Source organism: Salvelinus sp. IW2-2015, linkage group LG24 (assembly GCF_002910315.2).
Source record: "Salvelinus sp. IW2-2015 linkage group LG24, ASM291031v2, whole genome shotgun sequence".
NCBI classification, from domain to species: domain Eukaryota; kingdom Metazoa; phylum Chordata; class Actinopteri; order Salmoniformes; family Salmonidae; genus Salvelinus; species Salvelinus sp. IW2-2015.
Genome location: NC_036864.1, coordinates 11,063,140 through 11,135,228, shown reverse-complemented (window position 1 = coordinate 11,135,228; position 72,089 = coordinate 11,063,140). Strand labels below are relative to the sequence as shown.

Below are 72,089 nucleotides of genomic sequence, written 5' to 3'. Positions count from 1 at the left end.
TTATGGAGATGTTTCCTTTAAGTATAAAGCAAATTATTGTACGCATAAAGTGACATTAAAAAATGCAGATGCAAATACTACTCAAATGAAGCTTACATGGGTTTTTTCACGTTATAGTTATATGAGCCATTTTGGGGCGTTTTTTCTTGCTCATCCAGTGTATGCAACAGGTCCTGCAATGCTCGATGTAGTTTATGGCGCTGCGTAAAATCTCCACTTTGGCAGCGCTGGTTCGGATTGGGCACGGTCTTTTTCTTCAACGCATCGAATGCTGCATTATCTTCTTGAGCCGCCTTCTTTCCCTGAGAGTGGCCGCTTTGCGCCTGTCGGTCGGTGCAGACTTTCTTTTACAAACTTTACACGCCCAGACGAGGCACTGTCCCTCGCAGTGCGGCTGAAGACCCGGGGGTGCGAGGACATGCTCCTCTCCGCTGCTGTCACATCCAGTCTCGGACGGATCCCCCCCAGGTGACAACGGGCTGTCATTCCCGTGGTACAAAGGGGACACCCCCGCCATGTCCAAGTGCTGCAGTGGTCCATGATCTCCCTCGAGATAGCGCAGATCGTTGAAGAAATAAGCGTTGGTCTCAAAGAGGTCCACCATACTGTTGTACCCTCGCACGGCCTATGTTTTGACAGTGGGACACTGCATGGCATTTAAATAGCCCAGTGACACAAGTCACCAGGCTTATATATAGAATGTGAAACTCTATCCAACGCTTAGCTGTCGCAGTGCATCAACCTTCTTTTCTCAATGGGGTTTTTACTACCAAGCGAGTTTGTGTAGAAAATAAATAAGCGTTAACACCTCTCAATGAAAGTAAAAACGTCACTTAAAACTTATGACAGGTGTTTTCAATATCTGTTTCACAGTGAAACGGTAACATTCTCAACCTACAAGATAACTGTCAATGTAATCTTCAGGCCCTCCCCAAGAAGTTGGCTCCCCTAAGTGGAACATATWTTGGCCCTCAACTGACTTGCAAAGTTCCAAAAACATGTTCATACCTAATAATAATAAAGTATATTCGTTCTTGTTGACTAGTCCTATCAAAACCTTTCAACTTTTAAGCTCAATTCCCAATCTACTGTAGGCTGAAATTCTACAGTATAGATTATGACATTTCAAAGAAACATATCCTAGACAGCGAGAATGGTTAAGTGCAGTTGTAACTTGTGGCATGTCCCATCATAAATAGATATGAAYGTGCAGTCAAAATGACACACGTGGTATCTAGGCAGTATAAATAGAWCTGGGACTCATTCATCTTAAATCCATAAAATGGATKAAAGCCTTCTCAGTGGTGCTATGTGRCCTTTGACATTTTTCTCTACGATCGGCAAAGTCTGCTTCTCAGCTGGTACTAGTGGTCGCTGAGGGCTCCTGTTTCTGCCTGGAGATATGGTATCCATGACATGTGCCAAGAAATTAGCCAAGTATATTTTTGTCACCCTTTTGGCCACTGTTTACCATTTATAGTCTCAGCGTTGGGGTTACCTGAACATTTATGAAACTATTATGTGCGTGTGTGTGCCGTGCATGTATGTGTGTGTGTGGGGTCACTTAGAAATGTCCTTCTTTTTGAAAGAAAAGCWAATTTTTTGTCCATCAAAATAACATCAAATTGATCAGAAATACAGTGTAGACATTGTTAATCTTGTAAATGACTGTTGTAGCTGGAAACGGCAGATTTKTTATGTAAAATCTACATAGGCGTACAGAGGCCCATTATCAGCAACCATCACTCCTGTGATCCAATGGCACGTCGTGTTAGCTAATCCAAGTTTATCTTCTAAAAAGGCTAATTGATCATTAGAAAATCTGTTTGCAATTATGTTAGCACAGCTGAAAACTGTTGCTCTGATTAAAGAAGCAATAAAACTGGCATTCTTTAGACTAGTTGAGTATCTGGAGCATCAACATTTGGGGGTTCTGGCAGCTTCCTTAAATAGTAACCGCAAAACACAAGTCTCAAGGTCAACAGCGAAGAGGCGACTCCGGGATGCTGGCCTTCTAGGCAGAGTTCCTCTGTCCAGTCTCTGTATTCTTCAAATCAAATCAAATTTTATTGGTCACATACACATGGTTAGCGAATGTTAATTTGAGTGTAGCGAAATGCTTGTGCTTCTAGTTCCAACAGTACAGTAATATCTAACAAGTAATCTAACAATTCCCAACAACTACCTAATACACACAAATCCAACAAGTAATCTAACAATTCCCCACCAACTACCTAATACACACAAATCTAAAGGGGGAATGAGAATATGTACATATAAGTATATGGATGAGCGATGGCTGAGCGGCATAGGCAAGGTGCAGTAGATGGTATAAAATACAGTACAGTTGAAGTCGGAAGTTAATATACACTTAGGTTGGAGTCACTAAAACTTATTTTCAACCACTCCACACATTTCTTGTTAACAAACTATAGTTTTGGCAAGTCGGTTAGGACATATACTTTGTGCATGACACAAGTAATTTTTCCAACAATTGTTTACAGACAGATTATTTCAGTTATAATTCACTGTATCACAATTCCAGGGGGTCAGAAGCTTACATACACTAAGTTGACTGTGCCTTTTAACAGCTTGGAAAATTCCAGAAAATTATGTCATGGCTTCAGGAGCTTCTGATAGGCTAATTGACATCATTTGAGTCAATTGGAAGTGTACCTGTGGATATATTTCAAGGCCTACCTTCAAACTCAGTGCATCTTTGCTTGACATCATGGGAAAATCAAAAGTTGAAGTTTAAAGAAGGCCAGTTTTATTGCTTMTTTAATCAGAACAACAGTTTTCAGCTGTGCTAACATAATTACAAAAGGGTTTTCTAATTATCAATTAGTCTTTCAAAATTATAAACTTGGATTAGCTAATACAATGTGCCATTGGATCACAGGAGTGATGGGCCTGTCTCTTATACACATCTAGATGTGTATAAGAGACAGGTGCCATTGGATCACAGGAGTGATGGGCCTCTGTACGCCTATGTAGATATTCCATAGAAAATCTGCCGTTTCCAGCTACAATAGTCATTTACCACATTAACAATGTCTACACTGTATTTCTGATCAATTTGATGTTATGTTAATGGGGGAAAAAATGTGCTTCTTTCAAAAACAAGGACATTTCTAAGTGACCCCAAACTTTTGATCGGTAGTGTATGTGTGTGTGTGTGTAATATCATACTGTATGATAAGCAGTGCATTGAGTACATTCCAGATCAGTGTGTACTATACTGTTGTGCAACCACACTTGGTTAAACCTTATGGATGTCCCATGGATGTCACACTCTGTGCCTCGGCTCCAGTTACCTTGTTGTGGAAGCCTGAGAACTAGGGACTCCTTTCAAGTCAGAGTCTGGAATCCCTGTGTCAGTCAGTGAGACATCTCTCTGGCCCATGTCAAGTCATCTCTTCTAAACCCATTTGGATAAGATATCCCTGACGTAAATGACCCAAATTAAAGTTGATTTCAATTTCTATTGAAATATTGCCCATCAAATACACAATTTCTTCTACATATTGTATCCGTGACCTTTACCTTAGCATTCGGATAACCATAGAGGAATGAAAGTTAACCCTGTTATAGACCAACCATCAATCCATGCCTCATCCACTACACTATTCTATTGTTCTACAGCTCTGTTCCAGCCTGTAAATGTACTCATCCCTCCCAGTAACTGACACTTTAGGGAGCGCTCCTAATCCTGCTGGGGTTTCGGGGTTCGTTGATCATTCCAACATCCTCCTGGGATCAGCAGCTGCCCATCCAGGACAATAGGCCGGTTGGTTCTGGSCTGTTCAATGGGACTATTCTACTGCAGTCAGGTCAGGCCTTCTTTCACACAACCCCAGGGAGTCTGAGCTGAAGGCCATGGTCAAGGAGAAGCTGCAGATCCACTTCACAATAGATGATAAGTATGTTTATAGGAGGAGAATGGATTGTGTGGATGAAATKAACTCAATTTCAGAGGTAGTGAAGATGTGAAAGTTAATTATGTAAATGAAGACGTGATACATTTCAACAGTAAGTAGTAGAGGAAGMGCTGTCGTCTCGATCACTGGGTATACAGTATATGGTGAGCAGTTCATGACATGTATGCCCATTCCGTCTTGCTTACAAGGGTCTGGGGGAGCAGTCACATGTGGAAGCCAATATAGATTTGATTGGTTTCTTGGTGACAGATCACCAGATCATGTTGGTTCCTGTCTTGGASTTGAGGACAGTTTCTCTGCAGAGATAGACTGCACACAATAATACCAATTTGAAAACCCCATTTTGTAAAAGGGGAACGTACTTTTCAGCTGGGGCAAATTTGCTGATTCCACATAATTTCACATCATTCATTTGACTTAATTACCATAGAAATCATGATTTTACTTTTACCCCTTTTTTCTCCCCAATTGGTAGTTAGTCTTGTCTCATCGTTGCAACTCCCCTACGGACTCAGGAGAGGCGAAGGTCGAGAGCCATGCATCCTCCGAAACACGACACTGCCAAGCYGCACTGTTTCTTGACACACTGCTCGCTTAACCCCGAACCCAGAAGCACCAATGTGTCGGAGGAAACGCAATACAGCTGGCGACCAAAGTCAGCGTGCCTGCGCCCGGCCTGCCACAAGGAGTCGCTAGAGCACGATGGGTCAAGGACAAGGACATCCCGGGCGGCCAAACCTTCCCCTAACCCGGACGACGCCGGACCAATTGTGCGCCGCCTCATGGGTGAATATTCATGGGTGAATAAAAACAGTGTTCAGACCCTGTAGATTACTTCACATTGACATTTTAGTCATTCAGCAAATGTTCTTATCCAGAACGACTTACAGTTAGTCCATTCATCTTAAGATAGATATGTGATATATCTAAGATATTGGTTCACACACTGTAGTATGCAAGTGCGGATAATGGGACACAGGCCCGTTTCAGTGCTATAATGAAGGTTCAGTTAGTTGTGCAACAGTCATTTACATGTCCAGTGGCCTCCTGTCTGTCTGTTCCTCAGGACGGAACAGATGTGGCTTGGTGGCTGGAGAGGACAGGAGGGGTTGGAGGGTTGGAGATACTTCACTAGCCTCCATAAAGGTCTGTGTTCTCTCCATAGTCTCCTCTCATTGTCTATCGGAGACCAAATGGTGTCAGACAGAGTTCYCTGCTAGATGATGTTGATGGTGTAGATGGGGACTTGATCCTCTCAGGCCTGGCACTGTGGTGTCACCCCGGTGTCCTGCTCTCCCCAGGGCTACTGTGTATCCTGCAAATGCCCATAAATCGCCGCCAGTGTCAAGGGGGTGACGTTACAGCTGTCAGGGAGAATCACGGGATACCCTGCCAAGAAACCCAAAGCGCAGGGCGGGTCTAGCTTTCCTGGTGAAGGGGGACGGATACAGAGAGAAGTCGAGAGGGACTGCGGGAAGACCCAGAGAAGCAACAGGGGCAATCTAGTCAACAAATCTTCAGGAAAACAATGTGAAAAGGTTACAAAGCTGTGTTTTTGAACTGATGACATTGTGACATTTTAGGTGGTTTTGCTCCTGTAGTTCAACCTCAATCGGTCAACTGACTGTTTCTGGAGTAAAAATCCAATAACTGCCCTGTAACTGAGCATGGTGTTGCATCACTCGACGTAACAGAGATAATGTAATGAGTTCAGAGTTGACTGTAGGTCAGTCGCTCCGGAGTGAAGTTTCCTCTAGGTACAGATCTAGGATCAACTACACCACCCCCAATCCTAACCTTAACCCATAGTGGGGTAAATGCAAAACTGACCCAAGATCAGTGTCTATGGGCAACGTCACCTTACTCCTGGTCTGTCAGTGTTTGGAGGTGTGATTTACTTGGCTTCAGGGCCCCTCTCTGACCTATGATAAACTTTAACCTACAGTACGGTGTGTTGTGTACAGGGAAATGCTCACCTCGCATGGCATTCAGAGACTCCATCTTCTTCAGAGGTTAATAATTGACCAGGTACATCGACAGGCCTCTTCCTCGACATGTCAGGAAAGCCCCCACTACATGCCCAGAGTACTGAGAGAGAATATCATATAACAGGAAAACATGACTGTTACTTAAGGGACGCACGCACTCACATTTTCACACTTTCTACAACGTGATTTGAAACTTTCAACCGTCAAGGCATGCTTCCCTTTCACCAGGTCACGTTACTGGAATATTCTAGTGTATTTGTTGAGCTGTTAACAGTAACCTCGTGCTGCTGTCCTCTTCTTCCTTATGCAACATGGTCAATAAGCCCAGTATTAGACCTCACCAAAGACATGGAGGAGATTGACTTACAGGAGGATATAAATACACATGACAATACCCAGAGCTGGGCCTGTTGGCACATTCCAGCTAATGTGGAAATTTACGAGAAATCTACTGAGAGCTCAACTAATGACTGAGGTGGGACGTTTACACTCGGCGTTGGTCCAATCTACTCTCTCTCTTTTTCTGCATTGGTCAAATCCGCTCTTTCTTGCTCTCCCTTCTCTTTCCCTGTCTCTCTCCCTTTCTCTCTCTGTATTAGCCCTACCCTCCCTCCCCACTCCCTCTCTCTTTATGTCCATGCTGGTCAGGGCATTAACAAGATGTTTCCACATAGTCTGTATGTTCTCTGAGTGTCAGTTAGTGAAAAGGAGAGATCCGGAGGGGTGCCTCATAAACAGGCCTGAAAATTAACATGAACTTTGGGGACTTCATCCCTCGCCAACCCCTGTCTCCCTGCTTGACTGGACCTCCTGGCTCAGACAGACTACACAATCATTGGGCTGTTTTAGAGGATGCCAGAACCCAGCGTGACTGACACACCGTATATTACCCAGCAGTCTCACACGATCACACCTGGGATTTGACTTAGCCAATGAGAGGTTAAGTAGCCTGGTCATGGACACGATGACAGTGCCTCACCTGGGGTCATGAACCTTTGACCTCCAGGTCATCAGCCACATCGGCTTGGTGACTAGGCTCGTTAATGTTTGGGAAAGAGGCCCCATCTCACAATGAGGATACAGTATGTAAACCAGGATGTGTGAGGTAGAAGTTAGATGTTATAATGTTTAAATACACCTTCTATCCTCTTCATCCATTGACCGTTTACAGATTCCTAGTTTCATAATTCAAATACATCATCAACGGTATCACAAACCTGTCCCGTGAGGTATTGTCATTAAAATACGTTGTCCTCACGTTGCCAGGGGAGACAGAAACCGGAGACACGTTGGTTGTAGCGCTTCACATTGACAGAAGGTCATGTTTGTAGAAGTCCGCTCTCTCCTCTTCTAAATGGCCTCAAGCCATTTCACCACAGTTAAAACCTCTGTCCGTCTGTCCCCTTACGAGGCTCAGGAGGGGAATCGGTCCTCTCAGATACTGTCTGCACAGATTACCAGGTTGCAGTTGTGTGGGGAATCGTCTTAAAGCCTAATGCTGGTTCTTTGTCTGAATGGAGGGGAATAGGCAGGATCATGGTCTAACAGCTGCCCTGCCCAGCTCATACGAGAGAGTGGAGCCAGACCTGGAGTACCGCCAGTCATCTCTGCTATCACACAGGGGCTAAAGCACTACACAAACATGGCCTCTCCTCCCTGACCCAACCCAGCTATGATGCAGCGTCCCCCAGGACTCTCAGGGCTACTGCCCCGTCTGTGGCTACTGATGATAGCATCTCTTCCCAACAACAATCCTAAGCCCCGGAGCCTGGCTCCCTCAAACACAGACCCGTGTCAAGTGTACTTAGAAAGCAACAACAGTGGCGCAGCCAGCGACGCGGGGCCAGGGCACACTGTTTCTTAATGCAAAGCAAACAGACGGGTCTTCTCACTGGCGGCCGTGGCAGCGCCGAGAGCTCTGGGTCATCATCGGGGGCTTGAGTTTCAAAGCAGAGGGGGAAATAATGATGCCATCTGCATTCTGCCGGGTGGACGAGGGGGATTCAGTTCAAAGAGCCCAGCGGCTGAAGTGCATCAATTAGCGAGGGAGAGAGGCTGGCGCAGGCTCCACATGCTGCTAGCTAACTCTCTATGACCCTCACAGTCACAGCATTACATTATGAGGCGGTATCATGAGAGTGTTGCAACCTGGCCACGGACCGATCATCACGGACCCACACAAACGGTGTGTTACTGACGGACTGGCTCATAGAGTTGTTCCCTGAAGATGGAGGCTAACAATAACAAGCAACAGAACAGAACAGGCTACTGGACGGAGGACGAGAGGAGGACATGTGTTACATGTCTTTTGACAATCCACATCACAGGTTATGTCTCCTTCGACAGTGTGGACAGGACTCAACAGCTTGTCACTTGACAGACAATACTGATTTAGTATGGACAAATCACATTCCTTGGTGATTGATTCTGTCCTCATTCAGCGGAGTGATGGATTGTGGGTGTTAGCCAGTGGCTTGTGTGTATCCAGACACGGTCACTCATGGGGACTTAGAGGGGGGTCATTGGGTGCTGGCCTTGACCCCCAGACGAGACAGAGGGGCAAAACGTTAACCCCCTACCCCCACCCTGGCCTCTCTTACAGTTGAGACGATATGTGTAAAACACATAAAACTAATATATGTCATGAACAGTACTGAGAAAGTTTTAAAACAAAGGGCATCAGCAGAGCACTTTAATGAGACTTGGGTGCTTTGTCGCAGTGTGCTTCAATGTAAACGGCTGTAAATGATCTGGTGAGACATTGCTATCATTAATATCACTCTGCCGGGGGGAATGATGATGTAGCCAGCGATAAGACCGAAATAAATCCAATCACCAGAGAACGTGTGACGGTCGCCATAGCAACCACCGAGACAATGGCCCCCAATATTAGTTTTTCTAGAAGTCAGTAACCCAGTATACCGTTTTGGTTACAATGAAAATCAGCCCTAATGTAGGCATGGGATATAAAGCAACAACAGGCTTTGTAGAATAAACTCACAGGCTCCAAGAGAAACTAATAGGATATTGACAAATGTCAGTGTTAGAGACTGAGKAGAGGGCTACCGCTGTCTTGTGTAATTGGTTATTTCGGGTCCATGTCATTAAAACAACAGCTACTAGGGCAATGAGGCTTTAGTTGAATGGATGCTAGAATATGATAGCCATAAAGCCACTGTTGGTAAAGAACAAAGTCATGTCTCCCAAAGCAGTGTTAGAAGTCTTTGAAACAGAAAACCCTTTTTTTATATTTTCACTCAGGGTACCTCACTCAGGGTACTCCATTCAGGGTACACACTCAGGGTACTCATCAGGGTACTCCATTCAGGGTACACCACTCAGGGTACTCCTTCAGGGTACCCACTCAGGTACTCCATTCAGGGTACACTCCACTCAGGGTACTCCATCAGGGTACTCCACTCAGGGTACCTCCATGCTCGTGGTATCCATTCAGGGTACACCACCTCAGGGTACTCCATTCAGGGTACACCCCTCAGGGTACTCCATTCAGGGTACTCACTCAGGGTACTATTCAGGGTACACACTCAGGGTACTCCATTCAGGGTACCCACTTCCAGGGTACCTCCATTCAGGGTACCACTCAGGGTACTCCATTCAGGGTACACCACTCAGGGTCCTCCTTCATGGGTACTCCATCTCAGGGTACTCCATTCAGGGTACACCACTCAGGGTACTCCATTCAGGGTACACCACTCAGGGTACACCACTCAGGGTACTCCATTAATTTTGAGTCGACTAACTTCTACAGTGTCCCAAAGGCAAACTAAGCATTCTGGCTTTGAAGATTACATCTTTTAGTTGGACCAAATTCTCTTCTTAAACATTTTTTCAATTCTGATTTTGAGCCTCCATTACCAAAATATAAAATGGTGTGAAGCATGMCATGAAGATCAAACGAGGAAGTTAATTATTCACTTTTACCATGATTTATAGATTTATTTGTCTCTCTGTGACATGTGACCAGTTCCCAATAGGTGGGTTAGCTGACAACTTCACAAAAACAATGCACACGCCTCAATGGGGCAGAAGTCAGCATGTTGTTATGATTCTAGATGGCCAGACTGCTAGCAACAATGACAAAAAACTGCCATGTGGGGAATTGTAAGTGGCTAGTCTCAGCTATTTTCAGGTGTTTTGACTGATTTCATGTCAATGCTAATATGGCAAAAATGTGTTAGCTATACATATAACMAACAACTGTAATGATGTATTTGAGAGACAAGTACTCATTGTGCATTTGTATTTATGTTTTCAATAAACATTGGAGACTTAATATACAGTTTACATGCTGTCAACATTCTAAGCCAACCCCATCTGTTTTGCCCTATAGTTGCGCTGCTTGTGCACACCAACTCRTCTATAAGTATAAATGACCCTGCACTAAGATGTTCATCCCTCTAAATCCCTGTCTAAAAAGTCTGGTATGCTGGTCTGCTCTACCTTGTGATGGCTATAAATGTAATCTGAGTTATAATTGATCCATATAATGGTGATAAATGGCTAAGTGCTAAAGCCCAGCCCATCCAGATGTGTGGTCCACCAATAGTAAGAGTATCCCTGGATTCCCACATTTGACACTCACATGAATTACGCTCAACAGGTTGCTCTGGAAGGGCCTAGGGAGCCAACCTGCATGATCTAACTTTACTGTCCAAACACAGGACGTGGTAATTGGGTATTGATGATGGCGTGGCGAGTGAGCGAGTGAGGGGAGTGTGTGTATGTATGTGTGTGTGTGTGCAGGCTTGCATGTGTGTGCTTGCCTGCGCTGGCGGTGTGTCCGTCTGTCCGTCCGTCCGTCCATCTGTCTGACCGCGTGTGTGTCTGTGGGAGGTATGCTGTGCTGTAGCCAGGGCCAACTGCAGCAGGCATGGTAGGCATTCCTCCCTGATGGTGAGTGTTGTTGTTGGCAGACAGGTCCTCCTGGATGGTGAGTGTTGTTGTTGACATACAGGTTCTCCACGTGCTGCAGGAMGGACCTCTTGTAAAYAAGTCTGAAAACAAACAAGACGAGGATAGGATGGATCAGCTATCCCATCTCTTAGCTGTCCTAGAGACACACACACATACACACACAAACACACTGCACCATCACACCCGCATTCCACTCATCCTGGATGTCACCCCCACCTGTTKTAATACTGTAAAAGCTCTAGTGTTACTGTGGTGGATGTTATTAGATATAGTGTTACATATGTGTGTATAATTTAAGTGYAGGAGGGTGTGTAGGAAAATGGACRACAAGGAATTATATGGACAGGTGATAATAGGACTGCCATGATAGTGAATACTGGGACTGGGTCTAGTACAGGGTGCAGAGGAGAGACAATGGAAAAGCCTCATTCTCAGCACGTTCACAACTCTTTTATTATTTTGTTCTTCCACCGAAGCAGTYGTCTATCGAACGGAAATTCACACATGAAGATACTTAAGTGTGTTTTAATGTTGTTTAGCAATGTAGCAGAAATCTTYAAAAAATCTGATTCAGACCCCAGCACTCCTCCAAGAATATTCCTTGCCGCTGAGCTAACAGAAGAAAGTCACCGCCAGTACTCTGCAGAGATAAAATCAATACACGAGAACAGAGAGTATCTTTTTACAGCAGCTTCACAGAGGATCCCCAGCGGTGGCTAAAGGTGATGGCTGTCCTTAATGACTTAATCCCAGGTTCAGTCTCTCTGGCYGTGGCCCTGCTGGCCCTGGRTCTCTGTGTTCTCTCTCTCTGTGTTCTCTCTGTGTTCTCTCTCTCTGAGCCCAATGCTGACCTCACTGTTTGGTTTCCAGGGCCCGTGGGGCTTCGGCGGGGCCTTACTGCAGGGCGTGCTGAAATGCTGACGCGCAGGCCCTGGATCCACGGGGGAGCGCCGGCCCGGCTCCTGTTACAGGTGGGTTTAGTCACGCTCCCCTGATTTATGTGTGGAACGGTAGCAAGGGGAGAGCAAGGATTCCGGAATCAGAATATTGCCTACTAAACCCCCCCCCCCCCCCCCCCTTCTCCACTCCCCTGTCAATGGATTTCACAATTTTCACAGAGCACACTGACAGACACACATTCATACACACACACACAAGCAAAACACGCACGTATGCACTTTCAAGAACTTCTCAGGGAGGTGACCGTGTCACTTGAACACCCTGGCATTACATGTTGGACCTCGGGTAAGATGCTTATCTGGCATCACATCATGTCAAAATACAACAACACACATCACCAAAACATGAGACCACATGCCAATGAAATACTATTATGGTCCACTTTTGGGGCATGGGATGCTTGGTTGCACCATTGGTCTGATACCGCCTGTCAGTATGTGGCAACCAATGGCTGTGTTTCTTAGCATCTGTAACGGCATTGTCAGGAATGTGACACCTAGTCACAGGACCCCTGCAAACTTCAGATGTGAATCTTTCTTTAAAGTATGATGAATATCACAAATGTTACTTTACTTTGCTGGGGTGTGTTCATCTAAAATCACAGTTACTATAATAGACTGCAACATAGATGCACAGAGGCTTTATTGAGGCAGGTATCTGAATGATAATGACCATCCTCCTGACAAAGGGGATATACATTGAGTGTACAAAACGTTAAGAACACCTGCTCTTTCCATCACATAGACTGACAAGGTGAATCCAGGTGAAAGATATGATCCCTTATTGATGTCACTTGTTAAATCCCCTTCAATCAGTGTAGATGAAGTTAAATAAATAAATATAGATCAAGGGGAGGAGACAGGTTAAAGATGGATTTTTAAGCCTTGAGACAATTGAGACATGGATTGTGTATGTGTGCCATTCAGAGGGTGAAGACAAAATATTTGAACGGGGTATGGTAGTAGGTGCCAGGCGCACCTGTTTGTATCAAGAACTGTAGCGCTGCTGGGTTTTTCACACTCAACAGTTTCCCATTTGTATCAAGAATGGTCCACCAYCGAAAGGACATCCAGCCAACTTGACACAACTGTGGGAAGCATTGCAGTCAACATGGGCCAACATCCCTGTGGAATGCTTTCGATACATTGTAGAGTCCATGCCCCGACAAGTTGAGGCTGTTGTGAGGGCAAAATGGGGGGTATTAGGAAGGTGTTCCTAATGCTTGGTATACTCAGTGTATTTTCATATGAGACCACACAACAGGATCCTGGGTGTGTGGCAGGTCGTTTGTAAAGCCAGCGCTTGTTGTAGCTGACATTTGCATGGGTGGTGCTGCAGTTCATTTGTTGTTTCACACTGTTTAGCGTTGATGGGGTGGAGGACCACCACTCAGGCTCTAGGCTGACCCTCAGTGCTCGGGGCAGGGAGACATGGAGCGCCCCCCCCCCCCCCCCCACACACCACACCACACTTCCAGCCTGGGAGGCCATCCAGAGACCTCCAGCAGACTACCCTGACGAGGTGGATTAGAGCAAAGATCGCAACACTCAGAGTACGACGGACAACAGCATGCAACAAGCCTGTGCCATAATAACTTGTTTTGTATATGAATATTTACCTTGTTCTAAGAGGGGCAAAATCTGAATAAGCAAAAGTTTTGATGGTAACTTGGACATTAGCTTCAATGTAGGTGGTTCTAGCATCTTACTGCTAACAGAGACATAAGGGCGCTGCACACCCCTGTGGTGAAGGTTGAACCACAGACACCTAGCATAAACAATGCCTAACCTGGGCTGTGTTTTATCCCCATGCCCACCCACAGTTTACAACAGCGGGGGCGCTGAAACCGTAGTGCGAGCTAGGGTCCATCTGTAGCCACTCTCGCTAACTCGCTAATCAGCGTGCCCAGTCATCACAAGCCCTGGCTCCAACACACTGGGAAGAACCTCCTCCCTGGCTCCAACCGAATTATCAAAACACAAACCCGGTAACGTTAAGCTATGAATATACATCGCTTTAATAGTGCATCAACATACTGCCAGTGCCAGCGATGAAAGACAACACTCCTCTGTCTGTGTGAGTTAATTTTCTGGGTTCAGACGTTGTTTTTATGAGACAGAGCTAAAGAGATTTGTAGCACCGTGGTCAGTTGACATTCTTAGTGAGTGAGGAGTTCATTTGGGGGGAATGCTTGTGTTTTAGTCATCTCTTCACGGTTCTCACATGAAGAAGTAATGAGGGTCAGGGAGAGGATGAGACATAGGAGGGATTGGAGCGGTCTGGAGTGCCCCTGTTGTGCTCTCAGTTCGGACACACTGACGCCCCAGACAGACTGCTTGTATATCATCACTGTTTTGGGCCTACGCCTTTCAGARGAACACCACAGAGGAATGTGCATCTCCACACTGGAAATATGTAGTCTGTGTAGGAATGGAGAATAGGCCATTTAAATATTTTTTTATTGTCAAATACATCAGATAATTGTATCTTTGCCAATTCTATCTTCAGGTCTTGAGTTACGTTTTCTAAAAAGAGGTGGTTATGGTTTAAGATCTTAAGATTCCTGTGGAGTGAATTTGTGATTCTTCAAAAATGCATAAAATTATAATATTACCTAATTTCATGGCTAGTCAATCATTGTACTTTTATTCCAAGTGACCCATCACTTATACGTGCGTCACAACAAACAGATTTAAAGAGGGTTGGGTAGATGTCGTTATTGAACGGAGACCCTGTGATGTCATCTCACCGTGTGGACCCCAGGGGACCTGGATTCAATAACAACCTCCTGAAGAGAGGCTTCTGACTGCCACACAGCTAGCCTCTTCTCACATACTACCCACTGGGGTAAAAACTGGTTGAATCAACGTTGCTTCCACGTCATTTCAACCCCCAAAATTGGAAAACTGATAGAATTTTGAAAAAAGTAATCAACGTAAGGGAATATCACCTTTTTATCACCCAACTTTTTACCTAAATCCAATGACATGGTGACATTTTTTGTTGATTTCATGAATTCACATTAGTTGATAACTCAACCAAATGTAAATCAAAACTAGACGTTGAACTGACGTCTGTGCCCAGTGGGTAGCTACCACCATGGTCCCAGAGGATCAGATGGTAGTAGAGGAAAGCGATCTGAGACAACCTACACAACCGTTCAAATGCTGATGCTCCAACTAGTCTAAAGGCCAGTTTAATTGCTYCTTTAATCAGAACAACAGTTTTCAGCTGTACTAACATAATTGCAAACAGATTTTCTAATGATCAATTAGMTTTWAAAAAATATAAACTTGGATTAGCTAACACAACGTGCCATTGGAACACAGGAGTGATAGTTGCTGATAATGGGCCTCTGTACGCCTATGTAGATATTCCATTAAAAATCTGCCGTTTCCAGCTACAACAGTCATTTACAACATGAACAATGTCTACACTGTATTTCTGATCAATTTGATGTGATTTTAATGGACAAAATGTGCTTTTCTTTCAAAAACAAGGACATTTCTAAGTGACCCCAAACTTCTGAACAGTAATGTATATCAAACACAACCATCTTCTATGTCTACCTTCAGTCTCTTTGCAATATTACCCCATTGATTTGACCAAACAAAACAAACATGATGAATGAAAATGAAACATATCTTATTTTATAATTTAATCAGGATACAACTGGATTGAATGACAACTGTCTCCTTATGCTGCAACTGAAACTGGGTAACAATTTGGCTCGATCAATGAGGGACCCTATTCAATAATTCCCTAAGATTTGTATGGGGGTGGGAGAGTGGTGGTGGTGGGTTAAAGGGGCAGGAGGGCAACCTGTGTCAACACACTGGGGTCGTGCTGGGTTCAAGCCCCGAGAACCTGAAATCTCCTCCTCCTCTTTCTCTCTCTCCTGCTCCTCATCAGATTTCAGCTAGACCAGCCTATATACATACACCCCACTGGGCCACAGTCCCACCCTCCTCCAATCCCTCCCTCTGCCCCTGACATACAGTATGGAGGAGTGATTGACGCACACAAGGTCAAATCAGCACCTTTGACCTTTCTCTACAGTACGAAGACACTCTTTGAATATGTTGCAATAGAGAGGAGACATCTGAAGGAGTCCATTTTGAACTCAGACTGGTCTTACCTCGTCTCCAGCGACAGGTTATGTGACATTTTGCCAATGCACGGAAGGTGAAATCTTTCAGTATGAAACAGAGTCCAGAATGCATGGAATTCCAAGGCCTTACCCTGCATGACACACGAGCGATTATAGAAATGATTTGCACCCATCTCCTGCTCTATATCACCTCGAACCGTCCTCGTTCACTGTGGAGGTGAAGCTAGGGTTACATGTCAAATAACATAGCATTCCGATCAGCTTACCATACAGAGACATAGACCATCCTCCTAATTGAGACAATGCTAGAGGAAGAATGGTTTTATGTCGGAGTTGAAACGACCTACTGAAAAAAAGATGCATACCTGGGATATTGGGTCCAGCACTATACCATACCCCTTTAAATATGGGACTTCTCTGTTTCCCATATCATTTCTCAGCAACACTGAGCCTGCTATCAGAATGTCACTTCTCTGTTGATTCTTCATTGAGGGCTTGATTCATGCTCTGGAACCAATAGAGATTAAGTGGCCTTTTAGACAGGCCAGCACACAGTCACACAGCAGATTAACTCCTATTGATTTATCGAGATTTACCTCAGCTAAGAAAACAGCTGGCACAGGGACAAATACCAGAGTTTGGCAAGGCATAAATCCATCAGAAGAAACCTGGCTCATTTGTTWAAAAGGATGCCTATTGCGGAATAGGTGGTTGGAGTCCGTTGGTCCCCAGTGGTGGCGAGTATATCCGTAGCTAGACTGCTGGTTATGTATCTGGTTGTGTATATTTTGAGACTCGTTATCACTATCATCGCTAGCATAGCGTTAGCCTACCTCAATACAACGCAGATTTGGCTTGGAAACATGATAACATTTCAAAAGACGGTAAATAATTAGTAGGAAAACCTTTTGTCATGATTGTGATGTCGCCAGATTTACTTTAGATGCAGTATAACTTTAGACAGCTAACTAAGATTGAAGAGACCACTATATTTTAGCATGCTACCATTAGCATTACTAGCTATTTTTGACAAACTTTGCTAGTAACAGTAATGACATCTCTCTAAAGTAAATTTGACAACATCATAATATGGCAAAGTTGTTTCCTACAAATTATTTTCATACTTTAGCAATGTCATCGTATTTCCATGCATTTCTAAGTTAGTGTAATTTAGATGAAACAGCCACATTAGCCTCCGAGGTGCAACCCATGTCTAGGGGAAAAATACATATTGTGGTACTAGACAACTCATTTCTGACTACAGCAGTGTACAAACTAGCAGCAACAAACTCAAACCAACCCAGGGATATAGCAAAACATGTCACAGTTGGTTGCATAGTGTGATAGCGTCATCGGCCTGAATCTAATACAATCATGGGCCAGTCAGTCTACATCTGTAAAACATAGAATTAGCTTCACATCTGAAGTGAAATAGAWAGGTGAATGCAGGGATCARGTTGGTTCCACCAAGCTAATCATAACCACCATTGATAATGTAATCAGTGTGTTTGTGTGTGATCGATCAGTATCTTTTGATAAGGGGTCAGAAGCTGATCTACGCTACTATGCCTGTCAATGGGGCGCTGCAAAGACCTCACCTCCAGCCGCACTTCTTGTCTGCTTACCAGTGGTCGTACATGGGGAGAACAGATTTAGGTACGTTTTGTCTGACCTGTTCAAACTTCAACATATATTGTTTGTGTATCAGATATTACCTATCCCTAACTGCCATTGGTAATAGAACAGTGATAGTGTGTATGTGTTCACAGATACATGAGATGCTGGCACTTAACACATGAGGTAATAATACAGTTGTGTGTTCACAGAAACATGTATGGAGTCAGTACATGGAGACTTGCAAGAATGATGTGATGAAGTCCAGACTGATAAATGGGCTTGATACTGATGTCCCTGAATGAAGAGAGACCTGGCATTAACATTTTACTATACACAACCTTTACTTGTATTGTATCAGTCAATATGGGGTGGGAGAAAACCTGTGTATTCTGCACCAGGATCAGGAAACTCCTGTAGTATATGGGACACCACTCAGGAAGGCATGACCACTCTGACATGTTTGCCAAGGYAGCCCCATTTACCAGACAAAATGCCGACAAGCACAGTATCTGTATTGGCTGGGAATAACAATGAAAGGTGAAAGGTGCGCATTGTTATATTAGCAGAACATAATATAACAATATATTATGGTGAGGGGGGGGGTTGACAGATGGGTGTGTCTTGATGGTGGCAAGGACACACCCAAGAAACACCCACATCAAACCACACCCCCAAGTTTGGCTTCTGTCATGGCCACCAGCATTTATTGAGCCAAAAAACTAGGCCAAATCAGTGGGTGCATTTTCCCTTTAAAGACATCCTCCAGTGATTTTAAAAAAAAATTCATGTTGTGATATCCAAAGTATAAATAAAGTAAAGTACACACACTAAATGGTAAAAATAAATAATAATAATCGCAAATGTGTGTTTTTAAGACAACTGCAAACTTCAAGGAGTTGGTCCAATGGGAAGTCATGATGTCATCGGCCTCCACCTTGCTCGAGGAACAACAGAAGAGCAATAGAGAAGAAAAGAGGAAAGCCCCCCCAGGTAACTGGAGTGACACTAAGATATTCAAACCATAACCCAATATAAGAGTTCTTCAGTGGTTTGTTCTCTTTGCTAGTATCATGGGCCTGTCTTCACTGGCTACCCCATATTAACTATTGTTCACATAGCTCCAGGTAATAGTCTGAGAACAGCATTATCAGAAATGTAAAAGCATCAGAGTCGTCCTGGCATTCATCCAGAACACCCAAATGACCACCAGTTCTCTGTTCCTGCTTATATTAACGTTAGTCATTTAGCAGACGCYCTTATCTCGAGGGACTTACAGTTGGTGCATTCATCTTGAGATATCTAGGTGGGACAACCACATATCACAGTCATAGTACATGTTCCTCAATAAAGTAGCTATCAGCAAAGTCAGAGCTAGAAAAGGGGTGGGGACTCGAGTGTGAGTGTTAGTTCATGAAAGTGTTTAAAAAAAATAAAAATGTATTCAGTCTTTTCTATATGAAGTGAACTCATCTCTTTCACCATCTCCCTCTGGCCCTCATAGCAATAAATAACACCACTTTCTCTGTTTCCCTCTCTCCCTTCGTCCCAGAACAGCTACTGTTCAACTGATGTATGTCTTTTACTGTGACAGGTCCTCAACCACCGGATGTAGTATCTCCTGTGATCACCCCAGGCCTCGGAAGACCTCTTCAACTACAACAGGAAGCAGTCATACGACCAGGTCACGACCCCTCTTATAACACCATGAGTCAAGCGGAGCCCACCCCGTGAGCCGCAGTGGAAGGTTCCGGTCTCACTGAGGAGCAAGGTGTGGAAGGATTGTCAGGGGAGGAGAGGGAGACATAGTCAGCGCATCAGAATGAGGAAAAGAAAGAGGGGGAAAGAAAGAAAGAGAGAGAGAGAGAGAGAGGAGGAGAGGAAACATCTGTCAAATAGCAGCCTGTAACATCATTACACACAAGGCCCACCGGCTCACCTAACGGCCACAGCTGGGTCTAATACAGCCTCCATCCACAGGGTAAACTACTGTGTGACCCGCCATAGTCAGAACTATGTACACATCCAGCCAGGAGGCACCAGGGAGGGGATGATGGTGATGCCTAAGCCCACAATCGAGACTCATTGGGGAAGTGTCTTTGACCGCACTTCATCTTTTGCATTTTTTTGTTTTTGAACAAGAGGAGAGAGGCAGTGACTGAGGAGTGTGAGAGATAGATACTGAGAGAGAGAGAGTAGTCTGCCGCATGTGTTGGATGTTAATAAGATTCATTTAACTGTGTTTTCTTTTAACAAGCGAGATTTACACTCTCATTAAACTCTTCTATAGAGAAYTGGTGAATGATATAACGCTGCTGTGTGATGTTGATGTATTTCTCACTGGCCTTATCACACGCCGGGTAATTCTAGAACTATCTGCTCCTTTACAGCATTATAGGGTCCTTCGGCAGGGCATGCAACCTAGTTGTCTGTGCATCCTGCTGGAAGCATTAATTGCATGGTCAATCCGTATAGGGCTTTTCAGTCAAAAACATCGGTGATCTTTTGAACGCGTTGGGGGCAAAGAAACAACGGACCCCCATTCAGTGAAATGAAGTGGGCAGAGGGGCCATTTGCACGTAGAGCTTGGTAAAAGAGGGCATGATTTGTTAACATAATTGTAATCCAAACCCAACCTTAATTTACTTGTTGTGACACACTGAGGTTCCAAACGTATCCTATTTACACACTGTAGTGAAGTTTGACACCAGAATAAATGTTTCTGACTCATATTGATGCCACATAGGCATAGGGATTAGTTGGTTTTTAGTAGAGGGTCTGAAATGTCATATTCAAACAATTGTTATTCAAACACCTTTACAACCTGATGGGAATTTAAGTTGTCTTTATTTTTCCTGTGAATGACAGTTCTGACCTACACATGGCCTACCGACAACTGCCATGCGCCGATTTAGGCATATTTTTAAATCAGGAGCTGATGGGTCAAGGATGGGGTATCAGCGTCCCCAGAGATCTTATAAATCTGAGTATTCTTCCGGAAGGTAAAAATGGGCCGTTCTCTGTCTCCAAACTGCCTAATCCCAGCACTTCCTCTCCTCCGCTCCTCTCCCCCTGCCCACAGTGTAATGCATTTTCTGTAACTAACAGCCGTTGTTTCCCGATTGTCACGCTCCCATCCCTTTCTCCAGGAATGTGTATGTCTGTGTGTGTGTGTGTGTGCAGGAGGGGAGAAGAGGGGCCATTGGTCTCTGGTTGCGCAGGGCTCTCTTGTGGTCTTGGAGCCATGGACACCGAGGCCAGAGTGAGAGAGGGAGAGAGCGAGAGAGAGGGAGAGAGAGGCTAGGAGCTGGCAGAGTATCTGGATAAGCCATTACTTTTTACACCACAAACCTCCCCTCCTCCTCCCTCCATCCCCAGCTCTGTGATGACTCTGGCAGGCATGGTGCTGTAACTGGGCCCCATTACGCCTAGCCCCCCCCCTCTCTCCTGGTTGAACAACCACCTCAGCGAAAGACAAACACTCGGATGTCAAGTCCTCTCGTGCTGGCAGCATACGGTGCCTTTCAACAGCCTTTAGGGCGTTTAATTAAGCATGTCCCTTATCTGCCCAGAGCCTGACAGACACAGAGCCTCAGGACCTGCAGGGACCACACTATGTACAGTACTGTAGGCACAACAGCACACCAYGAGGACTTTCTGCAGTTAACCCTAAATACCATTCTGATGATTTGATGCCAGTTTCTCCCATGTATTCCCATTACCCTCAATCATTATGTGAGCATGCTACTGTCATAATGTTTGTGTTAAAAACATAAATGATTTCAGATCAGTGTTTTCCAGTTTCTCTGTGCTAAAAGCTCTTGTCTTAGTGTGGTACTGGTGGCAGGGTCTCCTGTCTGTGTGGAGTGTAGTCCAGTCAGTATGTTATGTCTACAGAGGGCCTGAGCAGGCTGTCTGACCCCTCAAGAGCCCTGGTGCTTTTGGGGATCATCACAGGTCCAGGCCTCTCTGTCCCGCCAGCCCAGGGGATKGGGGTGATTCTGGGTGTACGGGGAACCCTGTGACCCTCAGCCTGGGTCGGGTGTCAGGGGCTCACACTCTGGGGAACACAACCTGACCCCCTGTCTCGTTACACATGGGGCTCCACTCCAAGGCCACGTTCAGTGCCACCACACTGCCCAGACCGTGTGTGTATGTGTGTTTGAGAGAGGGACAGAGCGATAGAGAGGGCCGTTAACAAAAGCTGAGCGATGTGAGTGCAGTGGGACTAATTCCACTTTAGTTCAAGTCTAGGGGTAAATACATTGGGAATGAGTCAATGCTGGCGAGCCAAAGTGTGACTAATTGCTCAGGGTCAATAACTCCGGGCCWGATTCTGTCTGGTTTCAGACCCAAAAACACCCCGATGTGCTGGTGTGAGCATGGGAGGGCAGGCCTCTGTGTCTGGAACAAAACCGTTGAGATGAATCAATCATCGGCTCAACATTCTGTTCTGGCTCTATTGTTCAAAAGCCCACTAAAAAGGATTGGTCGGCGACTCTGGGTGATGGCGAGTGGAGTAAGGAACAATATGAAGGAAGCTACAATTGAAAACACAGCTTTTTCCTGATGGAGGCCAGGGCTCAGGCAGGTCTGTGGGGGCAAATGCTATTCAACGACAGGTGGTTGCTGCCATTTCAGCCAAGTGCTTATTTTTTAAATTACAAAATACTGTGTTCCTTCACAAAAGCCAAGGTCAAAATAAGAAAATGCCAACTCTTCTCTACTGGGCCTGTAAAAAAAAAAAGGCTAATCATTGCGAAAATGTTCCATGCCTGTGTTTTAGGAAGCTCCACACAGGTATGATCTGACACGGCTTACCGAATCACAATAGCCTGCTCTAACAGAAAAAAAGGACATCTGCTTTGTCTGTTCCACCCAGAAAATAAGTGTCCAGTGCTGTTGTACCCTGGCTGAATATAGCCTCCCCCTCTCCTCTTGTACATTTTAGTAATTTATCCAGAGMAACTTACAGGAGCAATTATGGTTAAGTGCCTTGTCCAAAGGATTTTTCACCTAGTCAGCTCGGGAATTCGAACCAGCAAACTTTTGATTACTGGCCCAATGTTCTTAACCTCTAGGCTACCTGCCCCCCCCCAGCGACAGTCTGATAGGGGCTAGGGAGAGAGCGATAGGAGCTAGGGAGGGAGCGTGGCACAGTCCCTCATTAACACTCCCAAGCCCAAACAGTGGCGTGTCGCTTGGCTAAGCTACATTTCCTCTCCAGCCAACCCAGCATCTGTTTGTGTGTGCTACTGTCCTGTGATCCCAGGCTCTCTGACACCCTGCTCGGTCAATTGTTATTTACTCACCCAGGGCAAAGAACCCCAAGGGGGAGAAAYGCTAATGACTATCCTCTCTCTTCAAAGTAGGCCGCTGATAGAGAAAGTGTGTGTGTGTGTGTGTGTGTGTGGGGGGGGGGGGGGGGGGTAGTGTGACGACAAAATGCATCCTGGACCAACACCTCTATTGTTTGCGTGATTAGTTGAGGCAAAATGAGGTGTGAACAGAGGAAAGCCAGGTGCACCAGTGTGTGTACAAGTGTTTAGTACCCCCGTGTGGTCCACACTGTACCTCAACAAGGCCTCTTCATAAACGACATCATCTGGACATCATCTGGTTTTTACCTAACAAGTTGAATGATTAAATATCATTACATATTCTACAACTCTCAAAGTAAATATTCTATAATTGCCATTGCATCCCAATCCCAAAAGGAGTTAAGAGCTACTGTATATTACCGCGGGTTCTCTCTGTGCTAATGTCAACGACCAGAGCCAGATAGGGCCGTAGAGGAGAGGTTAGGGCCACAGGGATCCAGGAGCAGAGAGTAAACAACAGTAGCAGTGGCTCTCCCTGCTGGGTTGATTATTGGAGTGCAGTAAATAGGCCTGCCCATTGCCTAGACAGAGACAGCACACCTGAGGCTCAGCTCCACACCGCTCACCTGGGCATCTGCACTGGTTGGTATACACTTTAGATGGAGGCAGCAGCAGAACAAACATAATGTACGGTTCAGTAAAAAGACTGCACAGGATGTATCTTAACCAGTTACTGAAAACAGAGGTAGGCCTACACCTTCGGTATATGTTTACCAGCTATATTTAAATCAGGAAAAACAAGACCAAGACCATATGCCGTTTGCTCTGTTGTGCTTCATAGTCAACCAGCCACAGATGTTACAGCTTCTCCTGCAAATGTGTTAATGCACAAAACCCGAAGGACCTAATAATACCATGTGCACAGGAATCAAACAATCCCACATGCAGTACACTGCTCCTTCCAAAAGTGAGTATTTTTATCTGCACAGGCACAATGTTTGTGGCAGTCTTTGTTCATCACCAGAGAACTCCATGGTCAACCCATGTCTGTTTATCTGTTGACCATAGTAGAGACTATATAAAATAAGACAATTTAACTGACTTTTAGGAGCAACTATACTCTGATCTCTTGATTGATACATTCTTCCATCACCAAAACTCCTTATGGATAGCTGATCGTTTCCCCGTGAGGGGCTCATGCTGAGGAAATTAAGTTGTGAGTGAATCAATGATCAGAATAATTGAGTTGAATGAACAGAAGAACCTTGTGCTGTGTGGAACAGGCAAAGTTTGCCTCGATTTTGAGCTGTTAACATGTTTGTGTGATTGGATTCGTACTTTGTCACACAGCACCCTCTGCTGGTGAAAGGGGAGCAGTTGAAATCAGAGAAATTGAGGTTAGTTACCAACAAATCTGCATCTGTCCAATCCATTCCACAAGTACAATAGAAACTAGTATCAAATCTAGAAACATGTTGCAGACAGGAGTATATGTACCCAATATACTGGAGGTAGGCCGTTGTTCATTCTAGGACTAGGTGGAGGAGAGAAGAAAAACAGACTGAGCACTGAACAAGACAACTTGGTCCATTCAAAATTAATGTATTTAACTAGGCAAGTCAGTTAAAGAACAAATTCTTATCTACAATGACAGCCTACCCCGGGCTAATCGCAGACGATGCTGGGCCAATTGTGCGTCGCTCTATGGGACTCCCAATCACGGCCGGTTGTGATTCAGCTTGGAAACAAACCAGGGTCTGTAGTGACACCTCTAGCACTGAGATGCAGTGTCTTAGACCACAGCCCCACCTGGGAGCCTACAATAGGCATGTTTACAATAAAAGTACACCGAACAAAAATATAAAACACAAAATGCAACAATTCCAACGATTTTACTGAGTTACAGTTCATATAAGTAAATCAGTCAATTGAAATAAATTCATTAGGCCCTAATCTACAGATTTAACATGACTGGGCAGTGCACAGCCATGGGTGGACCTGGGAGGGCATAGGCACACTCACAGGGGAGTCAGGCCCAGCCAATCAGAACACCACAAAAGGGCTTAAGACAGAAGTATACCGGTTTCATCAGCTGTCCAGGTGGCTGGTCTCAAGATGACCCGGTAGGTGAAGCAGGATGTGGTCTGCAGTTGAGGCCAGTTGGACGTATTGCCAAATTCTCTAAAACATTGGAGGCAGCTTATGGTAGAGAAATGAACATTAAATTCTCTGGCAATAGCTCTGGTGGACATTCCTGCAGTCAGTATGACAATTGCACACTCAAAACTTGAGACATCGGTAGCTTTTTGTCCCCAGCACAAGGCGCACCTGTGTAAATATCATGCATTTAATCAGTTTCTTGATATGCCACACCTATCAGGTGGATGGATTATCTTGGCAAAGGAGAAACCCTCACTAAAACTCCACTAAAATTGATTAGAACTTAGTATTATTTTTGGAATGACAATTCCAAGTTAAAGATTCAACTGAAATACACAATGCATAAATTGTTAATTGTGAAATGGCCCCAAGCTGAAAAGATCACTCATGGCCACTGTAGGTATTCACGTGCGATGACAGGAAGAAGACCCGTGGCAGATGTGGGAAGAGATGCTGAAGTTAAATTGGGTTTTCATTTGGTGGCTGTAGTTCTGAAATACCATTTAAAAACAGTCGTAGCAAAAGCACGTACAGGTCAGGTACTCATTAAGGAGCAACATCGAGGGCTGTAAAGCCAAATAATGTGAAATGTAATGGTGCTCTGCAAAGATGTTAAGAAGAAAATATGAAGCAAGCATAACATACACCTGCTATAATGCTTATTCACTTCAGCCATTTCAACATCCCAGGTCTAGTCTAGCAATTAGTTGAATGTATTTGGGTGAAACCCAGACGATAGTGTTTAACTACTAAAAAGGTAGACAATAAAATGGCACTGCCACGAGCAGCACCGCAGATATTGAGGAGCGAGATGCAAGATCGCCCTCATAGGTCACCATCTGCACAGGTTCACTTCACGCCATTCACAGCGTGGCAGCCACGGGACCAAAACAGCTGAGAAGTTGAGCCTCATGCTTCAACGCTCTTGGTTGTGGAAATGTACCCCATATGCCGTTTACTTTCTGCATCTACGTCCTATCGCAGTCTACCTTTAAAACACTTTCCAAGTAGTGCTTGATGGTCATTAATGAAACTATTACATCAAGCAAGTTTAAAGAAATAGGCCAGAAATATTTTCTCCCTCAACTTTATTACATGAAAATGTACAGAGAGGTTAACGGTAAGATTTCTGGTAGCGGGCACGGGCTCCTGGTCCACCAAACTTCTTGGACTCGCAGCGACGAGGGTCGGCAACCAGCAGGGTCCTGTCGTACTGGATCAGGATGTCCTTGATCTCCTTCTTGGAGGCCTCATCCACATCTGGCGGGAAATTAACAGGTCGGATTAGTTAGTGAACCATTTTCTTGACCAAATGGAAATGCAGAAATCATGCACCCGCCATCATCCAAAAGGGAGAAAATCCAACATTGCTTCCTGCAAAAGTTAGTCCAAAGTAACACTCAAATATTTTATCAGCAGAGGCAATATTCCATTGAAAACAAGATTATGGATTATTTTGTGTTTACAGTTAAATTATTCTCTTACATTTCTGGTAGTATGCGACCAGGGCTTTGGAGATGGACTGACGAATAGCTGCAAGGAGAAGACGACACGACGTAAGACAAACAGCCATATTCTATCAAGTACAGTGATTTCAAATCAAGACATCAGTTTCTACTGAGATATGTCTAAACAGAAGTAGAGCAGCTTCCAGTTGTAAAAACAAGTCACCGTAGATCTGTGCGACATGTCCTCCACCCTTCACTCGGACTCGGATGTCAACTCCAGCAAAACGCTCCTTGCCCAGCAGCAGCACTGGCTCCAGCAGCTACAACAGAGAGAAACTTAGTCAAGGACGCACACAAGGTCTATATATCCTGCAGACACATGCAGCAAGTAAACAACCAGACATGTTGAACTTGGGCTTAGTAAACCAACAGCAGCTCTATAAGAAGCCACATTACACATACATGAAATAGTTAGCAACGGTTTCCTAAGGGACAAATTCACTAGAAGGGGACTGGTCCAACTCAAGGTGTCAAAATGCACCCCCTCACCAACAAAATGTTTCCCCCCCTCATACAACCCTCCACTTGTACAGTAAAATAAACGGACCCCCCCCCCCCCCCAGAATTAACTCAAAATAATGTTTACGACAATTGGCAACCCTGTGTTCCTAAACGTGGATATTGACTGGCACTTCACCATGCATTTGTGGCACAGTCGATGCTACAGGTCTATGAGCCAGAAGGTTGGGGGTTCGCCGACTACCAGACAAGCTCTTCTATCCCTGCCTGTCACATTACACTAAGATCAGAGCCAGCTGCAAACAATCAGCTAGGGGTAAACACATTCAACATTTGAAGCCTTATTTATAAATATTTAAAATAGTGCCTTTGGAAAGTATTCAGACAAATTGACCTTTTCCACATTTTGTTACATTACATCCATATTCTAAAATGGATTAAATACAATTCTCAGCAATCTACACACTATCCCATAATGACAAAGCAAATTTCTGCAGCATTGAAGATCGCAAAGAACACAGTGGCTTCCATCATTCTTAAAATGGAAGACGTTTGGAACCACCAAGACTGTTCCTAGAACAGGCTGGCCGCCTGGCCAAACTGAGTAATTGGTGGAGAAGGGCCATGGTCAAGGAGGTGATCAAGAACCCAAGTCACTGACCGAGATCTAGAGTTCCTCTGTGGAGATGGGAGAACCTTCCAGAAGGACAACCATCTCTGCAGCGCTCCACCAATCAGGACTTATAGTATGAGTGGCCAGACGGAAGCCACTCCTCAGTAAAAGGCACATGACAGCCCACTTGGAGTTTGCTAAAAGGCACCTAAAGACTCAGACCATGAGAAAGATTATCTGGTCTGAAACCAAGATTGAACTCTTTGGCCTGAATGCCAAGCGTCACCTCTGGAGGAAACCTGGCGCCATCCCTATGGCAAAGCATGGTTGTGGCAGCATCATGCTGCGGGGATGTTTTTCAGCGGCAGGGACTGGGAGACTAGTCAGGATCAAGGCAAAGATGAACCGAGCAAAGTACAGAGATCCTTGATGAAAACCTGCTGTAGATGGCTCAGGACCTCAGACTGGGGCCAATGTTCACCTTCCAACAGGACAATGACMCTAAGCACACAGCCAAGACCACACAGGAGTGGCTTCGGCACAAGTTTCTGAATGTCCTTGAGCGGCCCAGATAGAGCCCGGACTGGAACCTGATTTAACATCTCTGGAGAGACCTTAAAATAGCAGTGCAGCAACGCTCCCCATCTAACCCGACAGAGTTTGAGAGGATTTTTTWWWWTTTAATTTTACCTTTATTTAACTAGGCAAGTCAGTTAAGAACAAATTCTTATTTTCAATGACGGCCTAGGAACAGGATCAGGAGAAACTCCCCAAATACAGGTGTTCCAAGCTTGTAGCGTCATACCCAAGACGCAATACTGTAAACGCTGCCAAAGGTGCTTCATCAAATTACTGAGTAACGGGTCTCATATATCCGGGTTTTATTTGATAAATTAGCAAACATGTCTAAAAAACAGTTTTTGCTTTGTCATTATGGGGTAGTGTGTAGATCGATGAGGGGAATAAACAATTTAATCAACTTTAGAATATGGCTGTAATGTAACAAAGAGGGTTGAATACTTTCCAAAGGCACTGGTATATGCTACAAATTTTCTCCCAACAGGTTTCTGTGCCAATGTATCACACAACCAATATACAAAGCATACCGACTTTGGGTACTTCAATATCATGGTTAACTTTCAACACCTCAATAAAGACTGCCAATCTCGACAAATACATCCCTCCCTACCTTGTAGGCTTAGCCAGTATAGAAGGCGTGACAAACTGAATGGCATTAAACTTGTTTTGTAACAGATATCCCTTCCAATTCATCAATTGGCCGCTGCAGTTTGGATTATGCCAGTAAAAAAATTATACAGAAAAAGATAAGTGACCGGGAGTGCACAATAAAGACGAGTAATTTAAATTACAGATAGAGATGACAAAATGCTCAACATCTAGATGAGGGGGGGAGTTTAAGTACAATTCTTACAAGCTTGTTAGACTGGTAGCTTATTCTTTAGACGTTTGGGGCTGCTGGTGAACCATGTGCAGGTTTCCATCCAATAGGGTACAGACTTACGTGAATTCTAAAATCGTCATAAAACAATGCCATTTCAGTTTCCCTTATGACAATATGTAGCCGGAAAACATACCAGGGAAAATGTTAAAATGTACCGGACATCCAAATGCATTCAGATCCGACCTGGCACAGCCAGCGCCTTCAATAAACAAGGGATATTGGCCAAATGAGAAAACGGCATTCCGTGTGTTGCGATGTGTAGCATATGCCAAACTTTATACACTTTTTTGTATTGGTTTTAAGGCTACTTTCACAGTTCAGCTGTCAGATTTGAGCACTAAATGTATCAGGGCATTGCACGCATAGGCGTCATATATATAACACATTGGGGTTATTCCTAAAAGAAGTTTAGGACTAACCCCAGAAGAGAGCGAGAGATATGCCGGTGGCATGCTATGACACCAACATGCATTTCTTTATGGCAGAAGGCTACTGCATCTACAGATAGACTGAAAGGGGGCTTATTCGTTAATTTTCAAACAGAATATATATATATATTTTTTAGTATTATAAAGAATTAGATTATGGGGTAAAACTCTGGTAGGCCTGAGTGTTCCTCACCTCAAGTTCACCTGTCAGTCAGTTGGCGCGCCACCTTCATATCATAGGCCCGCATTAGCTAAAGCTTAATAATAGCCACACCATACAACACTTTTTTTATGGTAATATCAAAAGTAAAGACATTATTCATAAAGAAGATACGAGCAGAAGAGCAAATGTAAACCGGGGGGGGACTACCCTCTCCTGTTCCCAAAGCAGCAACAAAAAAAATCCCTTCTTTTGGACAACAGTCAATTTCAATCTGCCTTTAAGGACTCACCTTGTACTGGAGAGTGGCTGGCTCAATCATCTCGAGGGGTCTGCCATTCACCTTGATGAGGCCATTCCCCCTCTTGCAGTGAGCAACAGCGGTGGCTGTTTTCTGCAAAGAGACGTGTGACCTTTATTTAACTAGGCAAGTCAGTTATGAACAAATTCTTATTTACAATGACGGCCTACCCGGGAACAGTGGGTTACCTGCCTTGTTATGGACAGAACGACAGATTCTTACCTTGTYAGCTCAGGGATTCGATCCAGCAACCTTTCAGTTACTGGCCCAACACTAATCACTAGGCTATCAGCCGCCCCAAAATATACAGTAATGTTCATAACCATTTGCTAGGTTTTCGCTAATTACATGTGCACTTTTCTATGAAGCAGGGGTGGCTAAACAGAGATAGTCCTTAACGTTAACATTACAAATAAATGTTTAACACACCCCAAAAAGCCATTCGGGTGATTGCTGATCAATAGTACTATTATAAGCAACACTAATTAGCCAGCCAATGTATTAACCAAACACTGAGGTACATCATGAGGGATGAGTGGAACAAGTCATGGCAACTCGCTAGCTACAGTACAATTAGTTAAAGACGATGTCATAAAAAATAAAAACGACTCCAGTTAACTAATGCAGTATTGTGGCATAATAAATCAGCAAACAAACGTTAGTTACCTCACTACAGCAAACAATTGGGGTTGATTTAGCTGGACAACATGCTTTCCGGCATAAAATTAGCTAACTGATTAACGTAACTAGCAGGCCGCAACATTTGTAGCTATTCATATCAATAATGTTATGCCACTGGCTGCAATCAAGGCACATTTAGACGTTTGACAATAAAGTTGTCAAATTGACGGTCACTTGCATTTCCAAATGTAAATGTATAATTGGGGGGGGGGGGAAAATACACATTTCTGGCCTGTTTGGCTAACATGGCTGAACTAGCTATCTAACGAGTTTGTTGGCTCAACAACACACGTGGAATAAATTCAGATAGTTTACTCACTTTGCGTCCGAAAACCTGGACAGATTGCAGAGGACCTTTGGCCGGCATGTTTCTGAAACAATTAAATCACAATGATTACCTTCAAAAATAATTAATAGATCACATTTTTGCATTTGTAACTGAGCTCAAGCGGTAACATACCGTCTTCAGCTTTAGTGCCGTACGAAAAGACCGAAAGGGGGTTTCACACTTCGAAAAGCAGGGGCAGTAGCGCGACAGTTTATGGCTCTGCAATGCATTTACGACAATTGCAGGCAGAGAGAAAGAGACGATAATCTGGTCTGAAACTTCTCTACAAATAATTTGTATTTTGTAGCAACAAAATGTATCACGTATTTTGGAAAATTAAGTAAAATATTTGTATTTGACATGTTAAATTAATTCAGTCATAATGTCAATTTGGCCCATGAATTTACATTTTTGCTAAATAAAAAATGCATGGCCCAAATAAATTTACATTGTCTGAATTAATTATGGTTGAATTAATTAAACATTGTCTGTCAGAAAAAAAATACATAAATACGGTGTGACTGAAAAATATTTATGTCCAGAAGAGGTCACTGTACGAACACGTTTTTCACAGAGGATGAAAAAATTTGTAGATTAACTCTTTCGTTTCCCACTTCCCGCACCACAGAGGCGCTGCATTTCAAACACATTAACAGACACACCCTCCTCCATTTACCCTCGCGTTTTGCCCTTGGGGGAAACCCCGAAACCATCTCTGCCGTCCAAACAATTAGCCAAGCAAGGGAAGTAGGCAACGTAAGCCCTCATACAACTCCGTCCCCCCTGGACGCTGAAACGCCCCATAATTCAATTCGCGATGATTTTAGCGGATGTACAAAGTCAGCCAAAACTTAAAACCAACATCAATATGGAGAAGTCAACATACAGGTGTAAGTAAAGCAAATGTAAATAAGTTAGACATTTTGCTACTAATGCACCTGATGGCACAAACACGTAACGTAAAAGTAATTATGTTTTTGTTTGGTTAGCTTTTGGAAACTATCTAGCGCATACAACTTTCCCTGACATCACACAGAGTAATTTTCGATTTACTGTACCTGATATTGTCGGATGGCTAGCATGCGTTGTCTTCTAGCCAAGATATGAAATGCAGTCAAATGACTGTAGCGCATATAAAGCACACAGACAACAGTTCCATGATCACTGAAAACAACCGTGGGACGAACGAGTGGCACATTTCCGGACAAGGGCGGTCAACTCAAATTAATTTGAGGGCTGAGGGGAGAATGTGTGTCTTACGTGTTTAGAACGCAGAAAGGGTTTCCCAAAATAATCAAGTTATCATTAGAGCCTTTGTAGGAGCATCGTTAAATCTCCGAGCTGTTTCCCAAAACCATTGCACTTAAAAGCTCTTAATCTAACGCCTGGCACAGACCACTTGTAGAAAAGGTAACGTTAAGTGCCTTTTTTTGGCCTAAAAATATGACATGATTTTTCTATGACCGCGGATAACTTCAAAACGAAGTTGACTACAAATACAAAGTTGCCAATGTTTTTGCAACTGATCCAAACAGGCATGTATAAAGACATGATTCAAATTAATTTGTAGCATTAGGTTAGCTACCTAACATTGCCATTACATCGCCTACAAGCTGATCGGGGATTTCTAGATGACCAAGTTGCAGAGAGGCGAACTGGCATAAACCTTTTAATTGTTTCAATAAAAAAACATATAGACACAAAAGCGTCAACTAGATATTTACATTTTGATTTACGTATTTCAAAATTAATTTAAACTTGGTATCAGACCTTTTTTAGACAATCGACATAGAACATTTTTTTTGTCGGGAATGGGCATCCATATTCCTAGTTGATCACCAAACATTTCTGGGGGAAAACAACAATGATAAAGCCAAAAGGCAGAACAGTACGAAGATAGGCAAACTGCTTCCCCAATAGAAATACCCACCGCCACCTGAAATCCACGATCATGCAATGTTGGCTTGCTAAGCTAATACGCAGAAACACATCATCAGGTTTGTCTCGTGCCGAACTGCCGTCAAATCAAAGGCACTCCTTCAATATAAAGTTGTTGACGAAAACGTGTCAACTTTCATGGGGTTGGAGTAATAACATGTTCAACTACTTAAGACACTGGCTCGAATATAGGTTGTCTTTGGATTTTAAAAATAATAATAAACTAAGGGAGAATGTTTAACTTCCCAAACCCTGGTCTGCTTGGTAAGCGTTCCCAGAAGTCTAGAGATGTTACGCCTCGGTTTAGAAACTCTGTGATAAAGCCTTGCGTTCAGTTTTTTCTTCTTATTTTTCCGCCCCGTGATGTTGGCGGTAGGTGCACTTGATTATGTGGCCCTATCGCCGGGAAGGCAAACATTTTCGCATTTTGAACCATTTCATGTGTCTGAAGGTAGTACTCCGCCTACCTGGCAGCCCAGAGCTCAAATCAAGAGCACCTATAGGTCTAACGCTGGCCAATCAGATAGATCAGATCACCGTGTCTGCTCAGTTTCCTCGAGCCATAGACTGTAAAAAGAAGCCTCGAACACATAGCAAAATTGATACTTGACATTTTAAAAACTGACTAGAGAGAGACTCAAAGAATACAGCAAAGAGCTGCTGTTTTTGAGTAAATTCATGGTTAAGTTGTTATTCCTATCTGTCAACACTTTGTTCAACACTTATGAGCCATTAAATGTGCGTTCTCCCTACTTCCTCTCGCTTACAACCAGCACTTCAGCTACAATGAATGAGTATAGCAAAGTGTTTCGATAAGCTTGTATTGTTATTATTAGCGGCTTGTCTTTTTTAATATCGAAGACTATTTAACTTTCTCTGGTCATAGGATTAACAGCATTRATTGGTGCATGAGGCAGAAATAATGCAGTACAACTTGAGTTTTGCCATTAGCTGGAAGACTCCCTTTTTCTCAGCAGAGGGAGAGAGGAGGGACTGTGAGTTGGGTGAGAGGAAGCCTCACCCTGCCCCCTCCCCTCAGACAGACCATCCGATGCAGGCCACCAGTTCAGTAAAAAAAAATAGAGTACCAGTCAAAAGTTTGAACACACTTACTCATTCAAGGGTTTTTCTTTATTTGTACAAATTTCTACATTGTAGAATAATAGTGAAGACATCAAAACTATGAAATAACAAATATGGAATCATCTAGTAACCAAAAAAGTGTTTAACAAATTAAAAAATATTTTATATTCTTCAAAGTAGCCTCCCTTTGCCTTGATGAAAGCTTTGCACACTCTTGGCATTATCTCGACCAGCTTCACCTGGAATGCTTTTTCAACAGTCTTGAAGGAGTTCCCACATATGCTGAGAACTTGTTGGCTGCTTTTCCTTCACTCTGCGGTCTAACTCATCCCAAAGCATCTCAATTGGGTTGAGGTCAGGTGATTGTGGAGGCCAGGTCATCTGATGCAGCACTCCATCACTCTCCTTCTTGGTCAAATAGCCCTTACACAGCCTGGAGGTGTCTTGGGTCATTGTCCTGTTGAAAAACAAATGATAGTCCCACTAAGCGCATACCAGATGGGATGGCATATCGCTGCAGAATGCTGTGTGCCTTGAATTCTAAATAAATCACTGACAGTGTCACCAGCAAAGCACCCCCCACACCATCTCCTCCATGCTTCACGGTGGGAACCACACATACAGAGATCATCCGTTCACCTACTCTGCGTCTCACAAAGACACAGCGGTTGGAACCAAAAATCTCAAATTTGGACTCGTCAGACCAAAGGACAGATTTCCACTGGTCTAATGTCCATTGCTCGTGTTTCTTGGCCCAAGCAAGATTCACGCAGTCTCCTCTGAAYAGTTGATGTTGAGATGTGTCTGTTAATCTGTGAAGAATTTATTTGGGCTGCAATCTGAGGTGCAGTTAACTCTAATGAACTTATCCTCTGTTTCTCTTCTGTTTACCACTCCTAACTTGTCACAGCACAACTGATTGGCTCACACGCATTAAGAAGGAAAGAAATAACACAAATGTATCTTTTAACAAGGCACACCTGTTAATTTAAATGCATTCCAGGTGACGACCTCATTAAGCTGGTTGAGAGAATGCCAAACGTGTGCAAAGCTATAATCAAGGCAAAGGCTTGGTACTTTGAAGAATCTCAAATATAAAATATGTTTTGATTTGTTTAACACTTTTTTGGTTACTACATGATTCCATATGTGTTATTTCATAGTTTTGATGTCTTCACTATTATTCTACAATGTATAAAATAGAAAAAATAAAGGAAAATCCTTGAATGAGTAGGTGTGTCCAAACTTTTGACTGGTACTGTATATATTATGCTCATTCAACTGTGCCTCACAAGTAATACAACAAATTATCTATCAGGGTTCGTACAGTCATGAAATTCCTGGAAAAGTAATGGCATTTTGAAATGTTTTTTTCCGGGCCTGGAAAAGTTTTGCAAAATGATAGAAGTCATGGAAATTAATTTAATAATTTCTGTTAATTTATTTAGGAAGAGTTTTTAAATATTTTATCAATCAAATACAAATCTAGATATCAGCCAGGATCAGAATTACACTTTAGCACAGGGATCATCAACTATACTGAACAAAAATATAAATGCAACATGTAAAGTGTTGGTCCCATGTTTCATGAGTTGAAATAAAATATCCCATAAATTGTTCATACGCACAAAAAGCAGATTTTTCTCAAATGTTGTTGACAAATTTGTTTACATCCTTGTTAGTGAGCATTTCTCCTTTTCCAAAATAATCCATCCACCTGACAGGTGTGGCATATCAAGAAGCTGATTAAACAGCATGATCATTACACAGGTACGCCTTGTGCTGGGGACAATAAAAGGCCACTCTAAAATGCGCAGTTCTGTCACACAACACTATGCCAAAGATGTCTCAAGTTTTGAGGGAATGTGCAATTGGCACGACTGCAGGAATTCACACCAGGGTCTTGAGCTGACTGCAGTTCGGCGTCATAACCGACATCAGTGGGCAAACGCTGCATGATGCAAACGGTGGTCACCAAATACTGACTGGTTTTCTGATCCACGCCCTACTTTTTTAAAGGTATCTGTGACCAACAGATGCATATCTGTATTCCCAGTCATGTGAAATCCATAGATTAGTGCCTAATGAATTTATTTCAAATGACTGATTTCCTTATATGAACTGTTACTCATTAAATTCTTWAAAATTGTAGCATATTGCTTTTGTATTTTTGTTCAGTGTAGATTCATTCACAGACAATTTTTTCTTGAGTGGATGGTCCAGAACATAATTACTAATCATTTGTAGACTGCAAATTGACCGCAAGCATCCCAAACAGATATCATATTTTGCTAAAACCTAATAATTTCAAACTTGCAACTTGTTTACAAAAAAAAACTTGGGGGCCAAATAAAACCACCGCCAGTTGGGGAACCCTGTAGTAGACCAATAGCCACGGCTCTGACCGAAAGCAAAATATAGGCTAACAGCAATGGTGAGCGGAAGTTCCAGAACTTTATTAAATCTTCTCCCAGTAGACATAATGGAGAGATTGGCCATTTGGAATTTTGGGCAAGTTCGAACTTGTTTTTGTGTGCAGATTAATATATTAGTTCGATTAAAATGTTTACATGCTTTGCAAGAAGAACGATTTCCATAATAATCCTGTTTACATGGACACATCTGAAATCAGGCTACCTGATGGGACTTTGATAAATGCTGAAAATCATCTGCAATTAAGATTCTATCACAGTGACCATGTTCTTTTTGGGAAGGTTATTTCATTCTGAGTTTGGACATAAAGTTTGAATGTGAAAACAATTTCTAAGACGCATACTGTTAGGATTTATGTTTATGCACTATAGCCGGGTAGCATATAGGTTGAAAATGAATATTGTTTTGTTACACACACACACACACAATACAGAGAGGGGTGTGTGTGTAGGTGTGTAAGGACTGACCACCACAGGCCATAAAAGCTGTGGACAGTCTGGAGAGGGGAGGGGTGCATCACTCTGGGCCAACCAGGGTGGTGAAGAGACTGTTCAGTACCATATTAAGAATTGTTTGAGTGAAGAATCGAGGGGGACACAGGACGGAGCTGCTCTACCCAACAACCAGATGTGGACAAGGAAAACGCCAAGGGGCTTGGACAAGTTCGGGGGCCCACAAAGGAGGAGCAAGAGTATTAACCATGCTAAACCTCTACTATGATAGGCCAACTGGACAAGTTGAGAATAAAATTGTCATAGTATAAAAACTACTATTTGAGTACATTCCACAGTTCTCTGATCTACCCTGCGCGGAGATACAGTGAACCCGTATATACGAAAATTGCATTTACCATTTATCGTTTGAGTTTAATTAAAATACTTAAAATATATTCGGTGACTATGAATCACATTTTGTCCTGATGCCAGATTTGAACTGACGCAAATCTCTTTCAATACTTTTCAGTTTTTCAGAACTGACTTCACTCGCGCAAAAGAGGTTAGCTGGTGCTAGCACATGCGCAGATCCAATACACTGCTAGAACTCCGATTTAAGGTGTTTACATGTCCTAATAATTAGAACGATTGCTCAGAAATCTAGGCGTGTGCTAACTTCGATTATGACCCAATGCTGAATGAAGATAATCAGAGTAATGATTAACTCGGCCTATTGCCGTAATGAGTTTAACATTGAATCATTAGTCTGCATGTTATCATTCTCAGTATCTAGCTAATAATGGGGGCCTCAAGGAAAAGAATGCGTAGGTGTGGTTTCTTGTTCCATTCCGCTCCTGGGCCCATGTTTAGGTTACTGGTGTTGTAATCTTGCAGCTTGGTCTACATCTCAGGCTCGTTTCATTCTAATTTTGCTTATGCATAGGCCTAAACTTTGTCCCCCACCCCCCCAGATTAGAACGTTCACTTGAAGTTGTCATACACGAGATAGCCTACCAATGAAGAATAAAACATATTTCTCATGCTGACTCGGACGAGTTGGTGAGTGTAGGAGCGATGCAAAGCAAACCCATAACATTTGTTCTCCACAATATCAAGAAGAGTCTGAGAATTAGCTTTCTTATGCATCTTGCTAATATTCCTTTAGGTATCAGATTCATATCTTACAATGGCCGCCCAACAGTGACTCGGGGACAACACGCAGACTTGACCTGTGAGCTCATAGAGACAGACGAGCTCATCCAGATCTCATGGCAGAAGAGTACCAGGGGTTACCTTGCCAACTACAACTTCTTCCTCATCCTCATCACTCCTAGCTATGGTCCATCACATGTCAAAGGGCGGGGGGACAGGGTGGGCTTCATTGGGAACACCACAGCACTGGTGGGCTCTGTCCGACTGGGGTATGTGTCCCTGACTGATGAGGGCGTCTACACCCGCATCTTCACTGTGTTCCCCAGTGGGCCATACAAGGCAGAGATCCACCTCAATGTCCAAAGTAAGAGGYTATTTATGATGTATTTCCCCAATGGAATGAATCGTTTCATACAATTTTGTTAAGGGTGTTCCTTTACCTGCTATCCAAGGGTTCGTTTTTAAACTATATAAAGCCATACATTCATATTAAGTCAATGTGTTTATTGTGTTTTCTTCCCAATAGTTCCTCCTGTGATTTCAGTTGCTGTGGAGACTCTTCCCGTGGTTTCTGAGGGGAAGGAGAGCATCTTGGCCACATGCACAGCGGCTACCGCCAAGCCCCCCGCTGAGGTACAGTGGAGCACGGCCAGTGCAAGACAACCACTGAGTCTGACAACCTCAACCAATACTACACTGATCCCAGACGACACCGCCACGGTGAGGGTCCACCTGAAGGGAGACCCCTCCAGAGTCATGCACCAACAGGAGGTTCAGTGCCTGGTGAACCACACCACTCTGAGCCAGCAGAAGGCTGTTCCCTACGAGCTAGATGTACACTGTGAGTATTCTGAATGACAACAGCCGCAGTGTTTCTACTCCATATTAGACACAACAGTAACAACTTTTTGCCTATTCTACAGACCTTCCAAATTCGGTCAAAATCATCCTTCATGAGAGCGCACCCCAGGCACCAGCGTTTCAGTGTTTAGTAGACGCCAACCCCCCTCCAACAGAGTTCACATGGAAGAGGTCAGTTGTTCACAGTATTTCATTTCCCCCAACCCATTTTCTAAGGATCAGTGTCTACATCTATGTTTTGCTATGTGTCTACATTTGTCTTAGACTGAATAGATCAAATCTCAGTGAGACCAGGGGCTTGTTGGAGTTAATGAAGGTGGGCCCTGACTTCAGTGGTCTGTACAGCTGTGAGGTGTCCAACCCATACGGAGCAGCATCTGGTTTCCTGTATGTGCATAAAGGTAATGACGTATGTAACTTAGCCGTCTTGACATTTAATAAATTTATTTGAAGCATACATTCTGCAGAACTTGAACGTACACTGCCTGTACAAAACATTAGGAACACCTCCCTAGTATTGAGTTGCACCCCCTTTTGCCCTCAGAACAGACTCAATTTGTTGGGGCATGGACTCTACAAGGTGTCGAAAGCGTTCCACACGGATGCTGGCCCATGTTGACTCCAATGCTTCCCAAAGTTGTGTCAAGTTGGCTGGATGTCCTTTGGGTGGTGGACCATTCTTAGCGCACATGGGAAACTGTTGAGCATGAAAAACCCAGCAGCGTTGCAGATCTTGACACACTCAAACCGGTGCGCCTGGCACCTACTACTGTATCCCGTTTTAAAGGCACTTACATATTTTGTCTTGCAGATTCACCCTCTGAATGGCACACATACACAATCCATGTCCCAATTATCTCAAGGCTTAAAAATCCATCTTTAACCTGTCTCCTCCCCTTCATATATACTGATTTAAGTGGATTTAAGAAGTGACATCAATAAGGGATCATAGCTTTCACCTAGTTAGTCCGTCATGAAAAGAGCAGGTGTTCCTAATGTTTTGTACACTCAGTGTATATTTCCAGCTCTGTTTTCAACACAAAATGATGTTCCAGTATTGTTACTTATAATATTTAAGAAAGGTTAGATTGTTGGAAAGTAAAGGTTCTGTTTTTCCTATTTGCAGTTGATTAGCACTCCATTGCACCAGTAGCCTTGTGGGTTTTCCTCCCCATCCTCCTCTGCATTGGAACTGTATCTCTCTGGACGTTATTTTCCAGAGGACCCCTGAGAGAGAGGTAGCATTGTACAACTTCAGGACAAACAGTGTACACACACCTTTATTGACAAGTATCATTATGTTCTGCTGCTGTATCTAAAATTAAATTTACAGTGCCTTCAGAAAGTATTCACACCTCTTGACTTGTTCCACATTTTGTTGTTACAGCCTGAATTCAAAATTGATTCAATTTAGATTAAAAAAAAGAAAAAAAGCAGAAATTGAATATCCCTTTGAGCTGGTTATTAATTACACTTTGGATGGTGTATCAATACACCCAGTCGCTACAAAGGTACAGGTGTGCTTCCTAACTCAGTCGCCGTAGAGGAAGGACACCGCTCCTGGATTTCACAATGAGGCCAATGGTGACTTTAAAACAGTTACAGAGTTGAATGGCTGTGATAGGAGAAAGTTGAGGATGGATAACAACATTGTAGTTAATCCACAACACTAACCTAATTGACGGAGTGAAAAGAAGAAAGCCTGTACATAATACAAATATTCCAAAACATGCATCCTGTTTGCAACAAGGCACTAAAGTAGTACTGCAAAAAATGTGCAATGGAATTACATTTTTGTCCTGAATACAAAGTGTTATGTTTTGGGCAAATMCAATACAACACATTACTGAGTATCACTCTCCATATTTTAAAGCATATTGGTGGCTGCATCATGTTATGAGAATGCTTGTAATTGTTAAGGACTGGGGAGTTTTTCAGGATAAAAAAGAAACAGAATAGAGCTAAGCACAGACTCTATCCTAAAGGAAAACCTGGTTCAGTCTGCTTTCCACCAGACACTGGGAGATGAATTCACCTTTCAGCAGGACAATAACCTAAAACACAAATCTACACTGGAGTTGATTATCAAGAAGACAGTGAATGTTCCCGAGTAGCCGAGTTAGTTTTGACTTAAATCTACTTGAAAATCTCAGGCAAGACCTGAAAATGGTTGTCTAGCAGTCATCAACAGCATCCAATTTAACAGATCTTGAAGAATTTTGAAAATAATTATGGGCAAATGAACCCAGAAAGACTCAGGGGTGTGAATACTTACATAAATGAGATATTTCTGTATTTCATTTTCAATACATTTGCAAAAACTTCTAAAAATATCTTTTCACTGTCATAATGGGGTATTGTGTGTAGATGGGTGATAAAAATATATATATTTCATCAATTTTGAAATCAGGCTGTAACACAAAATAATTTTGAATAAGTCAAGGGGTATGAATACTTTCTGAAGGCACTATGTGTTCTTTGCAGAGACATGGCACTGTTTTTTTTGTAGTGGAGAGGCCATCCAAAATCCAGTAAAGGTAAGCCGTAAAGAACTGAGTCCATTGATGTTGAGAAACAGAAAGGTGCGGTTTGATAAGGATTGTGTAGATTGGGTAACATGAGGGGTTTCTCGATGTTAAAAACAGGGCCATGTTTTGTTTTTGTGCTCTTTTTTATGTTTACATGTTCTAGCTAACATCTAAACTGTTTAGAAGTCCACAGCACACTACAATACACAAGTGTGAAGATGATTTCTATGGGAATTGATACGTTTTTGTTATGGTCTTGACTGTTTATGTAAAACATTTCAGACACAGTTTTGTTAGAGTTTGCAATGGTAAAACTGTACCTTGACATCTGAGATTGTATTAGGCATAAGAGGATACAGTATTAATCATTTGAATGATAACATTTCCTCAAGCTAGTTTAAATATCACTGTATTTGTGTAGGCCTATTATGTCATACAGTACTGTGTTGGAATTTAGCAATTACTTTGGTATAAAATAGCTACATGGTTGGATCATTTGAGGGCACCATTTCCTTCATTTCTAGTGCAAAGTATTTTTTGGGTTGACCTGTTGGAGGTGTAGTATATAATATACAATATAGTATACTAGGTCTGACAGATCTATGCAACAATTGTAAATGGGATCTATTTATAATATAATTTAATTAGAGGCTGACAAAGTACTACTCTGGAATGCCATACAAAAGAGATGATAATAATCTGTTTTAAAGACAGGTAAGCTTCTAATTTTAATAGGAACAATACTGTAACACATAACTAACAATACTGTAAATTAAAAGACACATTTCACTAGTCTTTATACTGAAGAGTGGGGAGGCAGTATGGCTATTTATAGCCTAGTCCTGGTCAATTGTGCCTCTCCTTGCTCCTATTGATAGACACAGTTGTCCCTTGCCATCAGTAACCAAAAGGCTTCATTTTAAATCAGACCACCACCTGCTACTCATAATTGACCAATCAGCAGGGTTGACGTTTGGTAAATTTTTTCTTTGGGATGGAGGGTTCCTCTTTTGTTCATTGAAATTTGTCAATTGGCAAATAGTTAGGTATGGAGGACTGGGGGCGTTCCCCTAGAAATTGAAGGGCTTTAGTCCACAAACGGTTGAAATGTTCTCTCAACCCATTTAAACTGACATCTGTGTTGCACAGGATGCTTGTTCTGATGCTATTACTATTTTATTATGAGGCTCCGTACTGGCCTTAATAATACTGTGATCTTAGTTGTGGGTACTGGCTGGCAATCTTCAGGAGTGAGTCTTAGTTGTGGGTACTGGCTGGCAATCTTCAGGAGTGAGTCTTAGGCTGTGGAGTGCAGGGACACTTTCGAAATCCTTCCGTTCTCTGTCCCCAAATCCTAGCCCTTAGTCCAAGGCCTGTACTCTGCCATTTTGCTGTCCCCTTCTGAGGAAAAGGCTACATATTCACTAAGAGGAGCAATCTTCCACGGCACAGTGGTTTATTGGAATGCTCAGGGTTCATGGGGGACACCCGTGGACAACGCACAGCACCTGTCTCCCCCTGTCAATTATCTCATACTAAAACCACATTTGTCCTTTTGCACTCCTTACTCAAGGGCTGGATATTTAAGTGCTGAACACTATGTATTCTATTGTTGCCGTCAGTGCCCGAGAAGTAAACATTAAAAAAGCAATTACTTTGTAATCCACTCGACCCTGAAAGCTGGAGTCTTCCATTGCAAGAATGTTTTAATTACATTCCGAAGTGGAGACGAGACAGTGGTTAGGAATTGTTCTTGTTGGAAGTTGTATTTTTAGGGCCCATCTTTCCTTGACAGGTGTTTTCTGTCAGCACTCAAGGATGATCAGTTGAAAGCTTGCGCTCAAAGTATTTACTATGGTAGGGTAGTCTTTGGCTGGCAAACTGGAAGATATTTATTTTTTCACACAGTGCAACATGTAAATGGAACAGTGGTCAAGTATTTCTTTATAGTTTCTTTCTTATTTATTAAAATGTATTTTAAGGGCAAATTGATGTACAAAGACAGAGATACACATTTGAGGTGTCAATTAGCAAAGTGAACATATTTAAAATAGTTGTAGGAAGGACGTAAATCTTCAGGGTATATGAACATATTATACACAGCTTTGGTGGTCTTGCAAAGGGGTAATTCATATATTGTAATGATGTGCTTTGCTCTTGGATGTGCTCACCGGTAAGCTCTGTAAGTCACAGTGGAAAAAACGAGACTCTAGATGAATGTACTTCGGTCAAGATGATGTGGTTATGACGTAATGGCATAAGTGAGGTGACCCCAATTACATTGTCTGGTGTTCACATTCTAATAATGAAGTGCTACTTTATCTGGCAACAAGCCTTTTCAACGGTCTATCTTTGGTGCATGACCCATATATGTGCTTGATATATCACTGTATGTGGAATATAAGAGACCATTCATTATATATTTATTGATATAGTGACCATTCATTATATAGTTATTGATATAGTGACCATTCATTATATATTTTATAGTATATTACGATTATATAGTTATGATATAGGGACCATTAAATAATTCTATTAGAATCTAGTAGCCCATTCGTTACTTATATTTATAGAATAGTGCCATTCCGCGTTATAATAATAGTTTATAAATATATTGACCATTCATATATATTATTATAGATATAATTGGACCATATTATAGGTTATTGATAAGTGACATGTTCATTATGTATTTATTATATAGTGACCATTTATTAGTATTTATTGATGTATTAGGCCATTCTTATATTATTTATAGATAGAGTACCATATTCATTTACTATTTATAGATATATTGACCATAGTTATAGCTTTGATATAGTGACATTCATATTATGTATTTTTAGACTATAGTGACCATTCATTATATATTATTAGACCCTATAGTGCACCATTCCCATTAGTAATTATTATATGTTCAATCCAATATTTAATATTTATTCAAATATATACTCCAGGCCATCAGAACTGTTAACCAGCCACCCTACACATGGTGATGTGTGTGGGTGTGGTCTCTCGTGTGTGTTGGGTGGGGGGTGTGGGGGTGTGTGTGGTGCTTGCCCATCTACACTGTGTGGTTATCCTTTTAAATCATGTAAACTATGGCACCTACACTTTAAACAATGCGCACTATAGATGTAAAGTTTCAATACCCTATCAGTACGCATCTCATATGTATATACTGTACTCTAATACCACCTACTGCAATCCTTGAGCCATCTTTTAGTGTAATACATGTATTCACTAGCGCACTTTAAACAATGCCCAACTTAATGTAATGTTTACATACCGTACATTGACGCATCTTCATATTATATACTGTATCTCGATACCATCTACTGCATCTTGCCTATGACGGGTCTGTACATCACTATTTCATGATAGTCTTATTATGTACATATTCTTCGATCCCTTTACAACTTTGTGATGAAACGTAGCTGTTGTGAATTGCTAGGCTACAGACATTACTCACGTTGCGTTATACTGCATTGCTCCGGAATTAGAAGCACAAGCATTTCGCTAGCACTCACATTTAGGCATTCTGTAACCATGTGTAGTTTGCACAAATACAAATTGTGATGATTATATTTTTTTTGATCAGTAGGACATGATTATGATACATTTATTTGATGATAGAGGAGCAAGTCATTAATATTACTTTATTGGATATATGTGACCATGATCATTTATGTAGTATTGGTTAAGTGACCATTCAATGGGTTATTCTATTGATATTGTCGACCTCATTAATTATATATTATTATATATTATACGGGTAAACCATTCGCATTATATAGTTATTGAGTATAGTGACCATTCATGGCGGTTATTTTGACCATGAGATCAATAAGTATATCAATGAGATATAGTGACCATTCATTATATAGTTATTAAATCATCGACCATTACTAACTTACATTCATAATATGACGCATGATTATTGATATCGTACCATTCATTATATATTTAATTTCAATATTTAGTGACTATTCATTATATAGTGACATGTCATTATATATTTATTGATATAGTGACCATTCATATATATTATTTATATATATATTTGACCATTATGTAGTTTTAGATATAGTGACATTCATTATATATTTATTGATGTATAGTGACCTATTCTTATATTTATATACTATATTTGACCATTATTTGTAGTTATTGATTAGTGACATTCATTATATATTTATTGATATACGTGGACATTCATTATAATATTATTCATATAGGAATTCATATTATGTATTTTTGATATAGTGATCATTCCTTATATATTTTATGATAAGGTGACCATTATTATATAGTTTGATATAGTGACATTCATTATATTAGTTATTGATATTAGTGACCATATCAAAATTGATATAGATTATTGATATAGTGACATTCATTATGTATTTATTGATATAGTGATCATTCTATTATAGTAATTATTAGTATTGATATACGTGACTCATTATATTTATATATATGTGACATTCATTCATCATAATTATTGATTTATAGTGACCATTCATTATATTATAGATATAGATGATCATATATACTTATTGATAGGACATTATTATATAATATTATTGTACAGTGACCATTCATTATTATTTATTGATATAGAGTGATATCATGATATTTAGTGGATTGAATATTTATATGATAAGTGACCATTCATTAGTGTATTTATTGATAATAGTGACATTCATTATATATTTATTGATGATATGGACCATTATATTATTGAATATAATTTTATAGATATTAGGTGACATTCATCTATGTATTTCATTGATATAGTGACCATTCATTATATATGTTATTGAGTATAGTGACCATTCATATTATAATTCATTCGTATATACGTGACCATTCATTATGTATATATTGATATGGTGACATTCGTTATATATTTATGATATAGGTGATTCATTCTATATAATTTATTGATAATAGTGACCATTCAGTTATGTTATTTATTGATATTAGTGACCATTCATTATGTATTATTGATATAGTGATCATTATTAGATGATATTATTAGATACAGTGGACACATTCATTATGTATTTATTGAATTAGTGATCTCATCATTATGTATTTATAGATTACGTGACCCATTACATTATGTGATTTATAGTTGATATAATGATCATTCATTAATAGTATTATTGATATAGTGACCATTTACTTACTGTTATTTATTGATATAGATGATCATTCATTATATATCTGTTATAGATAAGTGACCATTCAAGTTATATATTTATTGATATATGACCATTCATATGTATTTTGAGTATATGATCATTCATTATATATTATATAGGATATAAGTGACCATTCAATATTATTTATAGATATAGTGACATTATATAGTATTGATAGTGACATTCATGCTATGTATTTATTGAATATAGTGATCATTATTATATATTTATTGATATAGTGACCATTCATTATTTTATTAGATATACTTGACCTTATATAGTTATTGATATTAGTACATTCATTATGTATTTATTGATATAGTGACATTCATTATAATAGTTTATGATTATAGTGACATTCATATTATATTTATAGAATTAGTGCACATTGATTTATGTATTTATTGATATAGTGACCATTCAATATATATTTATTGATATAGTGACCATTCATTATATTAATTATTGATATAGTGACATTCATATATATTTATAGATACAGTGACAGTATCGATTATATATTGTATAGATATAGTGACCATTGTTATATTTATTGATATTAGTGACCTATATATATTTATTGATTAAGTGACATTCATATATATTTATGATACAGTGACCATTCATTATCAATATTTATTGACTATCAGTGCCATTCATTATGTATTACGGAATTAGTTGACCATTGTTATATATTTATTAATATATGACATTCATTATATAGTTATTGATATAGTGACCATTCATTATATAATTATTCATAAGTGAACCACTTCATTATGTATTTTTATAGATATAGGACCATCATTATGTGTATATTATAGTATATTGACCATTATATATTTTATAGATATATTGACCATTATATATTTATTGATATAGTGACCATTCATTATATATTTATAGATATTGATAGATATATTATGTATTATTGATATAGTGACCATTATTATATTTATTGATATAGTGACCATTCAATATATATTTATGATACAGTGACATTCATTATATATTTATTGATATAGTGGCCATTCATTATGTATTTACGGATATAGTGACCATTTGTATATATTATTTATTTATAGTGACATCATTATATAGTTATTGATATAGTGACCATTCATTATATATAATTCATTACAGTGACCATTCATATGTATTTTTATAGATATAGTGACCAATTTCATTATGTATATATTAGATTATTGACCATTATATATTTATTGATATAGTGACCATTATATATTTATTGATATATTGACCATTATATATTTATTATTAGTGACCATTATAATTTATTGATATAGTGACCATTCATTTTATTTAGATTAGTATATTTATTGATGATATGACCATTCATTATATTTATAGATTTAGTGACCATTTATAGTTTTGATTATGATCATTATATATTTAGTGTAGTGACCTTTATTGATAGGTATTGATATATATACTGTTAGTATTATGTATAGTCATTATTATATAGTACATTCATTATTATTGTGTGTATGTATATTTATTAGATATAGTGACCATTCATTATGTATATATAGATATATTACCATTATATAGTTATTGATATAGTGACCATTATTATTATATATATAGTGGGCATTCTTAGTTATGATTTACGATATAGTGACATTCATTATATATTTATTGATATAGTGACCATATTTGTTATATATTTATTTCGTATAGAGTGACCATTCATTATGTATTTATTGATATTAGTGATTATTCATTATATATTGATAGATATGGTGACCATTATATATTTATTGATATAGTGGCCATTCATTATGTATTTACGGATATTAGTGACCATTCATTATATATTTATTGATATAGTGGCCATTCAGTATTAGTTACGGATATAGTGGACATTTGTTATGTAATTTATTGATATAGTGACCATTCATTATATATTTATTGATATAGTGACCATTCATTATATATTTATAGATATAGTGACCATTCATTATATATTTATCGATATAGTGGCCATTCATTATATATTTATTGACATAGTGACCATTCATTATATATTTATTGATATTTTGACCATGATATATTTATTGATTTAGTGACCATTCATTATATATTTATTGACATATAGACTGTTCATTATATATATATTATTATATATTATATATTTATTGATATAGTGACCATATACTGTGTCTCTCTTTTTCTCCTTCTTGATGACCAAGTGTATAAATAACCCCATAGTATATGAGTAAGAACTTGACTTGATACTTACAGCAAACATGCTGTGACCGTGATGCATGCATTCGATTGTGGGCTTGAAGGAGAGCACAGGTTTGAGTGGCACCTGAGTGCATCTGTTGTGCGTCTGAAATAGGGCACCCCGATTGTCCTTAGAAAGGAATGATGGGCAGAGTCTGGGGTCAGGGTTCAGGGGAGGGGGCAGACTTGTTGAAGGAGAAAATAGACTCCATTCCATCTGTCTGAACATTTCTGCTAGACAGTGGGGTTTGGACACATGATCAGGGTAAAGCTTTAAAAGAGCCCAAGCAACCGCGCCCGAAAGTTCATTTCACTTCCCCTTTTGATTGTTTGACACAAGTTGGTCTCTGAGTATTGTGTGTGTGTCTCCGCTGGTCTTTCTTCCTTGACTTCTTGACTGTCTCAGAGGCAGGCTTTAACATCATGTCTGACACAGTGGATATTGTGGAGGAATACGAGGAGGAGGAAGAGGAGGAAGAAGTAGAGGAGGCACCTGAGGTGGAAGAGGAGGCTGAAGAAGAGCAGGAGGAGGATGAGGCAGATAAGGAGGATGAGGTAGATGAGGAGGAGAGGGAACACGTTGAGGGGAGCGAGGGGGAGACCAAGCCACGGACAAAGTACATTACCAACATTGCTCCTCCCAAGCTGCCAGACGGCGAGAAGTTAGACTTTGATGACCTCCACCGCAAGAGGCTGGAGAAGGACTTCAATGACCTGCAGAGCCTGATCGAGATGCACTTCTCCAGCCGCCAGAAAGAGGAGGAGGAGTTAGTGGCCCTCCGCAGCCGCATCGAGCGCCGCCGTGCCGACCGTGCCGAGCAGCAGCGTGTGCGCGCCGAGCAGAACATTGAGCGCCAGGCCCGTCTTGCTGAGGAGCGGACCCGCCGGGAAGAGGAGGCCAAGCTCCGYGCCGAGGAGGATGCCAGGAAGAAGAACGTCTTCTCCAACAAGGCGTTCGGCGGCTACATACAGAAGGGGGACGTGAAGAAGGGCAAGAAGCTGACGGGGCGCGAGAAGAAGACCAAGRCTCTGTTGGAACGCCGCAAGCCCCTCAACATCGACCACCTCAACCAGGAGAGGCTGGTGGAGAAGTCCCGCGAGCTCTGGCWGTGGCTGCGCCAGCTGCACGCTGAGAAGTTTGACCTGGCCGAGAAGCTGAAGAGGCAGAAGTATGACGTGAACGTGCTGCGGAACCGCGTCAGCGACCACCAGAGGGGCTCCAAGGTGGCCAAGGCGACCCGCGGGGCGAAGAAGTTACGTTAGTCACACAGCAACGACCCCAACATTATCAGATTAGTCTCGCTGTCTTTGGACCGTTTTAGGTACAACCACCTGCTTCTGCTTTATCATATTTCCTGAGTTTTGAGTATAGGCCTGCTTGTTTGTTTGTTTGGGGGTTTCTACAGTATAACGTTAGCTAAGCGATCTGATCAGCCTACATAATGTATTCACAGGTTTTGCACAGGCTGTAACTTTCTTTGTTGACTATAGTTGTCTGATGTAAACATTTAATATGGTTCACGAGGAATATGATTACTGATATCGTATTCCCAGATAAAGCTAAATGTTTGAATATTGTTAATACAGTTTTGATTGATCATTCTAATAAAATGTGTAAATGTTTGATGCAGTTCTGGTCATTATTCTACCTAAGCAGTCTTTGTAGCTGGTTAGTTAAATTCCTCTCTTTCTACTGTGAGGGTTACTGAAACAGTCGTATGCAAGCCAAAGGATAATGTACTACATTGCAAAATGTTTTTTTATACATTAACATACACCTCATGAATGTTTATTTGTTTGTCTTGGTCCAATTCTGAGGGTTGAAACGTGGCTCGTCCCTGACAGGTGTGGCACACATGGAACTGTAAAGAGCTAATTTAGTCTCTGCCATGCTCAGGGTGGGGAATGTATTTGTATTGACCTGCAGAGTCTTGGCCAGAAGGAGTTAACTATGGGTTAAACGAGCCCATCATAGAAATATAATTCAAATTCCTATAAGCGGTATCACCATTCAAGTCAATGGGTGGCTGTTGGGTGGACTGGCGGCCATATTGGGTGTACCCATAATCCATAATTCTATTTCTATGGAGCCCACCATCTTAACTGCCCCTGTCATTCCATTGATGGGTGTTTATAGTCAGGAATCTCAAGGGCCATCCCCATTCAATCAACAGGAGACATAATGGATGTATCTATGGTACTCAATGCCATTGATGTACTGTAGATAATACATACCAATCTATTATATGAGGCAGTATAATTTACTCAACCAATTTTAGTGCTAAACAGTATTAACAAACATATTATTATCAGATGACCTTGTACTACTGAGATGTTATTTGGCTGGAGTTGTGTCATACGGTGGCTGTTTTGTACTTACTGGAGACAGTAGCCTGGACAATCACTAGAGGGCGCTAAGTGACAAGTTTGCAGTTGAACTTGTGAATGTACAGTTGAAGTCGGAAGTTTACATACACTTAGGTAGAGTCATTAAAACTTGTTTTTCAACCACTCCACAAATTTCTTGTTAACAAACAAGAAATATAGTTTTGGCAAGTCGGTTAGGACATCTACTTTGTGCATGACACAAGTAATTTTTCCAACAATTGTATACAGACAGATTATTTCACTTATAATTCACTGTATCACAATTCCAGTGGGTCAGAAGTCTACATACACTAAGTTGACTGTGCCTTTAAACAGCTTGGAAAATTCCAGAAAAATTATGTAATGGCTTTAGAAGCATCTGATAGGCTAATTGACATCATTTGAGTCAATTGGAGGTTACCTGTGGATGTATTCAAGGTCTACCTTCAAAATTAGTGCCTCTTTGCTTGACCATGGGAAAATCAAAAGAAATCAGCCAAGACCTCAGGAAAAAAATTGTAGATCTCTACAAGTCTGGTTCATCCTTGGGAGCAATTTCCAAACACCTGAAGGTACCACGTTCATCTGTACAAACTATAGTACACAAGTATAAACACCATGGGACCACGCAGCCGCCATACCGCTCAGGAAGGAGATGCTTTCTGTCTCCTAGAGATGAACGTACTTTGGTGCGAAAAGTGCAAATAAATCCCAGAACAACAGCAAAGGACCTTGTGAAGATGCTGGAGGAAACAGGTACAAAAGTATCTATATCCATAGTAAAACGAGTCCTATATCGACATAACCTGAAAGGCCGCTCAGCAAGGAAGAAGCCACTGCTCCAAAACCGCCATAAAAAGCCAGACAACGGTTTGCAACTGCACATGGGGACAAAGATTGTACTTTTTGGAGAAATGTCCTCTGGTCTGATGAAACAAAAATATAACTGGCCATAATGTTTGGAGGAAAAAGGGGAGGCTTGCAAGCCGAAGAACACCATCCCAACCATGAAGCATGGGTGGCAGCATCATGTTGTGGAGGTCCTTGTCTTCAGGAGGGACTGGTACACTTCACAAAATAGATGGCATCATGAGGATGGAAAATTATGTGGATATTTTGAAGCAACACCTCAAGACAATCAGTGCAGGAAGTTAAAGCTTGGTCGCAAATGGGTCTTCCAAATGGACAATGACCCCAAGCATACTTCCAAAGTTGTGGCAAAATTGCTTCAGGACAACAAAGTCAAGGTATTGGAGTGGCCATCATAAAGCCTCAATCCCATAGAACATTTGTGGGCAGAACTGAAAAAGCATGTGCGAGCAAGGAGGCCTACAGACCTGACTCAGTTACACCAGCTCTGTCAGGAGGAATGGGCCAAAATTCACCCAACTAATTGTGGGAAGCTTGTGGAAGGCTACCTGAAATGTTTGACCGAAGTTAAACAATTAAAAGGCAATGCTACCAAATACTAAATGAGTGTATGTAAATGTCTGACCCACTGGGAATGTGCTGAAAGAAATAAAAGCTGAAATAAGTCATTCTCTCTACTATTATTCTGACATTTCACATTCTTAATGTAAAGTGGTGATACTAACTGACCTAAAACAGGGAATTTTTACCAGGATTAAATATCAGGAATTGTGAAAAACTGAGTTTAAATGTATTTGGCTAAGGTGTATGTACACTTCCGACTTCAACTGTACCTTTTCTTTACAAAGTCTATAGGATGCATAACTTGGCACTCATTGACGTAACAAGTACTGTGCATACCTCATTCATAAGAGGTTTCCTTCCCTCCCATTTTCCTCTACCCTTGTGAACCCTTATCTCTGTGCTTCACAATTACCTGCATCTACTGGCAATTCTCCCCCCAACTTCTGACATATTCTGAAAAACAATCAAATTGTCACTTGGCAACAACAAATCAATGAACTGAAATGAAAGCTGTGTCATAACAGAATGCAATAGGGGACAATATTTCTGCTGTGCGGTTTTGATTGTCGTTTAGGCTGGCCTCACTATTGCCGAGAGCTGCTTGTAACCGTAAGAACAAATTAAAGCCTTCCAGGCGTTGCTATATGCCAACAGGTTTCCATAGAGACAGTGCGGTAGGGCAACTCTGCAATCAGGGCCCCTCCCCACTCGGCTGAAAGGGCTGGAAGTTGATATTGATGGAAGTGTAGAAACGTCTGGATTGACTACATCTCAGACAGGATCAGTCCAGAGGCAGTTGATCTACTTACTAGATTCAGTTTGACTTAGTCTCTGCGTCAGCAAGCAAGTTCATGTGGGGATGTGTGTGAGCATTGAATTCATGGAATGAACATCCATTGTCGCTGAATTTTGTTGTTTTATGATGATTTATAGGTGCTTTGTTTAGGTTAAAGGATTATGCATGTAGTATTTGGGTTCAACTGACAAGCTGTAACTGCTAATTATTTGTACACTATAGTAATTTATCTTCGCCCACTACGGATAATGAGAAATTAAATGTACTGTCTTATACACTAGCTCAACAATTATTCTCACATCAACTGACAGAATGACAAATGGTTCCCAATCAAAAGTTTGCATGCTTGTTCAAGAGCAACTTCAAAACAATATAGCTCTAACCAGAGCTATTCTGCATCAATTAGTATTCCAAATCCTAAAATGTTCCTGTTCGTGTGTTGGAATGCACATGCACTCTTGAAACGTGACCCTGTTTGTGTGATTAGAGGCTAGATCTGTATGTGCGTGTGTGAGGAGTGACAGCAGCTGCAGGGTCACCTGCTCATTATGGCCGAGCGGAGGCCATAGGACACTCTGGGCACACAGTGACTGACAGCTGTCACTTTCTCACATACACACACACACACACACACACACAACACACTCATACAACACACACACTGCCCTTGTCATAAGGCAGGGCTATCTCTTGATCACACAGATCACACAGAGAATCACAAGCATTTAGTTGATACTAGTTATGAACAGGAAATCTATTTGATTGATGTGGACTTGATCCATGATTAGACTTAGAAAGCGAAGGTTGGTGGGTGGTTGAAAGGATATGCTGTGGTGATGCCGTATGCCACTGTACGTAGACATCCACCTGTAGGTTCAATAAGGGCCTGTGTGTTGCAGGTTTTGCATGCTGCCTTTAAATTATTACCATTGTCAGTAGTGGCAAGTGGCCTTTAATTGGTTAAATGGAGTCATGATTAGATAGCCTGTGAGTAATTACTGATCGAGAAATAACACTTAGAATCTGCTCCTGGGGTTCGGGAGCTAGCGCTAAATATCCACCGAAGCCTTTTGTTTACAAAAGCGCAACTTTTAGTTGGTTAAACAACTTCTAATAACAGAACTTTGCAATCTGTACCGATGTTTCTGTCAAGCTAAGTGTGAATAACAACCACCTAGTGCAATAGAAGAGACTATTGTCTGTCTGTGTCCTCTGGTGAAAAGGTGAAGTGAGGAAAGCTTCTCAGAAAGTCAGGGCTACCCACCGCATTTCAGTCACAAAGTATTATGAGCTGTGCCACTCACACAGCCGATGTGTTATTGCATCTGTGACTCAACCGTTATTTCAAGGGGAATGTGGTACATACTGTCCCTCGTAGACTATAGGACACATCAGCGGGCCTATAGTGATTATAAGAGGAAGTGGCCTCATCGATTTAAAATGGACAGAGATTGAAACGCTGGTGAAGGAGAGAAACTTCAAACATCTTGTGATCACAGCATGTGTCTGAGCTATGCCCTCTATCATTTGCCGTTTCTAAGTCTATCTTTTCATCTCTATGGAGACCCAACAACCACTGAACGGTGGGCTGAATCCATTATGGAGCCACTCTTTACAGTGGATTTGGAAAGACACACATTTTCTCGAGTTGAACCCAAATCAAATAACCTGTGTTTGAAGTAATCATTAGGTTGTTTTCAATTCCTCTGTATGGAATCCTCAATATAGGCTTGATTTGAGCCCACTAGTTGCTATTAGGAGAACCASRGGGAGGCACTGACGTAACAATCTTATCTGGCTAATTGTATTCTCTAGATTATTGTGACTAATCAGGAGACGTGAGTTAGATATATGGGGTTGGGTTGTTACCTGGATGTAAGGTTTATTGTACATTATACACACACAGACAGAGATACTGCAGTGACACAAACAGCGTGCGCCAGAGGGAAGATATCAGAGCTGCTTCTCTCTAGCCTGTGGATAAATTAGTCTGCCCGGGAGACAGTGTCATGAGGGCTTATCTCTACCCAGCTCCAAATTGAGGTGGGACCTGCTACCAGTCAGCGGTATGAAGAAGATAGCCCCTCCGACAGGGACATTCATCTCCACGCCTCCCTAGTCTCCACTGAGTTTACAGGCCCTGATCCCTCTGGCCATTTAAAGAGCCGGTGTCACTACTCCAGCATGCATACCATTAGGACCACTTCCCCACCTCATCATAGGCCTTTCAGAGGACATTCTAGTGGCGTGTTAGCTGGCTTTGTATTGCAGGTTGGGGAAATAATGTACTGCTATAATTCAATCAAGCAGACAGTGAGGCTTTATAATGTGCATGATGATAGGGGTGATCTCGTGTGTGTACCCAGTCTATGATGGATATTCCCTGTGAACTTTACTCAAAATCTCTAACTGCTTTAACACAGTACTTAGCGCTCTGTGAGTCTCAGTTTAAGTGCACAAATGAGGGGTACTTAAGTGGCAAACTAAACAGATGCACAGTACATTCTGTTCCAGAGATTCTGAATAGTGCATTTTTTGGTTAAGCTCATTCATTAAGGCAGAGACCTAAAACCTCAGAGGATGTAGTGCACGTTGTGTTGTTGCATTGCACGTTGTGTTGTTGCATTGCTGCATTATTGTATTGTTTCTACTTTCGTAGATGTGTATGTAGCAGAGGAGGCTGGTGGGAGGAGCTATAGGAGGACAGGCTCATTATAATGGCTGGAGTGGAATGGAATCAATGGAAATGTAACGATGTGCGCTGAGAGTCGGGAAGCAAGTTCAGGGAGTGAGTGTTTTAATAAATAAATGAGACATAATACAAAACAAGAAACACGAACAACACACAGACATGACACAGAAACAATGTCGCCTGGAGCAAGGAACCAAAGGGAGTGACATATATAGGGCAGGTATTCAAAGAAGTGATGGAGTCCAGGTGAGTGATGACGCGCAGGTGCGTGTAATTATGGTGACAGGTGTGCGCCATAACGAGCAGCCTGGTGACCTGGAGGCCGGAGAGGGAGCACACGTGACAGGAACAAAGTCAAACACGTGTTTGAAGTGTTTGTTACCATTCTATTGATTCCATTCCAGCCATTACTATTCTCATCCTATAGCTCCTCCCACCAGCTCCTCTGGTTTGTGTGTGTGTGCGCCCTGGCATGTGGGGGTACACTAAATATAAACCCATTCCATTATACCTAACAGCGGACCGTCAGCTGAGCCCACTGACAAACTGCAGGACACAGGGCCAATGGATGACTCATCACTTTAGAGGAGTGGGAGTCTGGCAGCTCATTCATAGAAAACACAGCTCTACAATACCGGCTGTCTGACATCAGCTGCCTGCTAGGCTAGCGCAGGTGTTAGCCGAACAAGTCAGGGCTAACACAGCCCATTGACCTGGCTGCCTCGTCAATGAATGGACCCCTATGTAGGGAAGCGGTTAGAACACTGGGGTGAAGAGAACCCAAGGGGATTTGCTCAGGAATAGGAACCTGTAGTAGATTTTTTTTTTTTTATATCTATATCTTGTGGTATGCAGGGTACGGCATGTTATGCATCATGATAAAGTTGCATTTAGAAATAGTTTTCCATTAGTGAATAATTACTATCCATCTACTAGTCATTGTTAGCTAAGCCCAGTAAGTAGTGTGTGGATACATTGGAATCTTTTATATTCTAGTAGTGCCAGCGTGAGTTTTTCTGCATGCTTGTGGTGTTTTCGGGATGTTGAGACATTTTCCCGGCACAGCTGTTGCTGCGGACATTTGTGGATAAGTGAGCTGCCGGGAGGTGAGCTGTAACTCTGTGAATCGATGGGCTTGATGAACAGCTGCATTAAGAGTCACGTTCATGTCCTCCCACCGTGTCCTCTCACTGTCTCTCCCGGTGATTCACGCTGCCTCGCCATCTCTGCACGGCATGTAAATCAACCCAACAAGTGGAGGGCTCTGATCCCAGCTCCATCCTGTTATTATCACTTGCTGGGACTCAGAGCCGGTGACAGGAGAGTACCACCAAACTGCACCTGTTGTGCCGGATATAACGCAGTGATGGCCGTGAAGGCTCAGGTTTCCAATTTAAACGACAGAAAGAGAAAAGGCCTCCCTCGTCCTTTAATTGCTATTCTCAGACAGGCTTTAGTGAAGAACTGCCTGTGAGACAGGGGAACAGGGTAGCTCAGGCACACGGATACATAGAACACCAGCCAGGTGGCGTCGTGTCTTTCCCTTGGCTGATGAGGTCTCTAGAGAGAAGCCTGTGTGCGTCACGGCCAAACACTGTCTAGAGAAAACAAGAGTTGATTCATGTCTTTGGAGTTATGATAGTAGCACGTTATGACCTATACTGCAGCTAGCTTGATCAATTGGAGGAAGAGATTTTGTTTTTTTCTATATAAAAATGTTCTTAATTATTTCTGGTAATTAGTTTGGGTTCTCTAATGGAGGCCCTGTTAACCACAGGATKCCATTTGATCCCAGACCCTATCCCCAATGTACACAACACAGGAGAATACGTTAATTAATAACAACCGCGTTCAGTGCATAATCAACTATAAAATGTTCCGCCAGTTTCTGTTGCTGTCTCCAAATGCCCATACRTGGCACCCTGCTGAGACTTGAGCAGCTCTCATTCTGAAGATGTGTAGTTCAGAATCCCCATCGCCAGAGTAAACATGAATTAACATGTCGTGGTTATTCATGGGACTGGATGCTCGTGTCAAAGCAAATCAGTGCGGTGGGAAGTATAATGAAAGTTGATTTCAGTGTGCTCTTGTCCACGGGGTAAAACGTCTATTTTGGGCCACTTATATCAATACGTTTGCGTCACAGCCTTTCATCTTTCCTCCCTGTGATTGCGGTAGCTGGTGGAAGAAAATGGTTTCAACAGCCATGGTTGACACTGACGGCTCCATAGGCCCCTTCGGTTCAGTTTTTTCTTGTTGCTTTCATCCACTGGATGATATATGTATATTGAAATACAAAAAGTGCAATAAAATCTTTGTCAAAGCTTATTACAAATACAWGATTGAAGCAATTACTGTCCAAAAACAAGATAATGTAATGAATACAGGCAAAATAAGAAGTTAATAACTCYGGTCCGCCTCCTTAACCACTACCTTTCACCACCTTATCATCAGGCCTAGCAGCCTCTTTCCACGGATATGACAATAGTGTTAATAGGAAATCAATACTGTGTGTTCTAGATGAGCTGCAATCAGGGGAAATCCCTCAGCAGATAACAGCAGTGTGTCTCTCCTACTGATGAGCCTGTGTCTGCCAGTCTGAATATTCTATATACACTTCCTTCAGAAAGGACTCATACACCTCCACTTATTACACATTTTGTTGTTATTTAAAATGGATTCAATATCTACATTTGTTTTCACCCATCTACACACAATACCCCATAATGACAAAGTTATTACATGTATTTATTTTTATGAAATAGAGAAATAGCTCATTTACATAAGTATTCACACCCCCGAGTCTTTGTGGAATCACCTTTGGCAGCGATTACAACTGTGAGTCTTTCTGAGTCTTTAAGAGTCTTTAAGAGGTTTCCACACCTGGATTGTGCAACATTTGCCCATTATTCTTTTTAAAATTCTTCAAGATCTGTCAAATTGGTTGTTGATCATTGCTAGACAACCGTTTTCAGGTCTTGCCATAGATTTTCGAGTAGATTTAAATCAAAACTGTAACTCCACCACTTGGGAACATTCACTGTCTTCTTGGTAAGCAACTCAAGTGTAGATTTGGCCTTGCGTTTTAGGTTATTGTCCTGCTGAAAGGTTAATTAATCTCCCAGTGTCTGGTGGAAAGCAGACTAAACCAGGTTTTTCTCTAGGATTTTGCCTGTGCTTACCTCAATTCCATTTCTTTTTTATCCTGAAAAACTCCCCAGTCTGTAACGAGACAAGCATACCCATAACATGATGCAGCCACCACTGTGCTTGAAAATAAGGAGAGTGGTACTCAGTAATGTGTAATGTGTTGTATTGGATTTGCCCCAAACATAACACTTTGTATTCAGGACAAAAAGTGAATTGCAGTATAACTTTAGTGCCTTGTTGCAAACAGGATGCGTGTTTTGGAATATTTTATTCTGTACATGCTTCCTTCTTTTCACTCTGTCAGTTAGGTTAGTATTGTGGAGTAACTACAATGTTTTTGATACATCTTCAGTTTTCTCATATCACAGCCATTAAACTCTGTAACTGTTTTAAAGTTATCATTGGCCTCRTGGTGAAATCCCTGAGCAGTTGCATTCCTCTCCGGCAACTGAGTTAGGAAGGATGCCTGTATCTTTGTAGTGACTGGGTGTATTGATACACAATCCAAAGAGTAATGAATAACTTCACCATGCTCAAAAGGATATTCAATGTCTGCTTTTTTATGTTGATCCATCTACCAATAGGTGCCCTTCTTTGCGAGGTATTGGAAAACCTCCCTGGTCTTTGTGGTTGAATCTTTGTTTGAAATTCACTGCTCGACTGAGGGACCTTACAGATAATTGTGAGTCCATACAACTTATTATGTGACTTGTTAAGTACATTTTTACTCCCGAAACTAATTAGGCTTGCCATAACAAAGGATTTGAATAATTATTGACTCAAGACAATTTCAGCTTTTCATTTTTTATTAATTTGTAAAAATGTCTAAAAACACTTTGACGTTATGGGTATTGTGTGTAGGCCAGTGACAAAAAAAATCTAGATCATTCATATTGCACTGACACCTGGGATAATAATAAAGTAGGGAATCAGTCAGGGAAAATACTAAGCCGCCTTCAAGGCACATGTCAAGATACAGAATTATATCACATTATTGCAAGAATAAAAATTTGTGCAATAACAGCAATGAAACAAAATACCTGCTTCTGTTACTTTTGTGTTGTCATGACTACCATGCAAAACACCATGTTATATAAGATGGTCGTAACTCGGATCATTGAGCATTGCCATTCCCAAGTGCCGTCTATAAAACGCTGGTTGGGTTTTAATGGGATGGCTTTATATAACAGTCTGGCATCAACCATCATCAACCCTTTTACCTGTAATGGTCCTTTCTTTCAAACATTTTATTTGACATTTTCCATACAGACCAAACCAACAATAACACAGAGCAATCATCATATACRTACACATAAAAAAACAAAAAGACATAGACAGATACACAGGCCCCTCCCCTCCTCATCGTGGGGGACAAAAATAAAGTGATGCCCATGTCTTCCAGTAATGAAGCAAGTTAGAAAATACACATTTATAATAATGTCACTGTAGAGTTCTCTATTTTTTGACAATGGTTCTTCTAATTGAGAAAAGAGGGCAGGCTTCCAGGTGTCTGTCACTGCTCCAATATCATTTATCAGTTCACCTTTCACCCTCTGTACTCCCGTTTCACTGGTCAATCAAACAGCCGTCCACCACAGAGTACATCCAGAACAATGATTTTTTTGCACAATATAGAGAGCTTTGTATTGTTGAAGAGTCGTTGCTAGCTTTTGCCTCTTATATACAGTAATATATAATAGTTATCTTATATAATACCTTTTTTAACTAGGCAAGTCAGTTAAGAACAAATCATTTTTTACAATGACTGCCTACCGAAAGGAAAAAGGGCTCCTGCGGGGACGGGGGCTGGGATTAAAAATACAAATAAATTAAATAAAAATATAGGACAAAACACATCACGACAAGAGAGACAACACAACACTACATAGAGACCTAAGACAACATAGCATGGCAGCAACACATGACAACAACATGGTAGCAACACAACATGGTAGCAACACAACATGGCAGCAGCACAACATGGTAGCAGTACACAACATGGTACAAACATTATTGGGCACAGACAACGGCACAAAGGGCAAGAAGGTAGAGACAACAATATGTCACGCGAAGCAGCCACAGCTGTCAGTAAGAGTGAGACAGGTGAGATCAGTAATAGGTCCTGGACATTGGTGAATCAGTGTGCATTGCATTCTAATCTCTGTTTTGACATAACACAGATTTACTGTATTCAAGCAGCAATGTTTATCTGTGGGTGCATTTGTAATTATATTTTATGAAATAATTGATTGAAATCACAAGATCGGAAATAGACGGCCACTTGTTGGATTGTTTCTCATCCTATTGGAGAGAACAGCATCAGGTGTCATAGCGTGCCACGTCCCTAYTGTATCTTTATCATTTAGATAAAACGCTCCTTTTCCCCCGGCGTCTACCTCGTTAATATTAACAATCTGAGGTCACAATGCGTTTATTCTCAGCAATTTCCCCTAAATTGTAGCTGATGTAGCAGGTGGTTTGTTGTCGTAATGTCAGGAACTATCAGACGTTCAGGAAATGACWAAGCTTTAATGACATGTTGCATCAATAGGCCAATGTGGAGCTATTAGCCAATGCTGACTGTATATACATCAAAATGCTAACAGGGGTTATAGTAAAGTAAAGGACCTCACTCCAGAGAACACTGCTACTTGGTAGCTTTCATTACCAAGGAGACTAATGGAACCACCCCCCTTTTTAGCCTGTTTTGTTGTGGATCAAAAGGAAGTTGAGCTATCTGGTACACTTACTGAGAGATCAAAACATCTCTGCCCAGTGTACATATTATCCTCATCAGATAGAGTAAGGAAGCTCAAATACTGTGTCTGGTCAGACTGATCAAGGGAGATTGTAGTTTGTCGTGATTTACACATTGACATAACCTATATTTTTTACGTTTGTTTATGCTATTCACATTACACTGAGGCATATAAAATATAAAGACCCATACAAAACTATATTTTACTTTAGACTTCCCGCTAGTGCATTTTAGGCACTAGTGGGAAGTTAAATTACTGCAACTTTTCTTCCTTTCAAGCAATGTAATACATGGTTCAGATGATCAAATATAGCTCTTTTGTAGCTTTGTCAACTATGTGTGTGTTTTCAATACCTGTTTACTCCTCTTCCTGTAGGCTTTACACATGCTCCCCACCCCTTGGCTGCAACCCTTCTAATTTAGTGTACCCTGCGAGCACAACCCATGTGGAATTCTTGGTCTCTTGCAATGTCTGGAACTGCCGATCTGCGGTCAAGAACTCGGAGTTCATCTCAGCCTATGCTGCCCTTCAGTCCCTAGACTTTTGCCCCCGGACAGAGACATGGATCACCCAGCTGCTCTCTTTTCATATGACTACGTGTTCTCTCTTAGTCGGAGAGCATCGGTCGGCGCGCAGGGTGGTGGTGGCACAGGGTTACTCATTTGTCCTAGGTGGAGATTTTCTCTTCTCTCTCTCTCTCCCTCACTCACTCACCTGTCCATGTTCTCATTTGCATTCCATGCTGTCACTGTCACTTGTCCACTCAAGTGTAACACTGTTGTCATCTATCACCCAACAGGTGCCCTTGGAGAGTTCCTCAATGAGCTTGACACCTTGGTAAGCTCATTTCCTGATGATGGCTCAGCGCTCATCGCACTGGGCCACTTCAATCTCCCAGCGTCTGCCTTCCATTCATTTCTTTCAACCTCTTACTTTCTCCTCCTTGCCTCTTTTGACCTCACCCTTTCCCAGACCTCTCCCACTCACAAGGCAGGCATTATCCTTGACCTCATCTTTACTAGAGGCTGTTCACCTACTAATCTCATTGCAACCCCCCTCCAGTTCACTATTAATGATCACTACTCTCTCTCCTCCAATCCCACCCACTCAGCCCCTGCCCAGATGGTCATGTGCCATCACAATCTTCGCTCTCTCTCTCCCACTACTCTCTTCTCTTATATTCTATCATCTCTCCCTTCTGCTAAATCCTTCTCCCTCCTGTCTCCTCATTCTGCTTCTTTGTCCCTACTTTCCTCCCTTTACGCATCCTATGACTCGCTCTGTTCTCTTTCCTCCTGGCTGTCTCGGCCCTTCCCTTCTGCTCAGAGGCCGAAAACATCTGAAACCCTACCTCTTCAAAGAGTATCATAAATAATCCCTCACTTTTCCCCCACTAMTAGCACTGACTTTACGGATAGCTACTTTATTGAGAAAAAATTTGCTTACAGTGACTGAGGTATGTGGTTGTCCCACCTAGCTATCTTAAGATGAGTGTACTAACTATAATTCAATCTGGATAAGAGCGTCTGCTAAATGACAAAAATGTCAATGTAATACTGTAGCTATAAACACACATTTGATATAAAACAAATATCAGCAGAGAAGAATAATTCAAATCCAACATTTTCTCTATTTCTGTTCATTTGTTTATTTTTTTCTGGCATAGTTCTGCTCACTGCAAGATCCTTTTGGAGCTGTTTGGTTGTAAGCACTGTAATTATCATCAATTATGCCCTCTAAACTTGGAAGAACACATAATGCCTTCCAGTCCAGGGGAGGGGGTAAGTAATTCTTATTATCGTCTTGTCAGAGCGAGGCGAAATGCTTACATTGTGGCGCGTGTCAGACACCACTTTAGGAGCAAGGGGGCCATCTCTGTACTCAGCCTGAGTGACAGCGCTGCATTAAAGTGACAGGTCATCGTGCTGGCCGGGGCCCGCCCCACAGGCCAAGAGTCCTGCAACAAGGTGCCTTTCATTGGTGGTGCCACCGCAATGTGTGACTGACTGACTACTGCCACAATTATGAGCTCAAGGCTGGAAGTTCTGGGGCGAATCAAAAGAAAGTTACACTCTCATTAGGTATGACTCACGGTGAGTGATACAAAGTCATTGTATTTTTGACCTGTTTGAATGGGAAAGCCTATACTGTTGACTAGGGCCAAGGAGCATATGGTACTGCACTGTAATTTGTTGGGATTATTTGGCAGATACTGTACATCTGATGTTTGTTCACCCCTTAGAAATAAGAAAAGGGTAGTCTCAAAGACGATTTCCGTAAACATTTGTCTGCATATCTCTGATAATGCATTTTTCTTACAAACGCTGTGGGAACTTCGTGTAAACATCCCTCAAAATAGGACTGAGGAGACAAACAACACACATATATTTGTTCTCATTTGTCAAGGATGGTTGACTCCTGGGGTGAGATGCATCTGACTTTTATAGAGGCTGGAAAACAGTCTATTCTTGTCTTGCGTAGTCTCTAGCTAATGATGGAACTGGCTAAGCCAGGAGTTTGGACTCGGTAGCGAATCAAACTGCTGCATGTTCTCATAGGGTAACGGAAGGTCTTTTGTACTTCCTGAAGTCGTACCCCTGGGCAGTAAGTTGTTTGTAATGGTATAGAGGATAAGCTAACAGTGATATAGTATTAAAAAAATATGTGGGTAAACTCTGATTCACCAGTTGCAGTGAAAAAGTAACGCTACCTATACTTCCAATACATTTTTCCACAAAAGGTCCCACAAAAGAAAGTGGGTATGCTGCGTTTACCCTCCACTACACCAAGGTAGCAGGAGGTAACGTTGTCGGAGAAGTGCCAAAAAGAGCCAAGTTAATCATAGATATATAGCACATAGAAAATGTGCTGTATATCTACATTCAAAAATGCTGCATAATTACATTCAAAACTAGCTCTATAATGGAATCCATTTGTATTTTTCTATTTTTCATCCTCTCCCTCGTGTGTGGATTGCACTAAATGTTATCAATCCCMAAACATGGCAAATTATCCATCAGAACAACAATCTCCGCTGAACCGACAATGGTACTCATTTCAAGTGGAGCGGGAAAAAGTGGCAAAAATAATGGAAAATTCACGTTTTTAACATGATGTGACATTCCATTTCGGAAGCTACGTCACTTTTGATTTGAGTCTCTGCATTGTTAGCGTGAAATCATTCCAATGCGCAGTGCCTTGCAATGTTCTCTTCTCAAGGCTGATTACACCCTTATCTCAAATGAAAGAGGCAAAAAGAAATTGAATAAATGACAAACAGATCAATGCAGTTGTGAATAGCATGGGCTCCATATCCAACTGAACGATTAGAGATGTTGATGCAGGGATTTGTCTGTGCCTCTGTTTGTTTAAAAGTTTAATTCATTTTTACATTTCAGGTTCAGAGTATTTATTTTCCAGCTCATAAAAGTAGAGGTAATGTGAAATTGTATTGTAAACTAACTGTATTTTTTTTACACAAACTAAACAGTTTCCTTGTTGATAAGTGAATGTGTGTAGCCCTTTCCTGCAGTCAGTGACCAAAAGCGCTATCTTTGGCCTCATGGGTGGAATGTTATTAATATTTTTTCATAATTTCATCATTAATAAAGATGATTTAAAAAATAAAATAAAAAGCAGGTGTTTCTATGTCAAACCGTTTTGTTAAATTTCAGTCTTCTGTGAGTGTAATATTGGAATGCAAACTCAACATTGAATACATCTCAACTCTATGTCTGACATGGTACAGGTGTCTTCTTTCTTTTAAGCCATAACCATGTGTGTGAGGTGTATAATTTTGTTTCAAGTTAGATTTGTTTAAGACTACCACACTATGTGTGACCCTCATTTAGCCCACTGCAGTAAAAGGTTCATTGTGTGACCAGATCCTTATTTCCTGCTCTCGTTTGTCTCTTACTCTGCTGCTCTAGACGTGTCCAGGTGTGTATCCCTGCATCCCTAGCATGTGTCTGATGTACCTCTATACAGACAGGTCTTTATTTATTTCCTGGCTTCTCAGACACTGCCCTTCCAGATGGCTCTTTTATATTCACCTAGTGATAAAGGGAACGGCAGCTCCGCCACCCAGATCAAAGTGCACTTAAATACCCAACATGCTTTGTCGCACTTTGATGAGGTTTCTTTTTTTAGTTGAGGGGAGCCGAGGGGTGGTAAGCATCTGAGACACATTCAGAGCTCCCTGTACTTTGAGCTGGCAGTGTGCTGTTCTGTCTGAAGACGGAGACTGAGGTGCTGAACATCAAATCAAATTTTATTTGTCACATACACATGGTTAGCAGATGTTAATGCGAGTGTTGCGAAATGCTTGTGCTTCTAGTTCCGACAATGCAGTAATATCCAACGAGTAATCTAACCTAACAATTTCACAACAATTACCTTATACACACAAGTGTAAAGGAATGAATAAGAATATGTACATAAAAAAATATATGAATGAGTGATGGCCGAACGGCATGGGCAAGATGCAGTAGATGGTATAGAGTACAGTATATACATATGAGATGAGTAATGTAGGGTATGTAAACATATAAAAGTGGCATTGTTTAAAGCGGCTAGTGATACATTACATCAAGATGGCAAGATGCAGTAGATGGTATAGAGTACAGTATATACATATGAGATGAGTAATGTAGGGTATGTAAACATTATATGAAGTGGCATTGTTTAAAGTGGCTAGTGATACATTTATTACATACATTTTTCCATTATTAAAGTGGCTGGAGTTGAGTCAGTATGTTGGCAGCAGCCACTCAATGTTAGTGATGGCTGTTTAACAGTCTGATGGCCTTGAGATAGAAGCTGTTTTTCAGTCTCTCGGTTCCTGCTTTGATGCACCTGTACTGACCTCACCTTCTGGATGATAGCGGGGTGAACAGGCAGTGGCTCGGGTGGTTGTTGTCCTTGATGATCTTTTTGGTCTTCCTGTGGTGTAGGTGTCCTGGAGGGCGGGTAGTTTGCCTCCGGTGATGCGTTGTGCAGACCTCACTACCCTCTGGAGAGCCTTACGGTTATGGGCGGAGCAGTTGCCGTACCAGGCGGTGATAAACCCGACAGGATGCTCTCAATTGTGCATCTGTAAAAGTTGAGTTTTCGGTGACAAGCCAAATTTCTTCAGCCTCCTGAGGTCTACACCACGCTGTCTGTGTGGTTGGACCATTTCAGTTTGTCCGTGATGTGTACGCAGAGGAACTTAAAACTTTATACCCTCTCCACTACTGTCCCGTCGATGTGGATAGGGAGGTGCTCCCTCTGCTGTTTCCGGAAGTCCACAATCATCTCCTTTGTTTTGTTGACGTTGAGTGTGAGGTTATTTTCCTGACACCACACTCCGAGGTTCCTCACCTCCTACCTGTAGGCCGTCTCGTCGTTGTTGGTAATCAAGCCTACCACTGTAGTGTCGTCTGCAAACTTGATGATTGAGTTGGAGGCGTGCATGGCCACGCAGTCGTGGGTGAACAGGGAATACAGGAGAGGGCTGAGAACGCACCCTTGTGGGGCCCGAGTGTTGAGGATCAGCGGGGTGGAGATGTTGTTACCCACCCTCACCACCTGGGGGCGGCCCGTCAGGAAGTCCAGGACCCAGTTGCACAGGGCGGGGTCGAGACCCAGGGTCTCGAGCTTAATGACGAGTTTGGAGGGTACTATGGTGTAAATGCTGAGCTGTAGTCAATGAACAGCGCACTCACAAAGGTTATTCCTCTTGTCCAGATGGTTTAGGCAGTGTGCAGTGTGCAGTGTGATTGCGATTGCGTCGTCTGTGGACCTATTGGGGCGGTAAGCTAATTGGATTGGTCTAGGGTGTCAGGTAGGGTGGAGGTGATATGGTCCTGACTAGTCTCTCAAAGCACTTCATGATGACGGAAGTGAGTGCTACGGGGCGGTAGTCATTTAGCTCAGTTACCTAGCTTTCTTGGGAACAGGAACAATGGTGGCCCTCTTGAAGCATGTGGGGACAGCTGACTGAGATAAGGGTTGATTGAATAGTCCGTAACTCACCAGCCAGCTGGTCTGCGCAGCTCTGAGGACGCGGCTGGCGATGCCGTCTGGGCCTGCAGCCTTGCGAGGGTTGACATGTTTAAATGTTTTTCTCACATGGCTGCAGTGAAGGAGAGCCTGCAGGTTTGGTAACGGGCCGTGTCAGTGGCACTGTTGTCCTCAAAGCGAGCAAAGAAGTTGTTTCGTCTGTCTGGGAGCAAGACATCCTGGTCCGCGACGGGGCTAGTTTTCCTTTTATATTCCGTGATTGACTGTAGACCCTGCACATACCTCTCGTGTCTGAGCCGTTGAATTGCGACTCTACTTTGTCTCATACTGCTTAGCTTGTTTGATTGCCTTGCGGAGGAATAGCTACACTGTTTGTATTCGGTCATGTTTCCGGTCACCTTGCCCTGATTAAAGCAGTGGTTCGCGCTTTAGGTTTTGCGCAAATGCTGCCATCAATCTACGTTTCTGGTTTGGGAATGTTTTAATAGACGCTGTGGGTACGACATCGCCGATGCACTTGCTAATAAACCCGCTCACCGAATCAGCGTATTCATCAATGTTGTTTTTCGCCGCAATGTGGAACATATCCCAGTCCCCGTAAACGAAGCAATCTTGAAGCGTGGAATCCGATTGGTCAGACCAGCGTTGAACAGACCTGAGCGCAGGAGCTTCATGTTTTAGTTTCTGTCTATAGGCTGGAAGCAACAAAATGGAGTCGTGGTCAGCTTTTCTGAAAGGAGGGCGGGGGAGTGCCTTATATGCGTCGCGGAACAATGATCTAGGGTTTTGCCAACCCTGGTTGCGCAATCGATATGCTGATAGAATTTAGGGAGCCTTGTTTTCAGATTAGCCTTGTTAAAATCCCCAGCTACAATAAATGCAACCTCAGGATATGTGGTTTCCAGTTTACATAGAGTCAAATGAAGTTCGTTCAGGGCCATTGATGTGTCTGCTTGGGGGGGGGGGGGATATATGATGATTGTGATTATAATCGAAGAGAATTCTCTAGGTAGATAATGCGGTCGGCATTTGATTGTGTAGAATTCTAAGTCAGGTGAACAGAACGACTTGAGTTCCTTTATGTTGTTATGATCACACCACGTCTCGTTAATCATAAGACATACACCCCCGCCATTCTTCTTACCAGAAAGATGCTCGTTTCTCTCGGCGTGATGCGTGAAGAAACCAGCTGGTTGTACCGACTCCGATAGCGTGTGTCGAGTGAGCCATGTTTCCGTGAAACAAAGAACGTTACAGTCTCTGATGTCTCTCTGGAAGGCTACCCTTGCACGGATTTCGTCTACCTTGTTGTCAAGAGACTGGACWTTGGCGAGTAGTATGCTCGGGAGCGGTGCGCGATGTGCCCGTCTACGGAGCCTGACCAGAAGACCGCTCCGTCTGCCCCTTCTATGGCGTCGTTGTTTTGGGTCGCCGGCTGGGATCCGATCCATTGTCCTGGGTGGTGGGCAAAACAGAGGTTCCGCTTGTATTCCTGGTCGTAATGATGGTGAGTTGACGTTGCTCTTATATCCAATAGTTCCTCCCGACTGTATGTAATAAAACCTAAGATTACCTGGGGTAACAATGTAAGAAATAACACATAAAAAAACAAAATACTGCATAGTTTCCTAGGAACACGAAGCGAGGCGGCCATCTCTGTTGGCGCATGTGAATGTTATGATATTCTCATCCTTACTGGAACTTGGTGTCAAAATTGAACCTGTTGCGTACAACAATAAACGTGTTGTAGCAATGAAATGAAACGGTTATTGTCATTGAAGCCATCAAATCTGGTGACAGATGGAAAGACAGACTTCCATAGAGACAGACAAAAAGATAGGTAAGGTACAGTGTGTGTACAAAAGACAATGATTCACGACATACCCCTCATCACAGAGCAAACCTAATGAGCCCTTAAATATGAGAGCTGTTTAACAGAGCCTGACCTCCGCCCACCTCACCTCAGCCAATCTTGGTCTCCATCTCCCATCATCACACCTGTAATTGCTCCATGGCTCCTTCACTCGTCCCTCCATCTTTAATAATTGAATATCCAAGGGAGGCAAATGACATGTGTGAGCACCGAGAGGGCCATTACTGAAGCGGCTCCATAAAGGAGGGCTGAAATCAACCTCTTACCCATGGTGAGCACAACAGCACTGTCTGCCACACACAGACAACACCATCAATTACTGAAACGAGGACATCTGCCACCGTTGCAAGAAGGGACACTGCAAAAATTCCAAAGAAAACATCCCCAGACAAAAGTTCTCTGTCCCTGACACTCTGTTCAACTCTTTAAATGTTTTTGWACATTGCTTTACACATCGTACTGATACATTGTTAGAGGACATTGSTTAGCCTGCAGGTCATTTAGAGTGTGAAGCTGCTGAGTAAATGRGCTTATTATCAGTGCAGTCCTGGTTGCCAATTTTTATCTGGCACTCAATTCAGTATCCAGTGCACATAGTATGGGTTGCATAAACCGGATATGTTGTGGCTAGGGAATATATGTTGAACATTTACTGTCTACCGTTCAGAGGTTGTGTGTAGTGCTGGGACCTTTTCACAATATCATACCTCATTTTGGCACTAGATAATGTGCGTCCCAATGACATCTCCATTTTCCTGGAGTGTTCACTTGTTCACTACTTCCCACAAACCTAAAAGTATTGGATTGGTGGCGGAAGATATTATTGGGACACACCGGCAGAGCTGCAGAGATATCCACTCTGCAGGGTTACATAATGGAGACATGTATTATAGGGGAATTGAAGTAATTATTCTTAAACAAGTGCATTTTTTTGTGCCTATCTTTCATACTGTAGCACAGGGGTATGAAACTCACCCTACGAGGTCCGGAACCTGCTGGTTTTCTGTTCTACCTGATAATGAATTGCCCCACCTGGTATGCCAATGAAAGGGGAACAATGAAAACAAGCAGTGGAACTGACTTTGAGGTCCAGAGTTAAATTTAAGGGCTAAAGTGAATTCGGGGGGTAGCCCCGACCGGGACTCTAACCCGCGTCCAGCGACTGTCAAGCCAACACCTTAACCATTACACCAAGCTGTCCGAATCTATATGAGGTCGCCAAGTGTTTGGTTAAGGTCACTACAGTACGTATCCATTGTTAGGTAATTCTTTCACCAAATTGCGTTTTCCGTAAGGGAAGTCTCACTATACTTATGGGACATTTTGTGCTTGGCTGAGTAATTTCCTAAAGGAGGCTACTGAGTGATTCATGCATCCACCACACAGTCAATCAAATACACCCACACATTCTTCAGCACGGAAAATGTCTGACAGCAGTAATTCATAAGATTATGATCTGTTCTTTGTTTATTTATTTAAAATACATATGAAACAGATAAAGTAAAATTATATTTCAAATGTTTACTGCAAATTGTTACAAAAGTTATCACAAACTGTACATTTCATGACAAATAGTTGCAATTGCTGTTCTTGTTTAATATACTATTGATGTTAGCATTATGCACACAATCCCAGCTAAAAAGCGCTAAATTCCTAAGCATGGAGTGTCCCGAAAAAGTAGAGGGTTGCCTTAGATATGCTTACAATATGACAAATCATTCCACAATTGATACAGAATGTGTATAAAGTCACCCAAAAACACAAGCTTGAGCTGTACAAATTATCACCAAACGATCCATATAAATACACAGTAACATTATAATTTTAACAAGTTTTCAACAACAAATGTTCTTAGAAGTAAACTTTAGATATATACAAGTATTCGCATTGTGAGGTCTATGTACAAATGTAAACGTAAAATATTAGCAATATAAAATACTATATAATATATTCATGAAACTTTGATCTTTGATATTCTCATACTACTTCAATATATTGAATCGCATGCTACAAGTACAAATACTTATGGTTTTTATATTGGGGCCAGCCTGGGAACAGAAGCATTATTATTTTAATGCGCAAAATAAAGTTAACAGTACACAACCTTAGTATTTTCTATGTTCATATTAGTGATAGGTCGTTAGCGAACTAGC

General features: G+C 41.8%; 3 protein-coding genes, 1 long non-coding RNA gene and 1 pseudogene across 6 annotated transcripts in view; 3 read left to right on the top strand and 2 right to left on the bottom strand.

Annotated features, from left to right (window-relative positions):
* The window catches only part of LOC111951568 (myogenic factor 6-like), an 844-nt gene extending 188 nt beyond the window's left edge, over window positions 1–656 (bottom strand). The window contains 4 exon segments of the mRNA XM_023969740.2: window positions 1–181; window positions 184–224; window positions 226–280; window positions 283–656. The exon segment at window positions 1–181 is cut by the window's left edge and continues 188 nt beyond it. Of these exon segments, the coding sequence (XP_023825508.1) occupies window positions 93–181; window positions 184–224; window positions 226–280; window positions 283–604 (507 nt within the window). The 5' untranslated portion in view covers window positions 605–656 and the 3' untranslated portion in view covers window positions 1–92.
* Window positions 657–16,618: 15,962 nt separating this feature from the next.
* LOC111951273 (uncharacterized) lies at window positions 16,619–21,339 on the top strand. The gene is made up of 4 exons (XR_002875596.2): window positions 16,619–17,591; window positions 17,762–18,089; window positions 18,428–18,542; window positions 19,144–21,339. It is a non-coding gene; the product is annotated as an uncharacterized lncRNA (long non-coding RNA).
* A 4,762-nt stretch (window positions 21,340–26,101) lies between these two features.
* LOC111951527 (small ribosomal subunit protein uS9) lies at window positions 26,102–33,043 on the bottom strand. 3 transcript variants are annotated; one of them, XM_023969699.2, is made up of 6 exons: window positions 32,901–33,043; window positions 30,962–31,013; window positions 29,953–30,054; window positions 26,702–26,798; window positions 26,516–26,563; window positions 26,102–26,290 (listed from the first exon to the last, which is right to left on the bottom strand). In XM_023969699.2, exons 1-6 carry the CDS (start codon window positions 32,921–32,923, stop codon window positions 26,145–26,147), a joined length of 468 nt encoding a protein of 155 aa, XP_023825467.1. In that variant the 5' UTR covers window positions 32,924–33,043; the 3' UTR covers window positions 26,102–26,144. The 3 variants fall into 3 exon arrangements, with proteins under 3 accessions (XP_023825467.1, XP_070290897.1, XP_023825468.1); XM_070434796.1 differs by lacking the exon at window positions 32,901–33,043 and adding an exon at window positions 32,029–32,084; XM_023969700.2 differs by lacking the exon at window positions 32,901–33,043 and adding an exon at window positions 31,103–31,159.
* Window positions 33,044–37,678: 4,635 nt separating this feature from the next.
* LOC111951383 (nectin-1-like) lies at window positions 37,679–40,263 on the top strand. Its single transcript, XM_023969435.2, has 6 exons — window positions 37,679–37,682; window positions 38,024–38,374; window positions 38,555–38,851; window positions 38,934–39,042; window positions 39,136–39,284; window positions 40,259–40,263. Exons 1-6 carry the CDS (start codon window positions 37,679–37,681, stop codon window positions 40,261–40,263), a joined length of 915 nt encoding a protein of 304 aa, XP_023825203.2.
* An 8,876-nt stretch (window positions 40,264–49,139) lies between these two features.
* On the top strand, window positions 49,140–50,485 carry LOC111951253 (troponin T, cardiac muscle isoforms pseudogene; annotated as a pseudogene).
* Window positions 50,486–72,089: the final 21,604 nt, after the last annotated feature.

Bases quoted from the DNA above. Each gene is read 5' to 3' on its own strand.
- LOC111951527 (XM_023969699.2), bottom strand. From the start codon at position 32,923: ATGATCGTGGATTTCAGGTGGCG. The intron at 31,014-32,900 runs GTGGGTATTTCT...TAATTGTTTCAG, and splicing joins ATCGTGGATTTCAGGTGGCG to AAACATGCCGGCCAAAGGTC. The intron at 30,055-30,961 runs GTGAGTAAACTA...GTCTCTTTGCAG, and splicing joins TCCAGGTTTTCGGACGCAAA to AAAACAGCCACCGCTGTTGC.
- LOC111951383 (XM_023969435.2), top strand. The intron at 38,852-38,933 runs GTGAGTATTCTG...CCTATTCTACAG, and splicing joins CTACGAGCTAGATGTACACT to ACCTTCCAAATTCGGTCAAA. The intron at 39,043-39,135 runs GTCAGTTGTTCA...CATTTGTCTTAG, and splicing joins ACAGAGTTCACATGGAAGAG to ACTGAATAGATCAAATCTCA.